The sequence below is a fragment of the Taudactylus pleione genome, unplaced genomic scaffold (genome assembly GCF_031769625.1).
Source record: "Taudactylus pleione unplaced genomic scaffold, aTauple2 ptg000037l, whole genome shotgun sequence".
Classification (NCBI taxonomy): domain Eukaryota; kingdom Metazoa; phylum Chordata; class Amphibia; order Anura; family Myobatrachidae; genus Taudactylus; species Taudactylus pleione.
In genome coordinates, this window is record NW_028284439.1 from 23,558,681 (window position 1) to 23,630,769 (window position 72,089).

The window sequence follows — 72,089 nt, forward strand, 5'->3', positions numbered from 1 at the left end:
TCCTATAATGCCAACACATCCGTGCCTCTCATTGCATGCTACATGCTGTTCCCATGATGCCAACACATCCATGCCGCTCATTGCACGCTACATGCTGTTCCCATAAAGCCATCACATCTGTGCCTCTCATTGCACGCTACATGCTGTTCCTATAAAGCCAACACATCCATGCCACTCATTGCACGCTACATGCTGTTCCCATAATGCCAACACATCCATGCCTCTCATTGCACACTACATGCTGTTCCCATAATGCCAACACATCCGTGCCACTCATTGCACGTTACATGCTATTCCCATAATGCCAACACATATGTGCCTCTCATTGCATGCTACATGCTGTTCCCATAATGCCAACACATCCATGCCACTCATTGCACGTTACATGCTATTCCCATAATGCCAACACATATGTGCCTCTCATTGTATGCTACATGCTGTTCCCATAATGCCAACACATCCATGCCTCTCATTGCATGCTACATGCTGTTCCCATAATGCCAACACATCCATGCCTCTCATTGCACTCTACATGCTGTTCCCACAATGCCAACACATCCATGCCTCTCATTGCACGCTACATGTTGTTCCCATTATGCCAACACATCCATGCCTCCCATTGCACACTACATGCTGTTCCCATAATGCCAACACATATGTGCCTCTCATTGCAAGCTACATGCTGTTCCCACAGTGGCAGCACATACATGTATTTCGTCAAAATCCGACACTTTGTGCAGTCAGCGGTACCTGTGGCATTTGTGCCTAGTGTCTTAAACACCTCATGGTATTCTGTGGCTACCACCTCTCAGAGTATAGCAGCTATACTTCTTTTGGTGTGTTCCCCCATACAAGCAAAATCCAAAAGCTTCACACATGGGGATGCCAGGAGCGATAAATTGTCAAACAAGTTAGTACAGTGATTCCCATAGTGTAGGGCAACTACTATGTGGCATAATGTGAACTGGGGCACTACTGTAGAGCATAATGGAAACTAGGGCTACTACTGGGTGACATAATGTGAACTGGGAGCACTTATATGTGGCATAAAGTAAACAAATACAGTACATTTAAAGTGTTATGGGTCTATTTAAAAAGCTAAGCCAAAAGCGGCACAAAATTCGCCACTTTTTGCTTTGCAGTTATCTCTGTATATATACTGTATATTTTTTAAATGCAAAAGATATTTATAATCTCCTCGCCGAGAGACCCCTTTATCTCAAGGGGTGACTCAGCAAGGAGATTCTAAATATCTCTCGCATTTGCAAAACATGCTTCGTGCATCCAGCAATTCGTGACGGTGACGACAGACAGGCGCTGATCGGGAAGTCAGCTGTGGGGAGGGGAGAAGTGTCAGCCGGTTGGGGAAACAGGGAGGCGGTGGCAGTGTGAAGACGGAGCCCCCTCTTTCTTGCTTTTTTCTTTGTGTGTGGCAAAGCAAGGGGGAAGAGGGAGGAAGGGGCAAAGGAGGGTGTTGAAAATAGTGAAGAGGGGTAACAGATTAAAATAACCTTCCTATCGGCTGATGTCAGCCTACATTTCTACACCAGGGGAATAAAGGAAAAAAATATATTTACAATTAAGACACAGAGACATACTGTACAGTATTGGCTGGGTAAAGGGTCAGCTTTGTTTGTTGGTGAAGAAAGAACAGCCCTACACTTATATCACCATCTTGCCCAAATAATCCAATAAAAGGTGTACTGTAGTGTAAATTGAGGCCAACTGCCAGCCCATCACCTATGACACACAGAAAGGGCACCGGGATTGGTTGTGTCACTGACCCCAGTAGGGTGGCACCAGCCTAAACCCATGTATTGGTGGGGAGAGCATCTGAAGACCTACAGCAAAACAGCCACTGTTATAATAATGGTGTTATTGCTTTTTCCCACTACACAATAAAGTTGACAATCACCATAATTGCTTTAAATATTAATTTAAAAATACAGTGTGAAACTAAGAAAGTGTTTGTCCTTAAATCAGAAAAATATAATTAGACATTATTCACTGATGCTTTGATAATTCTATAATCAATAAACTGTTAGCATCAATGTTTTTGTAGCTGACGTCATTGAATGTAAATAACTAGTTCGCGAATCACAGAATTCTCTTTGCTTTCACTATATGAAGTATAGTGTCATACATTTTCAATGGTCTAATCCATACAAGAAACTGTAGAGGTGATAGAAGGTTAATGATATTAATAACTATTTTCTTTCAAGCATTAACAATTACCTCATAGGGTTAACAAATAAGCATTCATTTTGTGTATATAATTCTACCCTCCAGTTTTCTACTAATGCTTACTAATCCATTTTTTCTAGGGAGGTTTTTACGGTCCACTCTAGTAATACAAGCAATTCCATATTTATAAACGCCTTGTTTTATGCATCACATAAGGAAGAGATTTACATTTCTTGCAGGAGTACTGTTCCTCTGCAGCTGTTTCAGATCAGTGTCAGTGTGTAGGCACTTGGTAAAGTAGTTTGTTTGTTTTTTAAAAATCTTCCAAGGAAGCATAACCTCTCAAATTAGTACAGGTGAAATAGATTTGTAATCATGCACACCTGCTTAATAACTGTCTTTATAAAACAAATGTTGGCAAAGCTATAGTTCTTTATCAGTTCATGCCAATTACTAAAAGTTTACATGACTGAGCCTCACTTACTCTACAGTCTGAAGCATAAATCGGCAAAAGTGTAGTGTGAAGTCCTCTTTGCGGGTGATATATCCATCAATTTGCAGAATCGCACCTGGATTTCCTCTAAACCAAAAGATTTACTTAATAAGCTGGTGTCAGGTTTGCAGTTGTGGAATCCCCTACTGAGGGGTTTTGGTCTTGGGTTTGGAAGAATTTGGGGTGAGAGGCCTGGATATCAGAACCTTCATCCACAGATCTTGGACGTTGGCGAGACCGAGTCATTGGTCTGCATGGAGGTGTTCTCCAGTGACCCCTCCAAGCGGGATATGGGTTTAACTGCACCCTGCATGCATGTTGCGGTCCTTTGACCAGGTATCCAAGATCCGTGGGAATAGAGGGTCTCATTCAGACCCGCTCGCGAGCGCAGGATGCTCGCAAGCAGGTCGATGGTACCCAAATGCCCATGCGCACGACGGAGGGAGCTCCGTCGTGCGCATGTGCGAGACCCGGATAGCGACAGCCAAGCTGTTGCTCCAGGTCTCGCACCAAAGGGGGCATGCTGTCGATGGTGATTGACAGCACGCCCCCTTTGGTGGGCGTGCTGGGGGCGTGGCTGCCAGACGGAGGTGTTCCCATGGAAACGCCTACAGTCTGGGTCTGGCCCCACTGACATCACTAGTGATGTCAGTGGGAGTGATTTTGGCTCTGATAGTGGTCCCTCTTATGCAGGCCCCCAGTAGTGTCCCTTATACAGTACTCCCAGTAGTGCCCCTTATACAGTTCCCCCTATGCAGTGCCCCTAGTAGTGGACCCCCTTATATAGTACCCCCAGTATACAATGACCCCAGTAGTGCCCCTTACACAGTTCCCCCTGTAGTAGTCCCCCTTATGCAGCCCGCCATTAGTTCCCCTTACACAGTGCTCCCAGTAGTGATCCCCCATATGCAGCCCCCCAGTATACCCCTTATACAGTGTCCCCCTTATGCAGGCCCCCAGTAGTTATCTCCAATATGCAGTGCCCCCTGTAGTGGTTCTCCCTTTTCAGTGCCCCCTGTAGTGGTCCTCCCTGTGCAGTGCCCGCAGTAGTAAGCCCCTTATATAGTGCCCCAGTAGGAGTCCCCCTTGATGCAGTGCCCCCAATAGTAGCCCCCCAGTAGTAGTCCCCCCCAGTAGTAGTCCCCAGTAGTGGTCCCCCCCAATGCAGTGCCACTAGTAGTAGTCCCCCCTATACAGTGCCCTTTATAGTGGCCCCAGTAGGAGTCCCCCTTAATGCAGTGCCCCCTGTAGTAGACCTCAGTAGTGGTCCCCCTCAATGCAGTGCCCCTAGTAGTAGTCCCCCCAGTAGCAGCCCCCAGTAGTGGTCCCCCCCCCCACTAAGCAGTGCCCCTAGTAGTAGTCTCCTCCAGTAGTAGTCCCCAGCAGTGGAACCTGCCCCCCCGAAGCAGTGCCCCCAGTAGTAGTCCCCTCCTTAGCCCCTCCCCCCCAATAAATACACACTGAAATGAAACAATAAATAAAGGAGAAATTCTTACCTGAATCCACGCTGCCGTCTGCACGTCAGTCCTCTCGGGCTGGCGCGCTCTGCATTATGGGAGAGACGTCATGATGTCATGACGTTTCTCTCATTACCCACTGCAGGAGCCGGAAGGGAGTCTTTCTGACTCTCATTGGCTGCTGTTTAACACACACATCGCCGCCAACGATGGCGGTGATGTGCGTGCAGCAGCAGCAGATGAGAGTCTGTCTGACCTCATTGGCTGCTGATTCAAACACACATCGCTGCCGCTCGGCGGTGATGTGTGTGCAGTAGCAGCAGCAGCCAAAAGGAGTCGTCTGACTCTCATTGGCTGCTGGTTAACACATCGCTGGCGGCGATGTGTGTGTCAGCACAGCCTGAGCCCGCCCACCTCCCACCCTCCTCCTGGCGCTATTTAGCAAGCGCTCAGGGTGAGGGAAGGGGCTCAGCTGTGCAGCACAGAACCAGCGCTGGGAAGCCTAGCGCCGGTCCTGTGTAAATGTGTAGCGCTGACCGCACTCACTGCGGTCGGTGCTACACTGGCTACCTAGGGCGGGCCGGTACCCCGTGCCAGCGGCACTAGGGCGGGCCGGTACCCCGGGCGCCCCCCCGTGCCGCTGGTCCCACGGCGCCCAGTGCACATTCCCCGCTCGCCCTGCCCTAGTTACGCCACCGGTGAGTAAAGGCCAATCCCAGGCCGGATCCTGACAGCTGGTGTGCTTCAAAACAGAAGTATGCATCAGTTAATGGGTGGAATTGGGTTGATTAATTTAACTATGCAAAATGAAATTATGGATTTTAAACAAAGGGGTATAGAGGGCACATTTTTCGGGGCATTCCTTGTTAGGCACAGCCATTTTCGCTCTGTGAAAGGATGAATTTTGCATAAACCAAGAGCTGGAAGATATAAGGTCACATCCTATTATTTTAATTAGCTGAATATTGCACCATCCAGTTGTACTTTGGCGGAGAAGCGAATTGACAAATTTTTGCCAAAGCTTCATATATATATATATATATATATATATATATATATATATATATGTATATATGTACTGTATATAGACAGGTGATAGATGATTAAGACAGACTCCACTGCAGTGATTAGCCGGTCCTAGCGCCTCTATCATTCTCTTCAGATATATTGACATCCAGATGCTGACGTGATGTAACAAAGTAGTAAAATATAAAAAATAAAAAACAACAATGTGGGGATCCCCCCTAAAAATACAACCAGCAACGGGCTTTCCTGAGCCGGTTCGGATTGTGATAATACAGGGAAAAAAACGTAAGGTTTCCCTATATTTTCAACCACCAGCTTTGGACTCACAGAGTCAGTCCTGGCTCTGGAAATACAGGGGACAAAATGAGCAGGGGTCCTCATTTCTATAGCCAGCACCGGACTCTTTCTAGCGGGGGTGTAATGACTCAGCCGGGGGACCCTTTCACCAAAAGCATTCACTCCTGACCACTATCAGCCCAGGCCGGGGATCCCTGGGGAGGTGGGGACATCCTGGGTGGTGGCTGTCGGGTTGATTGTGTAAAAAAAATAGAATGTTTAATATTGTCTTTTACTGGAGAACTAGAGGTACCAGCGAGCCTCCCCTGCATGCTGGTACTTTGAGGATCACAAATACCAGCATGTGGGCCATTAAGGGTCCGCTGGTACCTCTAGTTCACCTGCAAAATAAATATTAAAATAAACACACAGGACACACACACAACGTGAAAGTATAATTTGATTAAAACATACATGCACGCTCACACTCACGCATACTCACCTATAATCACAGTAGCCATTTACGTCCGCTTGTCCAGCAGCATCCACGACACCTGTAAAAAAAAAAACATGCACACCTACCCCTTGGTTTCAGTCCCCTTCGGTCCATGCAGGCATCCACATCTTCGCAAAAAAATAAACAGGCAATACCCAAGCCCACGGACAGGTACCGTTCTCTAAAAATGGCACCTCGCAAATTTCCCATAGAAATACATGGGCTGAGCATTCTTTGGCTGCCTCCGCCTCTCTCAGCCAATGAATGGTTCCCACCATTGACTGTGGGAACCCCTAGGCCATCAGTCTTGATTGGTCCAGAGTGCAACACTGCGCCCCCTTTTAAGTTTGGCACCTTTGTGTCCGTGCCCCCTCTGGCACCACCGCAATAAAGGCTATTACATGTGACAGCCTCAGCCAATAAGAATCAGCCTGATTCTTATTGGCTATTGCTGTCACAGTGACAGTTGACAGAGACAGCCGCAGCTTCAGCTAGCCGCGGCTTCACTTCGGTGCAGCTGAGCTAGCTAATAAGAATAACCCTGATTCTTATTGGCTGCTGATGGACACCTGACCGTAAGTAAACATGGTAGTCGTGGCTTCAGCACCCCACCTGTGATTTCGGCGCATCAGCCAATAAGAATCACACAGATTCTTATTGGACGCTGCTAACTGCTGCTGGACGGACCAACGTGATTGACTGGTCGAGTGTCTGCAGTCGACCAGTCGATCGTGATCGACGCTTTGGCCACCTCTGTTATACTATATCTGTATATATCCAGATAGTTTACAAATTACTCTGGATACTTGCAGAATCAATATCTGTAATATGATTGTAAAATAAATATGTCCATGTTTTCACTGAGGTGATGTTTAACTCCATTGCGATGTTTCTATTAGCCAGTAAACACTTCAAGAACTAGTTATTTGGCTGATGTTTTCTACTAATGGCAACAAGAGTGTGATGTCTTTGCTATGGTTTATGAAAAGGGGACAATAGAGAAGGTCCCAAGTGCCTTCCCCTGAATGTTGTTGCGTGCTATTAAGCCGATAGGATCAGTAAACTTCCTAAAGCCTGCAGGATGAATTGAGGTTTTCAAAGACTTATTTGGGAAAACAAGGGAAGCAAATGTTCAGAGTCTTAAAAACCTCTTGCCATGCCTTAGAAAAAAATACTTAACAAGGGATTACTCTCCTGTTGCATTCATATTAAATGAAAGAAGTTTAAGTGACAGTGTCTTTCCTGAAATACTTGGTTGTTCATGTAAGTAATAAAGAGCTGTGTCAGGACCAGTGGGACGGAACAGTCTGAGGATCTATAAACAAATAACATTCACATCAGGCGGAGGAGCAACATTTGAGAGATATAAAAAGAAAACTAGTGGAATTATCACATTGTTCGGAATCGGAACTGGAAAAAAAATTGTGTTACTATTTAATAATTTTAACAAATGAAGGAATAATTTTATGGTATTTGATGAATATATATGTAGTTACATAACTGATAAGGTGCGTACACGCATAACGATTTTTTGAACGATTTAACTATAACGACGTCGTTATCGTTAAATCGTTTATAAAATCGTTCATCTTTGAACGATGAATGATAATCTTTCATGCGCGTTCACGTTTGTAGTTTGTAGTTCATCGTCCTTTCTGACTGTCCAACAAATGATTTTCGTTCAGAAAATCGTTCATGTTGTGCAGAATGAACGATAAACGATGAACGATTTCCATTCACTGTATGCATGATTAAAAAATCGTTCATTCATCGTTCATTATTTTAGTAACCAACGATTTTTAGTGAACGACTTTCGTTCACTTTTTCAAGGGAAAATCTGAATGAAAGTCGTTCACTAAAATCGTTGGTTACTAACATCGTTGTGTGTGTACGCACCTATAGAGATAGGTGATGGACAACAAAACCTAATGATTTTTATTTACTAATAATAACAAAATAATTGCTTTTAATTTCCACACTGGTCTAATGAATAATAAGTTCACAAAAAAGTTGAATTGACATTGTCTTGTTTTACAGTTTTTTTAGGATCAACTTGTTCCCATAAATGCAATGGTGTCAGTTCAATCTGCTGAGCGTTGTGGTCAGTGTATAAAATAGCAGTTGTCTGGACGGATACAAAACCTATAAGGAAATTTTGGGTGCAGAACAAACTATTAAAAACCAGCAATTAACTCCTCCAACCACCACACTTACCGGTAAGTGACCATGGACCTCATTCAGAGTCGGTCGTTGCGGCCGCACGGTCGTACGCCACCGATGTTCGCTAAACTGCGCATGCATAAATTTCACAATGGGCGTGCGCAAACTAGCTGCTACGATCAGAAATTTCTCTCTCCTTGAACACAGCCAGGTCGGTAGTTTGAGTGACAGAATGAGGCGTTTGTGGGTGGTAACAGGGGAAGGTGCTTGTGAACGGGGGTGTGGAGATCCGAACGCAGGCGTGCCTGACTATGCGAGGGGAGTTTAATGGGAGTGCATAATTTACAAAGTAGTGTCATGGCACACGTGACATGGGTGGTTATTACACTGAATAGATCGTAGTGCTTAAGAGATGTTATGGTCAACCGTTAGCTCTGCGATCAACTCTGATGGATCCCGATGGTCTTGATTAATTCTTATATCCCCAGAGATTACGTGTGTTGCAATTGAGAAGGGGGCGTGTATTTAGTCTTACGACTGCTTCTTACCCTGCATCATTTGCATATCTGGACCCTTTTCCCTTACGACCTTGCGGCCGCAACAACTGACTCTGAATGAGGTCCCGTCTTAGCGGGACGCCGCCTCTAGCACTGGACAGTACCGAACTGGGTTAACCGCAAGCCCACCAACTAATCGCATGATTGACTTTATCACCATCAGCACACGAAGGGTTTTAACGTACCCCCTTGCACTCACCAGGATCATCACACGGTTCTGAGTTTAGTTTGGGCCCGCAGTATCCTTCGAGTACTGTGTCTCACTTTGTGTACTGCCAATAAACATCTGTTCACCCTGTACACACTGCTTCAGTCTTCATTCACAAAATGACTACAATATACCTGCACACCACCTTATCAGCACCAGACATAACCACGCCATCCCTGGGCTGCTGCCCTTTCCCAATCCCCCCCATACCCCGCCCCTTAACTTCCACCATCCTCACCTGGGCATCGCTGCCTAACTCACCTTCATATTAAAAACTTTAATAGGAATCCCAAGTGGAAAACTGGTAGATAAACATGTGAAATTCCAGACCCGAATGCAGAATAAGGGGAATATTCTGGAGAAGTTTTTCAAATATTGTTCATCTACACTGTACCTCAAAACTATTGTTTGAACAATGTTGTTAATAGTTACATCTATTTAGTTCACATGTCATGTGTATGTGTTTAATTTCTGTTCTACCAAAGGTTATTAATAGTTATTACAGCCGGACTGGCCATCTGGTAATGCTGGCAAATACCAGAAGATCCGATGGCCTGATGGACAGGTCTAGCAGTCTGGAGGCCTAGCTGACCAGTTCCGCCTACCGTCACTCTGCTCATCCGGCATGCTTAGCACACCCACTACATACTGTATGTCCCTTATAGCACACACACAACTTACAATATGCCCCTTATAGCACAGCCACTACATATGCCCCTTATAGCACACCCACTACATATGTCCCTTATAGAATAGCCACTACATATGTCCCACCCACTAAACATGCTCCTTATAGCGCACGCTACATATGCTGCTTATAACGCACCCACTACATATGTCCCTTATAGCACACTCACTTCATACAGTATGCCCATTATAGCACACACTACACATACCCCTTACAGCACACCCACTACATACAGTATAACCTTTATAGCACACCCATTACATATGCCCCTTATAGCACACCCACTACATACAGTATGACCCTTATAGCACACACATTACATATGTCCCTTATAGTACACCCACTACATATGTCCCACCCACTAAACATGCTCCTTATAGCATACATACTACACATGTCCATTATAGTACACCCACTATACATGCCAATACAATATATTGTAATCCCAGAGTTTGAAGGAAGACCGTTAGTTGAATATATTTCCTACTTTGTTTACTTTGTGCACAAAGTTTGTACTGAGAGATGTAGACTCTGGAGCTGAAGTACTTACTGTGTGTGCAGCAGAGGGACCTGAGGAGTGAAGGGGCGTGGCTTCTATTGTATGACATGAGGGGGGCGGGAAGGCAGCGAGGAACTGTCTGCACTCACCAGTCAGTCACCTTCCGCATGTTCCACTGCGTGCTGAGCTGACAGCAGGGCAGCAGATACATGTTAGGTATCCAGTAACCATCATATAGCAGGTCCCGCAATGCATCGGTCTGCCTTAACTCCTGTGTATAGTTGAAGTGGAAGTGCTGTTTATAATCCTTTCTCCAAGCCATACTATAATGCCAGCACCCCCTACTGGTAAAGGGTTATGCTGTGCATACATGGACCACCCCATAGTTTTGCCTATGTAGGTACCTGCTCCACAGGGAGCCAACTGTCACAAACTGCCATGGGGGAGGACCAGGGTCGGCGCTACCATTAGGCAGCTTTAGGCAGCTGCCCAGGGACACCGGCCACTAGAGGGCACCACTGAATCAAACACTGAATCAAACAAGAAGGATGTCTCTGATCGAGACATTCTTCATCTACATCATGCTGCTGGAAGTTGCGGGTGTTAGCAGGTGCAGTCACAGCTCTCCCCTGCTCTCTGTCTCAGTCTAGCTAGTCTAATAGACTCAGGCTGTGCTATCACTGTCACTCTTCACAACGACAGACTGACTTCGGACAGCACAGCTCCTGTCCCCTGCTGATTCCTCTCCTTCCCTCACTCCCAGCCAGACACAGAGTAGCTCCGCCCCCTAGAATAGACTGACTGAGACGAGGAGCCTGTGCTGGATCTATCTATCTATCTGTCTATCTCATATCTATCTATCTATCTATTTATATATCTATCTATCTATCGATCGATCTATCCATGGCCGGCTCTAGGGGTGTTCGAATTGAGCGGTTGAACAGGGGTGCCACCCATATAGGGCGCACCCTTCCCCAGCATCCCGATTTCCCCAGGATAGTACTGTCCCGCTGTTCCACCCGTGGGCCAAAGTGGCCCACAGGTGGTCAAATCAGGGGCTGGGGATCTCCACCGCCGCAGCTGTGCAGCGGTGCTGGGACCCCGGAGTCTGAATAGAAGCTGCGCGCATGCGCGTGGCATCCTCTCAGTGCCGTGAGAGTGCTGGGGGAAGCCCAGCTAGTGAGGCTCCCCCCAGCCTGATGTTATTTGGAGACGTCCCTCAGTTAACGTAACGTAAGGAGGCATGGCCTATGGTAATTAGGCCATGACCCTAATTTCAGGGGTGCGCGCGATAAGGAGCACGGGGCACTCAGCCGGCATAGGGTGCTATTAGCTCTGAAGCCAGCCCTGTATCTATCTATCTATCTATCTATCTATCTATCTATCTATCTTTACATTTTTTGAGTCTGCATACACATTTTTTTGCAGATGCAGTGTGTACTATTAGGTAGCTGGAGTAGATATGTATGTGAGGTGATGGGCAGAGGGTTTGGGGAAAGCAGGGGCGGCATAGTGAACCTTTGCCTAGGGCACCTTAAATCCTTGCACCGGCCCTGGGGAGGACACCCAGCACCACCATATGGGGATAATACACACAGAGTTAAGGCATCATTTTTCCCACCGATCACAATCTGGCTACTGCTCTTAATCTACCCAAAAATAGCTCCAACACGGTGGGAATATTTAAGGGGATACAATCTATGTTTCCAACTGCATTGGTGTGTTCATAAATTGAGGATTAGGAACTGCACTTCCATCACTTGTGTATGCTGTACCCACAAAGAAGTGCATATGTCTGGTGATTATATACTGTATTGCCATCTATAGAATAAACTACTTTTTGATAAGAACAATCTGCCTAGGTGATTTAAAAAAACTCACTAGGATGTGCGGTCCTCACAGTGACCAATCTGTAACTTAGATCTCAAATTTCTAGTGTCCCTCAAATACAATAGTGTCCCTCTAATCTTGGATGGATTTAAAATGAACAGACCATAGTGGAATGCAGAGACAATTTGTTGTGTCCACAGTAAAATGCAGAACCTATATTCTAGTGGCTATAGTACAAGGCGATACTTTGTTTTACTGGTCAAAGTACTATATAGATATCATATTTCATAAACTATATTACAATGCAAAACCCTATTCTAGTGACCATAGTACAGTTAAAGCTTGAATATATAGAGTAATTCATGCAGTATTTTAGTGAACTGCATCTTGTATTAATACCTTCCTACCATTCTCACCTGTGGCTGACCCTACTCAGTACTGGGTCGGTACAAACGGGATCTGTATGAATCCCGATGACGGAAGACCGGCAGCAGTGAAGATCCAGGCAAGGTAAGTTACTAACTATCCCTAATCCTCCCCCCCAACCCTAACCCACCTTTAGGGATGCCTAGCCCTAACATCCCCCCGTAAGTACCTAAACCTAACCCCCCCCGTAAGTGCCTAAACCTAACCCCCTCCTCCCCATAACTTAAACCTAACCCTCCCCGGGGGGGGAGTGCCTAACCCTAACCTCCCCCCGGGAGTGCCTAACCCTAACCCTCCCCTTCCCCTAGCCTATCCCTAAGTCGTCGTCCCCCCCAGGAGCCCCTAACCTAACCCTCCTCCAGTGGCTGTCGCCGTCCGTCTTACCTTTGTTTGGTATGCCGGGCGTCGGGCTCTCGGCATAGGGATAATGATAGGTGTAGGGATTTCGATGCCTATCATTAGTCCCGTGTCGAGATTGCACAGTCGGGAAGCCGGCGGTAGGCATTTCGACCGTCGGCTTCCTGACTGCATCCCGTACAAACAGCCTAGGAGGAAAATTGAAGGAAAAGCGCTGTGGATATGCAACTGAAATCTGTGTACAATTGCCAGGACTCCTGTAGCCCAAACAGGTCGTCTGAAAACCAACCTGTCATTGTGGAAGATGAACAGGTGGCAATCCTGCTTTATTTGCTTTTTACCAGAATGTGGACCATGCAACACAGCAGAAATTATAAACACATTGAATTGGAGGAGGGGCGCAAGTGCCGGCAGCTGAACTTGCCTGGAAGCCGAGGTGCGGCCCACTGTAAGACTGGAGGTGGAGTGGCAGTGGGCTGGCTGGTGACACATTGAAGTCACTGGCACCGGACCCAGCAGCTGCTGCAGTCTCGCGGCTGGGGGGCGGATTGTAGATGGGTGCCACCGCTGGTGTCTGCATGCTTTACCAGCAGGAGAGACAAGACCTAGAAATAGTCCTGAAACTAAATATCCTTATTCTGTTTAGTGCCTAAACATATGCACTTCTTTCATATCAAACATTATAACAAATCCTTCATACTCAGTGCACTATAAAACTAAAAGTGAATAGCTGCTAAAGACAACTATCTGTCCAGCCTGTATCTATTTTCTTAGTTCCCATTGCATGCTGCTGCATTGTTTGGGAATGCTCAATGTATTACCATCTTTTATAATATTCATCTTCCAGCTGATCATACAGCACTGTACAGTGTGGATAAGCAGGTGTTAAAGATTTGCCTGAGTTTCATGTGTTCTCTGAAGTTTGATATCTTTTTTTCCTCTTTAGTGCACCTGGAGGTACATACATCTGTTTTATGCAATCACCTGGGGCAATCTGGTGACTTCAGGGGAATGTCAAGTCTTGTGATCATTCTAACATGTTTTTAACTAGATATCAGTCAAGCAACAGAAAATATGTTAACATGTTTTACAGTGACAAGTGGAGCACACATTCTCCGCGACAAGGTTATATGACAATAAAACACAGAATTATGCTAATATTTTGCTACAATTATTTCTTGAATAAGGAAATTGGCAACTAATGGCTAGTTATATACAGGGGTAAAGCTAGGCTTTCTGGTAAACAATCAGCTCAGCGACCCCCATTCCCAGTAGATACCAATCACTCTCTACCTAGATGACTATCATATAATGCAGAAAAAATCACAGTGACCACCATACAATAAACACAGCATCGCAATGACTGCAGTATAATGAAGACAACATTACAGTTACTGTCATACAGTATATTGCAGAGAACATCACAATGACCACATACAAACATAAAGCAACTCAGTAAACATCACAGTGACAACAATATAATGCAGAGAATCACAGTGACTGCCATATAAGTAGAGATGAGCGTAGATCAATGTGTTTTGGTTCTGGTTCTAAATCTTCATCATGTTTTAATTTTGACAAAACCCTCACATGTTTTAGTTTTGGATCTGGATTTCTTTAAAAATTGATTAAAACATGTAATTTGGATCTGTTTTTGTTCCTACCGTATTATTAACATCAATAACATTCATTTCCAGTCAATTTTGACCACCTCACAATATTGTCACCAATATTGGCCAAAGGTTGCAGCAAGCTGGCTGGCTCGACTAAGCAACAGAACAGCTGCACGAACACACTGCAGTAGCATATAGCACATCTATGAAACATAGTTGCACAGCAGTGGCAGACAGGATGGCAGTTTAATAAACGATATTAGATAATATAATATATTGCCAACACACTTCTGCAAAATGTATAAAAAAATGTGTTGCTGGGGAAACTTGGTTCAACTCAGTACCCCAAAGTTCAGATGAAACCGAACTGCTCATCTCTACATATAGGGCCTGATTCAGACCCGCTCGCGAGCGCATAGCGCTCGCAAGCGGGTCAATGGACGGGCAGTGTGCACGCATGGCATGCACACTGCCCGTGCACGAGCCCCGGAGCGAGTGAGAAATCACTCGCTCCAGGGCTCGCTACAAGATGGATCGACAGCTCGCCCCGTTTTGTAGGCAAGTCGGGGGGGGGTGGCTGCACAAACGGAGGCATTCCCGAAGAAACGCCTGCCATTTGTGGGCGGCCCTACTGACATCACACGTAATGTCAGTAGTGAACTTCCTGCTCTATTAGAGCAGGAAGTTCACTGGGGCTTGCGGTGGATGAGACACTACCACAAGGGTCTTGTCGCAAGCCTGATGGTCACGATAATCGTGATCATCGCCAGGCTGCCCACACAAGCTGTGGGTGGTCACCCACAGCTATCCGATTGACCTGGAGGTGGATTTTTTAATTTTTAAATCTGCTCTGATTCAGAAAATGGGAACTGCTGTGCTGTGGAAATGCTACAGTTATATCCGATATCTGCTGTGGACCTTTTTAGTGCATATGGCGATCCAAAAGTATTTTGGTATACACACAAAAACAGCAGTCTTTCTTGGTTTTACTACATGTTTTAGATTGACAACTCCTAATCTTATAATACAATTCTTTATCTTAGTTAACGCAGTAACCCCTTATATTTACTATACACCTAATAATCTATACACCTTCCCCCACTATATCCTACCTCTTGTAGATCTCTCCTGTTCCTCTGTTGTTACAGCCACTGTGATCAGGAAGCATCAAGAAGCAGCCTCCCCCTTCCTGTCATCAGGGGCACTTGGCTCTTAGGGCCTGATTCAGACCCCTTCGCAAGGCTGCGGATGCACGCTATGGGTGATTATCGCATGTTTGCGCATGCATATGCATTAAAGTACGCATGCGCGAACCAGCCACTGCGGCCGGGAATCGTACGCTTGTAGTACACAGACTGGATGCTATTTTGAGTGACAGATAGTGCCATTTGTGGGCACTATCTGTCACTCAAAATAGCGTGGAAGGGGAATGTGCTTGTGAACGGGGGAGAGGTGGTGTGAACGCAGGCGTGTCTGGCCGTCAAAATGGAGTTTTATGGGTGTGCATAATTAGCAAAGATGCGTCATTGTACATGTCACTTGGTTGTTTTTCAGCCTGCAATGATCGCAGTGCTTGCAGCTCCAATGGCTCTCGATGGTTCCGATGGTTCATACACTTCCTGGAGATGACGTGTGTTAAGAGAGAAAAGTGGGCATCTTTATACCGCTGTGCATTCGCTCAGCCATCGCTCTCTAAGACATAGAGGGCGTCCAGTCACCAGACAGTGTGATCACGGCATTTGCATAGCTGGCCCCTTTTAGCTGCATGAGAGCGAAGCAAGGCGTCCGGGTCTGAATGAGCTCCTTAGCTAAATATTATAGCAGGCCAGACTGCTAAATAATTTAAAGCAAACAACATGTGTATAATCATACATTTTACACACTTTACTGTCTTTCCTCAAGGACAAGCAATATGCACAAAAACACAACTTATATACTACGAGTGCTTCACTAATGGGTGCAGATGCTCACGTACCCTGTGTGCATATTAATGACCTAATGTGTTCCCATCACCATGGTGACATCCTGCAATAATATCAAATACATACTGACTGACAGACAGGAATACACTTAGAAAATTATCTAAATTTATAATGACCATTGATAGCGGGGTTCAGTTGCCACGGTCTGCTGTGGAATGCTTGGTTCCTCAGGGGCTGGTGCTTCTTCATCTCAGCGGCTGTATTGTGCTCTTTTGCTATGCTCACAAGTTTTGCCGCTTCCAGCCATCCTTTCTTCACCCCCTAACATTTCACCACAAGCTTTATCTGTTGTCCATCATCATCCAAAGCCCATCATTTCCTCTACTGTCAAATCCATTAGTAGCTGTTAATGCTTTGGTTGCATTCTCTAGTGTTTTGGCACCATTGTTGTCGGCACAGGCATCTACCTCTTTGGAAGCTGTTTCTGGATCCCAACCACAGGTGCACCCTTGGCCCAATTTTGCAATTGTAGGCTCTTCTGGTTCCTCTTACTGGCCAACTTTTGCAAGCTTTGGGCATTTCATCACCTGTTTTTGCTCCATCATCCATCAGCACACCAGTTGTTTCTTCTTCTCACTCCCCACTTCTTTTTCTACTGCCCCTCAGGATCTTGGGGGGCTTATTTTCGTCTCTCTTCCTTCTTCCGCAGATCAGCTGGATGTTGCCTCGTCTCATGTTCAGAAGGGTCCGATGCCTGAGGTTCATGTGATTTTGTACTCTTACCTCCAAGTCTAAAGTGGACTTGGAAGTGGAAAAGTGAAAGAGGGATTTAGGGGAAGACGCTTACTAGTCTTCTTACAAATGGCATGTGGGGATGCATATATTTTCTGTATATTTGGAGACTTATCCTTCTGAGCATCTTAATGTGCTAAAATACTTGCACATGACTCATGGTATGTTCAGTTCTACCAAAGGTCCCATGGGCGTTGCTGTTGTAGACTTTAGATCTAAAGATGTGGAGGTTTAGCTGGAGGACTTCAGCAGCTGGAGAATTTCCTCCATCTTCCCATTTTCTCGTTGGGGAAGCCATTGAGCCAGGGACACTGTTACACTCTTAACAGCTCCACTTGCCTTGCAGGACCACAGTTTAAGTTCGGCATCTTTGTCTCCATTGCAAAGGTCAATTTCCTGGTCAACGGAACACATTTCAGTCAGTTTTTTGTAAACTATGTTTTACTAAAGGTTTTCACCTTCATGTTCAGGGATCTGTGCCAGATGGCATGTCCTGCAACTTTACTTTTAAGATGCCACATATTGTGCTCAAGAAGGTCATGAACAACATGAGCTTGGGGTGGATGGCTGACCCTGTTGAATTCCCTACTTTGGTGAGCTTAGTGAATTCTCCAGTGGGCTTAGGGCCTTATTCAGCATGGATTGCAACTGTGATTACGCACGCAGTCGGCCGATTGTTCCTTTCTGCGCATGCGTATGGATCGCAATGCGTGTGCGCGAGGGTGTCACTGCAATTGGACTGCGACCACAGTGACTATACAGACCCATCAGAGAGTGATTGACAAGAACTAATACTAATTTGAGGGGTGGTGACGGGGGGCGGTCAGTGAAACACAGGCGTGTCATTGCGTTTGAACATCGTTACAGGGGTGATGGTATATGCAGCTTGGACTTTCACTGTGTGCGATGAGGATAGCAATTTCTAAGTAAGGTCAGACCTTGTGCAAATGTGAGTGAGACTGTGATTGTACTCGATGTTACCGATGGTTTCTCAGACTTGTTAAGTATTACAGAAAAACAGGTAGGTGCATTAACTGTTCAAATGCTGTCTGATATAAAAACCTGCAGCTGACACCAGAGGGGCTTCTGCAATATACCCTCACACAAGAATACAGAAGCAGGAGCACAGCATGATGCCATTTGCCTTTTGAGAAAACCCCTGTATAGAGGAGAAACACGTCAAGGATCCAGTGAACTGCCGACATTTCATACACACCTGCCGGTATCCTGCACATCCGTGCAAGCTGTCTGGGACCTCCGCTTACACAGCTTTCAGCGGCTCTCTGCCACGACATCCACAAGCGGCTGTGCTCCTGCTTCTGTTAGGACAGACACGTGCAGCCAGATCAGTGCCGGTTTTCCTCTCTCCCTTGAAGCCTTTGTGCCAAGGTGAACTCCCCACACATGGACCTTTGCCTTCCTCACCCACAGTGTGGATAGGAGCCGCTGGAGTGGCGCGACCCAGCTCTACACTACTGCTGGTAATTATTCTCCTTTGGGAGCCCTTGACGGGGTATGGAGTTCAAGTCTACGGGCACAACATATTGGTATCTGAGAGTGACCTGTGACATCGACCAGTCACATACCCATTTACATCTTATCTGTGCTGAGGGGCAGATCTCAACCACTTCAGATGGTGTTTAACTGTCTTAGCCCTCTGTACTGTGATACTGGAATTTTGTCTGGATATATTCATTCCAGCAACATCTGAATTTTATCTGACCATCAACGTTCATATTGAATAGTTTAATCCATCCAGGCTGTCTCTACTTATTTAAGCGTGATATTGTGATCGATTGGGCAGTTTTTTTCAAACCAACACCATTGCTATTTGCCTATTGACTTTTGCCTCATTGGATACCAGCTAGTTGTTGGGAACATTTGGATGCAATTTTTCTAAATCAGTTACCAAGGCTATCTGTTTTATTTGTATCATTCATTTGTTTCATATGGCAACAAGTTTGCCTAACATTGGGCCTTATTCAGAGCCACTCGCTATTTGCCCTCACTAATTCAGAAAAAGGGGCTGGCTATTTAAATGAACCATTCACTCTTTGCGGTCTGTTCACGCCTCTATGTCTGAACGAGCGGACAAAACATGCAAACGTAATTTTGAAAAAAACGCCCCCTGGCCGCTCGCATCATACGTCATGTCCGCTATTTATTAGATTAATCGAGTACATCGAAAGGCGTCTGAACTGCTCGCTATTCTTGTGGTTGGTTTTTCCTACCACAATCATGCGAGCAGTTCTGACTATAAAACAACCAAGTGACGTGGTCAATGACGCTGCTTTGTTAATTATGCACACCCTTAAAACGCCCATTTTGACCTTTAAGCACGCCTGTGTTCGGATCTCCACTCCCCATTTTCAAGCACCTTCCCCTGTTACCACCCACAAACGCCTCATTCTGTCACTCAAAATAGCAGGCATTCGCTATTTAGCGAGCACACGATTTTCGGCCGCACTGACTGGTTCGCGCATGCGTATTCCGTACGCATGCACAGTTGTGCGAACATCGGTAGGAACGAACGAGCGGCCGCTTACGAGCGGCTCTGAATCAGGCCCATTGTCTGTTATTTTATGATGTTATGTGTGTGTATGTTTAATTGAACTGCAGTTCATATATTATATATTTATGAATAAATTCAAATTTATATTTGTGCTATTACTATTGTGTTATATTTATAATTACCAGTGCAGACACCTTCCTTCTTTCTTATTAAGTATTACGGATGTGTGTAAGGTAAAGTGGGCGCCCTTATGTTTGGCTGCAACGGCATTGCGATTGCAATTATTAGCATATTGTCACACTAAGACTGTGTGCAATTATGGAACTGCAATTGCAATAGCGATTTGTACTGAATCAGGCCCTGAGGGTCTATTTACTAAGCTGTGTTAGGAGATAAAATGAACGGTGATAAGGTATCGGCCAATCAGCTCCTAACTGCCATGTGTTTGAAAAATGACATTTAGGAGCTGATTGGCTGGTACCTTATAACCATTCAGTTTATCTCCTAACACAGCTTAGTAAATACTGCAGACCCCTTAGTCCCTGTGCGCTCGCAAGCAGCTTGATGTTAATGCCCTGCACATGCGCCGCGTCCGGCGTGCGCATGCACGAGCCCCGCTGAGTGCCTGAAGTTCAGTCACTACAGGGCTCGCAAGAAGATGGGGCGGCTGTCGATGTTGATTGACAGCTCTCCCCGTTTTGCGGGCGGGTAGGGGGGGTGGCCGGACAAACGCAGGCGTTCCCTTAGGAATGCCTGGCGTTTGTTGGGAGGGGTTACTGGCATCACAGTGATGTCAGTAGTGGACTTCCTGCTCTATTAGGGCAGGAAGTCCACTCGGGCTTGCGGCAGCTAGACCCTACCCCAGGGTCTCGTCGCAAGCCCAATGGTCCTGATTATCACGACGGTCTCCTGGCCACTCGCACAAGCTGTGGGTGGTCTCCCACAGCTTTGCGAGTGGCGGGAGGAAAAATAAAAATGCGCCACATTCAGAGTGAGCGGCTCTGAATGAGGTCCTTACTCCACTGGTGCATGACAACGGGTACAGGAAAAGTTGGGGTAGCTCATTACTTCGCTGATTTTCTCAGTATCAGGTCTGCCTGTTGTGCCAATCAGAGGCTTGTATTGCACACGATAAGATGGAGGGCCTGGTGACTCTCCTTTTTGAGTATCAAAATCAATACTATCACGGGTTATTGTTGGCTATCGTAAGAAAAGGCAGTTAAGTTGTGATATGCCTTTGAGGTGAGCTGAGCACAGAGTAAATTTACACTGCGTCAGGCCCAGTAACTCTTGTGGCTACTTAATGTAGGGTCATTCTTATGGGCAGATTTTTTTTGTAGAAAATTGGAGAGGCCCACGGAAACAGTGGTGCGTATTCAGCGTTTTCTACACCTGTGTGTGGAAATAAAACAAAATTAACTATTTGATCCGGTTTTTTTTGTAGCTTTAATGGTGTCTCTCAGTGTTCATGCATTCACATGGTTTATGGATAGTATGCTCCATCGATGGACTGATAAATCAATACGAACTAGCAAACGCAGATCATCTGTGCATACATCCGTATGCACAGATGATAATTTATTACTTTGTTAAAATTCATGAGATCCGTGCACATTTCCACAGTTTGTGTCTGACACAGAACCAGGCCGAGAGACTGTAGATGGCTGACAGGAAATGGATGTAGTGAAACAGAGCTGGGAGCCAACATTGAATTGCATGTAGAATTCCTTAATTTTGAGCTGAAATTCATTTATACTCCGCCAATCAAATTTTTTTTAGCTTAATCAGAATTGTAATATAAACCCAAGGCCCAGGATTTGTGAAAGTACCAGTGATCTGAAGACTTTGCTTTATAGTCTACCATCATAAACTGCCTTAATGGAATTTCACTCTATTAAATCACCTTAAAGTGATTTCAAATATTTGATCAAAATAATATTTTTGGAACTAAAAATAAATTGATTCTTGCACAACATTTAACTATTACTAATATTTGAATTATACTCGCTAGTTCTGATTTACACACATTGAAAGGATTCCAGTCTATTGCACTTGGAGACAAACCAGATTCTTTGAACATCTCTCCTACTTGGCTTATTTCTACATATTTTCCTAGGTATACAATACTCCTTGCAGTCATTAACGAATTACACTAATTGCAATCGCTTGCCCTTGTAGATGCTTGATGTATTAATAAATCAGCTAGTAATGATTACAACACTTAGGAGCATTCTTGAGAGAATCACTTTTGCTAATGATTTGTTTTATCTAGTGTCACAACACAATAAATTATTATGTTCCAGGAGAGTCACAAGAGGTGGAAAATGGAAAAGTAAAATAAAAACATGGACACAGGAAAGGAGCGAGATTTGGTGAAACTAAGAAGCTTTAATTAATTTTAAATTGTGCATTTCAGTGTGTCAACAGCTCAGTTCATTGGAGTGGAAAGGGAGTTAGAACCTGGCAACAAAGTTAATCTGGGCACTCCTGAGCAAGCTCATACCCAAATCTGACATCAGTGCATTGGTATGTTGAAAAACAGCAGCATCAGTTCTCAGCGGAAAAAACTCAGTGGGTCCAGCGGACTCCTCAAATAAAGGATTTCATAGTTATGCTTACAAGTGCAGCGCTGCTTAACCCCTTCCCTGCCAGATGCGGGACACTTTCAGAAAGCAAAGTGCATCACTCACCCTACTCTGTTTTCACGCCACCTCCATTGTAAAATTGGAACAAAGGAACTCTCTTAGCCTACTGATGTGTATATGTCTATGCCTAGCTTGATTGTCAGGAAAAAAAAAGTTAAGAAGACTGGAATTAGATAAAAGAACTCAATAAACAAACAAGCAAACAATTCATTTGATGATTCCGTTTGACTGAATGTGGACCTGCATAATAGATGGATTACTTAATAGGTTTGAAAAGTAAACATCAAAATGGAGAATGACCTCACAATGGGCACGCTGTTCTTGGCAGAGGTGCTGGGCAATGCTAAGCAAACAAGTGTAAATAAAATACTTGTTGTCCTCAGCTGAAATGGATGAGAATCCACTTAACAATACTGTACTGTAAAGGGACACTATTATAAAGAATTGTTAGGTGATACCTGATGGTCATCTTTCTGTAGTTCGGTCAATGGGGATGCGCATTCGGTGAAGTTAGGAAACCTGAGAGTCCACGGCTTTCATTTGTAGTTCAACACCAGCTGCATATCCACAGTTGTCTAATCTTACATAATCCACATGGAAGGAATAAAACTTTCTTCTATAAATTCATTGAGCAAAATGTAATAAAATATTGCAATTGTTCCGTGCTATGTAAAATTCTTTGCTTATTAATAAAGTAGAAAATGACGGACAAAGTCAGCAATAATGTATGAATAATCCTTAAAATCTAAGATACAAACTAGTCAAAATAAAATATTTAAAATGTTCTCAATAAAATACTTTATAACCAATAATAGTAAATAATTTTTAGGAAAACATAATAATTATATCATATGTTGCTCTCTGCAGCCTCATTTTAAACTGCTCACTCAATCGAAATTAAACCCAACAATGAACATTTTTTAAAGGTTGGCAGTAAAACCTTTTATAAAATATTTCTCAGTCATATCAGTAATTTGTTTCAGCTATAGTTTGATGCATAAGGAACACCTTTTTGAAACTGTAGAAGGTTTCTGTTGCTCTTGGGTAAACATTACATTGTTTCTTGTATTTTAAGATTCATCAACCTTTAATGACAGTCACAATTCAAGTTTTCACTTCATTTTTTTGATTCTATTAGCTAAAAATAATTAGCAGAATAAGGTTAGCAATGTGCTAATTAGAAGTATCACTGAGCAGTGTATACAACATTAATGTTTTGCCTCCATATTACTCTATGAAAAATCATATTCAATCTTCCCTTATGGCTGCCTATCACGTTCTACGCAAGGCAAAAAGACATCAATGGATACATACAGTAAACTGCTCAAACATTTCCATACAGGTTTCACACAGAATAACATTCATGTATCAGAAGCAGGTACACAAATGAGATACAAAGTAGCAGATTAAGATTTAATATGGAATACTGCTCTTTTATTATTTATAACTTTCTGTCTACTATATGACACATAAATACAGTATTCCTCAGAACTATTTAACAAAGACATGGAGCAAGATTAAACGCATTGCAATCATTTGATTTTTTTAAAGAACAAATACATTAGGTCTGTTACATTTATTCAGGAATATTCTAGAGACCCTCTGGGATAAAACAAGATAATGTCAATTGTAATATACACCATTTTATACATACATTTTATTTCCTAGTTCAACATTATATTTTTATTTTCAAATGCAATATATGGATAAAGTTATGCCCCCAAAATAACACTGTATTAATGAGATATTCTTCATGTTTAAGTATGTGTGTGTATGTGTATGCGTATGTATGTGTATTTGCACGTCTGTATGTGTGCGCATGTGTAGTGTGCGCGTGTCTATGTGTGTGTGTATGTGTGTGTTTATGTGTGTGCATGTGTATGTGTGCTTGTGTGTATGTGTGCACGTGTGTATGTGTGCGTATGTGCGCGTGTGTGTGTTTGTATGTGTACACATGTGTATGTGTGTGTGTATGTGTGCACGTGTGCGCGTGTGTATGTGCGTGTGTATGTGTACACGTGTGTGTATGAGTGTGCGCACAGGGGCACTGAGAGGGGAGCACTAATACCAGGGTCTGGTATTACCTCTCAGTGGCAGCAACCTCTCTTTTTAGCCTGGCACACGTTGCTGTGTGTGGCGTTAAGGTGGGTCCAGGGAGACTGATGCCGCTGAGGACAGCCCCACCCATGGATCTTCTGTGCGGTAATAATTTTTCCATATTTGTTGTAAGGGACATGGCCATGCATCCACAATTAAGCCATGCCAGTGTGTGTGTATGTGTTTGTGTGTGTGTGTGTCTGTCTGTACATGTGGCAGGGAATATAGATTGTAAGCTCCACTGGGGCAGGGACTAATGTGAATGGACAAATATTCTCCATAAAGTGTGGAATATGTGTGCGCTATATAAATAAAATAACTGGTAATATTCATTATTGGAGAAGCCAGTATATTTAGAAAATACAGACAGACCAGGTGAGAGCACTAATGCTTCTATGTTTTTTCAAAATATTCAAATGAAGAAATGCTAAAACCAACATGTATTTCACTGATACGTTTACGGAAGATGACAGTATTTTGATTCAAATCAAGAAATATTGTCAAAAATATTTTTAAAATGTAAAGTAAATAAACAAACGTCAATTTTGACCAGCAGATGAAGGGATAGAGCCCTCTTATTCAAACAATATATCTATTGTTTTAATGTTGTTTGTAGACTATATTAGGTCAGAATTCTTAAATACTGTACCTTATTTGTGTGTGTATATTCTAAGTATGCAGTGTATGTAGCAAACTATTAATCTTGTCCATGTCTACTATTGTTCTCCCTTGGTTTACCTTTTTTTTAATATATCTAGAAAAGTTGTAACAGAAAAGACAAGCAGAAAAAAATCTTGATTCAGATGAAAATTATTACAAAACTTTTTTGCAAAACATCCATTCTAAAAAGCCTAATCTCTCCAATTGCAAAACGAACATATTTTTACTATAACACACAATACAGAGCTCGTCTATTTTCTTTTCATTAACATACTGTATGAGTCATTTAAATGTACTGGCACAATAACTTTTCTTAAATAGATTATGGAATTAGCATAGTTTAGGCCAGTGGTTCTCAAACTCGGTCCTCAAGACCCCAAACAGTTCATGTTTTCCAGGTCACCTGTGGGATCTTTAAGTTGTGATACTTGGTCACACACCTGTGGGTATGTAGTCACTATCCAGACAGTCAGGATATAGGCGCTCAGAATATCGTCCACCAGCATCCCGACAGCAAGTATTAGGGTTAGAGGGAGAGTTAGGTTTAGGGTTAGGGTTTGGCATTAGGGGGAGGGTTAGAGTTAGGCTTTGGGGGGGAGGGGGGTGTTAGGGTTAGGCTGCACAAAAGGTGGGTTAGGAAGGATTCTGACTGTCGGGATGCCGCTGTCGATATTCTGACTGCCGGCATCCCGATCGCCAGGATCCCGTACACAACCCCACCTGTGCACCTGCTACATACTGGATTAACTAGTCTGTTGTTTCTCAACCCCGGTCCTTAGGACCCATAACCCTAAAGCTGGGTATATATTGCATCACTGTACACACTGCATGATCCGCTATATGACGGTGTGATTTATCGTTACATGTCTAATGTAACTATACCTCATCGTCCTTGCCATTGTCCCATGTAATATGCAGCACATCTGATGGGAAGATGCGACCACCAAATTCAAATTCATCATACGATGAATTGGGTGGTTTTCAGGGTACATGCTATACAATGGTTGTTATGATCTGTTGCGGGTGGTATATCGGATGATATTTTGTATTGTGTGTACCAAGTTTCACAGTTCACATATTCCAAAGCACCTGCCCTGGAACAGGTGTAGAACCAACTGTCACATTTTAAAGATCCACAGGTGACTTGGAAAACAGGAGCTGTTTGGGGTCCAGACGGCAGAGTTTGACAACCACTGTTCTAGTTTGATTAAAATATACTTAGTTACTTTTCTGTAAAGAAACAAAGATATATATGTGTGCATCTTTTATAGCAGTTACATTGTATACCTACACTACAGTTATATAGTCATCTCATACTATAAATGCATCAGTTAAAAAAAAAACTCTGGGACCAGCAGACTGCTCTACTAAAGGATTTCATAGCTATGCTTACAAATGCACAACTGCTTAACCCCTTCCCTGCCAGTTGCTGGACATCTCAGGAAGCAAAGTGCATCTCTCATCCTAATCATTTTATACACCACTTCCATTGTAAAACTGAAACAAGACCAAGATTTAAGTTTGTTTTTATCTTTTATAGTATTTCCATTGTATTTCTACAGCTATGCTATTTAGTCATCTCATACTATAAATGTATACCTTTGTGCATGCTATCTGCCATGCTTTAACACAGTGCTTCGGTCACTCTGGAAGAAAATGTGGTGATAATAATAATCAGGATAATGATGAGGATAAATATTAAAACGATGCCTTGGCTGCGAAGGGAAATCAAATTTGCTTTCTGTGAAGAGAATTTGTGTTTATCAGTAGAGGTTCCTGAGGGCTTTGTTTTCAGGCCTTGATGTGTGACTACTATCCACAGGCTGCCCTTCACCCCTGGCCTTCTTTTGCCAGAATTTTGCCCACCCATATTGACACCACAGGGGGAAGGGTTTCAGAGGAGGGAGAATCAAAAGCTGAGGGAAGAAACAAAAAGTGCTTTTCAGGGTCTGGTGTGTGGGAATCAAATGAGAGGCCTAGCTGAAATCTGGTCTCCAGGCAACCTTAGTGATATGCTGAGGGAATATCATTAAAGCCGACAACTAAGCTCTTTCGCTCTCTCTCTGAATTAGTAAACCTGACCACAGGAGGATGACGCACTAGAACTTCCTCACACCTCAAACTCAGTTACTGCACGTAGGGGGAGGGAAGCAGCTGATTTGTTGAATTTTCTTGGATAAAGACAAAGGCTGTCCAGGCATGAAGTTGGTGGTGAAATATGGTAACTGCCACTGTTGCAGCTGGCTTGCTGACACAAGATTAATAAATTGCTGTTTCCTAGCCAACCAGAACCTAGTGGGAACTATTCAGTATTTTTCATTGAATTATGGGTAGCTGCCCCACTGCAAGCTGGCCTAGTTTTACAGCTCTGTTTTTACTGATCTCCTAAAGTGCAGTAAACATCTGTGACTGGGGTGAGGTCATTATTTGGGGTGTGAAGGCAGCAGGGCCTGAGAATCTTCCAACCCTCGGCCTAAAGATAATGTACTACTCTTTTAGTGTTGCAGAAAAAAAGAGGCCAGTGACATCGGAAGTCCCGCTTCTCAAAAATTATGTCCTGAAATAATCGGACAGACAATAGCTGTATTAAGCTTGATAAAATTGCAGGGACATTGACGGTAATTTATTATTTCATTTTGACATCTGAAGTCTGGAGAACTCCATTTGTGCAGAAGCTAAATAATTTGTTGATCTGTCTGTCCACTTGGAGATTCTTCCTTTGATTTGCTATTGCTAAGGAAATTTTTATTGTATTTGATTGCAGTAAGTGCCACCTTTGTTTACAATAGTAAATAATTTTTTACTGGTCATTTGAAAGTTCTGTAAAATTAGAGGACTTTCTAATGTACCAAACATATACCAAATGCCACTACAGTAATAGTATAGTCACAGTAAAGTTATATTTTAATATATAAATTGTGTGGGGGCAAATCAATTAGCTGAATAAGCTGATATTCCAACTGTTTCTCCGGCACCTTGCTACCACCAACATTGCAGATTGTCCATCGAAATCCCTAAACGTGCACTGGGATAGCTGCAATATTGGGGTAAGTGATGATATGCACAGCCGCACATCACCATCACACATCACCATTAACTGAATTGGCCCATGTTGTTTCTAATAACTTAATAAAGTTGCCAAGGTTTCATAAGAATACAAAAGACACTGGAGCTGAAAAGTGCGTGTGTGTGTGTGTGTGCATATATATATATATATATATATATATATATATATATATATATATGCAGCGGGTAAAAGAAGTGTTGAACACATCAACATTTTGCTCAGTAAACATATTTGTAATGGGGCTATTGTAATGAAATTTTCACCAAATGTCAGCAACAACACATGCAAGGAAATCAAACCATAGATGTCCATAAATTAAGTTAAGTGTAATAATGTGAAATGACACATGGAAAAAGTATTGAACATGCTTACTGACATTTATTTAATGCTTCGTACAAAAGCCTTTGTTGGTAGCTTCAAGACGCCTCCTGTTTGGAGAAACTAGTCACATGCATTGCTCAGGTATGATTTTGGCCCATTCTTCCACACAAACAGTCTTCAAATCTTGAAGGTTCCGTGGGCCTCTTCTATGAACTCTGGGCCTGATTCAGACCCAGTCGCAAGCGCTGTACGCTTGCAACCGGGTCGATGGTAGGCCAGTGCGCATGCGCAAGACGGAGCCAGCTCCGTCGTGCGCATGCGCGAGACCTGGATAGCGATGGGCACGCTCCGGGTCTCGTACCAAAGGGGGCGTGCTGTCGATGTTGAGTGACAGCATGCCCCCTTTGATGGGCGGGCCGCGGGCGTGGCTGCCCAGACGGAGGCATCCTCATGGGAACGCCTACCGTCTGGGGCCGGCCCCACTGACATCACAAGTGATGTCAGTGGGAGAGCTTTCGGCTCTGTTAGAGCCAAAAGCTCTCTGGGGCTTGCGGCAACGAGACCCTACCACAAGGGTCTCGTCGCAAGCCCGATGGTCGCTATGGTCTTGACCATTGCGACCATTATCATGGCTGCTCGCTATAGCTGTGGGTGTTCACCCACAGCTATGCGAGCAGCCAAGAGGCCGTTCTAAAAAAAAAATGCCCGGCCCTGATTCAGAGCGAGCGCTCTGTCAGAGCGTTCGGCTCAGAATCAGGCCCACTGATCTTTGGTTTTTTTCAATAGATTTTCAATTGGATTCACGTCAGGTGATTGGCTGGGCCATTCTAGAAGCTTTATTTTCTTTCTCTGAAACCAATTGAGTGTGTCCTTGGCCGTGTGTTTGGGATCATTGTCTTGCTGAAATGTCCACCCTCATTTCATATTCAGCATCCTGGTAGGTGGCAGCAAAATTTTATCAAGAATGTGTCGGTACATTTTTCTGTTCATCCTTCCTTAAATTACTATAAATGAAATATGCCAGTACCATATGCTGAAAACAGCGCCACACCATGATGCTCCCACCCCCAAACTTCACTGTTGGTATGGTGTTTTGGGGGTGATGTGCAGTGCCATTTCTCCTCCAAACATAGTGTGTATTATGGCATCCAAAGAGTTCAATTTTGGTCTCATCTGACCAGACTATATTCTCCCAGTATTTCACAGGCTTGTCCAAATTTGTGCAGCAAACTTTAAATGAGCTTCAACATGCTTTTTCTTTAGCAATGGAGTCTTGCCTGGTGAGCATGCATACAGGCCATGGCAGTCGAGTGCATTACTTATTGTTTTCTTTGAAACAATTGTACCTGCTAATTCCAGGTCTTTCTGAAGCTCTCCACAAGTGGTCCTTGTCTCTTGGACAACTCTTCTGATAATTCTTTTCACTACTCTTTCAGAAATCTTGCGAGGAGCACCTGGTCGTGGCATGTTTATGGTATAATTATGTTCTTTCCACTTCTGGATTATGGCCCCAACAGTGCTTACTGGAACATTCAGAAGTTTAGAAATCCTTCTATAACCAATGCCATCAGAATGTTTTGCAACAATATGGTTGCAAAGGTCTTGAGAGAGTTCTTTGCTTTTACCCATCATGAGTTGTTTCTTGTGTGACACCATGGTAATGATACACCTTTTTATAGACCATCAGTTGGGACTGAACCATCTTATATTAATTTGCACTGACAAGGGACAGGATTGCTTTCTAATTACTGATAGATTCCAGCTGGTGTGTTGGCTTTCCATGCCTTTTTGCACCTCCCTTTCTTCATGTGTTCAATACTTTTTCCCTGTGTCATTTCACATTATTACACTTAACTTAATTTATTTACATCTATGGTTTGATTTCTTTGCATGTGAGGATCACATAGTTTGTTACTGACATTTGGTGAAAATTTCATTACAATAGCCCCATTACAAATATATTTACTGAGCAAAATGTTGATGTGTTCAATACTTATTTTACCCAATGTATGTATGTATGTATATATATATATATATATATATATATATATTATATATACATATACTGTAATGTCCTAATCAGAGTAGGTACAAAATGCAGTGGCACTTGTTTAATTTAATAATTTTTATTATTATTGACATATATATATATATATATATATATATATATATATGCTGCAGTGATTTACAGTTGAGAGCAGTAATAGAACAAGATTGAGCATTAACAAACAGACAAAGAGGTAAGAAAATCCAACAATCTATAGAAAAATAGAAGTTTGAAACATAAGGTTAAATACGACTGATTGCTTATTAATCCAGCCAGATTGCAATGGAAAAAGTTCTTAGTAGGGTTAAAGGAAGGACAATCAGCAATGCTGGTTTGGGGACCAGACTTTTGTTTGAGCATAGAAAGAAAATACATGCAAGTTTTATGTGAACTGTGTTAAAGGATGATAGTCTGGTACAATAGTCTGAGGAGGCTAAAAGGATGGTTTGGGAATTTGATAAACTTCCCTGAGGAGGTAAGGAAGACATAGGGAATTCAGCATTTGTACGAGAAGTGAGTGGTCGACAATGTTAAATGCAGTACAATGATCAAGGCCAAGTAAAAAGTAGTAACCTTTAGATACAAAAGTCCGACTCTACAAGGTCCAGTGTGTGAGGAATGGATGCAAGTAAGGTGAGCATAGGCAGGCTTCTCAAGCAGCTTGGAGATGGTATAGTACTCAGAGAGAATTTGCTTCTGAATTTGTTTTGTTTTATAATAGAAGAATATATATCTTGCTTAGATAATGATTGAAAGATGCCAGTAGAGAAGGATATATTACAGATAGTCACCAGGTGAGCACAAGAAACAGGGAATAACTCATTTGTGAAGGGATAGAATCAAAAGCAGTTGGAAAATTTTGTTGCTGGGGAAGAGGAAATTGTTTCATATTGGATTTTATCAATCATTTTTAAACTAGGAAGCAAGATCTTGGGAAGAGATGGTGATCAGATTCTTGATGATGAGGGGGTGAGACGACAGAGTGAAGAGGAGAGTTTGTGGCAATGACAGTATGAGTGGTAGATAACACTGTATGTTGGGAAGTCACCTGAAATTGCCAACGACATTCAACTTAATGGCAGAGATACTGAATTCGGCATAGGTATGGGATGCCTGCGGGTAGAACATCAACAGCATCATCCCAACAGTCAGATTCCCGACACCTGCTGGTAAGTACCCTAAACCTCCCCCTAACCCTCCCGTCCTGCAGCCTAACCCTAACCCTCCCCCTAACCCTCCCCTCCCACAGCCTAACCTTAATCCTCCCCCTAACCCTCCCCTTCAGGCGGCCTAACCCTAACCCTCCCCTCCTGCAGCCTAACCCTAACCCTCCCCCCTCAGCCTAACCCTAACCCTTGCCCCCTCAGCCGAACCCTAACCCTTCCCCACCTGCAGCCTAATCCCTAACCCTAAACCTAACCATCGGGGAAGAAAGCATGACTAGAGTCACTTGATTATGGATAGTTTGTAGAGTTAGATAAATATGTGGGAGTACCAGGCCAGTACAAGAGATAATTTGGGGAGATAAGTTTTAGTGGAGATTTGAAAAACTGTTGAAATCTTTTTGCACTCTACCTCATACGAGCCCCTCATACCCGCTGAAATATCAGCTCTATTAGTTTTCATGTGAGATTAAAGTGGCTGGGATATATAGCAAGCACTGATATGATGACATAAGGAAAGGGGTGTTAAAAATATTTAAAAAACTGAACAATGCTGGGAGAAATCAAAATTAAGACAGTGAGTAGGAGATTGGTCCAACGATAAAGGCTAAGAGGGAGGGTTAGGATAAACAAATGTTGTGATAATGTTGTGATAGCAACATGTCGAGAGAAGAAGTTGTAAATGTGTACAATAAGATTCTTGAAAAGTTGGGTAAAAAAGTGATGGGTAAGGTGGGAAAATTCTGAAAATGCAGTTTGGGGTAAGGATAAGGCAAACCCACATTCTTACTTACAGGATTGGAAGTGTGGGTGATGCTGCAGGTAAGGCAGTTATTAATTATATGGTCCATGTGTCTGTTATTATCTTGAGGTTGAAGTTGTTTGAGAGGAAATGGTCATGAATGGAGGTTAGTGTGCTACAGAAACAGTGAGCAGTCCATAGGGCACTGACAGAAGACAGGTAATATGCCTTACGTTTGCTAGATTACTATATTGTACAGGATTAATCAGAATTTTGTACATGGGAGGTTTTGGTGGGGGATGGCCTGTACAGGAAACAGAGGAGTAACTACCATAGGTGCAGGGGGTATGGCTGTTATGAGGCCAGGAACATCTCCTCCGCCCGACATCTCCCTGCACCTGAGTCAGTTTGCCTCTCATGCCACTAAACAGTAGTACTGGGGCCTGCACCACACCCAGCTCTCCTAGCCAGGCAGGCACTGTGACTTAGGGTTTGACCATCGACCATCGATAGCTAGCAATCATTGATGGTTAAATGTTGATTTTGATGGTTTTGCCATTGATGGCAGAGAGCCAATGGTTCTCCTCCATCAATGGATGAGTGGGAGCCAATGGTTTTTTTTTCCTTGATGAGATGGAGCTTAATTTGATTTAACCATCTGCGCTCAACCATAGATATCTCTAAAACCTGAACTGTTGGGGTATTTTGAGAACTGCGTTTGGGAACTTCTGCTCTAGGGCATTTTCATCAGAAGGTAAAGAGCAGAACAGCAGTGACATCCTAAAGCATTAAGAGGTGTCTGGGGGAAAGCATTCACCTGGTGTCTCTTTGCCTACCATCCTTTGTGTGGCATAATGTGAATTGGGGCACTACAATGTGCAAACTATGAACTGGGGGCACTGTGTGGCATAACGTGCCCTGGGGGCACTGTATGACATAATGTGCACTGGGTACATTGTGTGGCATAATGTGTACTGGGGCACTGTGTGGTATAATTTGTACTGGGGACACTACAAATTGGCATAATATGACTTATGGAGTAATGTGAACTAGTAGCACTGTGGCATAATGTGAACTCAGAGCACTGCATGGCATAATGTAAACTGGAGGCACTGTGTGGTATAATTTGTACTGGGGACACTGAAAATTGGCATAATATGACTTATGGAGTATTGTGAACTAATAGCACTGTGGCATAATGTGAACTGGAGGCATTGTGTGGCATAATGTGAACTAGGGCACTACTATGGACCATAAAGTGAACAATCACTGCAAGTAGAGATATCTGTCTAGAAGCATTGGGGGCTCCTTCAAAATGTTGCTATGTGGTCCACAAAGTTATACCCCTAGCTTGAAGGACTGAAAGGAAAAGAAGATGATTACAGTTAGGGAACTAAGATAGGAAATAAGTTTATGAGGTAGCAATGTGGTTAAAATTGTATAATGCATGGTGCTGGGAAGGGAAAATGCTTTCATTATAAAAATAATGCCACTGATGGATAGCAAGAAAAACATTTGACAGGGGTTTGAGAATAAGGGACAAGTGAACAGAGAAAGTAAAGAAAAGGAAGAAATGAAAAATAAAATCAACAGTGTTTCCCAGTTCCAGTTCTGGGGAACCCCAAACAGTGCATATTTTCCAGATCTCCTAGTGGGTGCACAGGTGTATCCCATACTGGCTGACACATTTTAAAAGATCCACAGGTGGCGCTACTTATTTCATACTGAGGAGATCTGTAACACATGAACTGTTAGGGGTTCCTAAGGATGGGGTTTGGGAAACACTGGTTTAGAGCATAATGCAGTTTCTGGATGTAGCAGGAAAATAGTGTTACATGTGGTCCTCATCCTCATATGTATTTCAATGCTTGTTCTGTTTGGTATCCGGTCAGAAGGTCGACAGTAACCATGTTGACATTCATAATGTCGGTACCACAATGTCAAAATTAGAATGTTGACATGGTTCAAACTATCTACATACAAAATGTCGACATCCTCAGAATGTCGCCATGTTCACAATGTCAACAGTGGAACTGTCACCATGAAATGCTGACATGCTGAGGATACCAGCAGTTAGGGTTAGGAGCTACCAGGAGAGTTAGGGTTAGGCTTCGGGGGAGGTTATGGTTAGCCACAGTTGTATGAACATGGGTATTGTTGTGCAGCTCAGGATCAGGCCCCATTTGGCTCACTTACAATTCCAGACTGATATGAGTAAATTGGTCAGCTGATCAGCACACATACATGTGCAGAAAACGTACAGTTGATAACAGGCTGGTTTAGAATAATAGAAATTTGCATCAGTGAACCGGAGTTATCAGAGGGGATAATGGCAGAGCCAAGCTAGAGACACACATCAGGGGCAAACGCAGGATTTTTAAGGGGGGGTTTCCATATTATATATATATATATATATATATATATATATATATGCCCCAGATGTGTCAACCCCAGCCCCAAACAGCCAGTCCAAGCTAGCCCTTGCACCACTCAGCCTGTTCCAAACAGATAGCCACCCCAGCCAACCAGCTCCTACCCCACACAGCCAGCCTCTGTTCCAGACAGCGAGCCTGCCAGCCCCTGCCCCAACCCCACACTTACCTGGTGCTTGAAGCTCCTCAGCTCAGTCAAAATCCGTGGTTCTGAGACCTCCTCTGCTCTCAGTGAGGCAGCGTGACGTCATGCACGCCAGCCGCCGGGTCTCACTCTCTCTCCACTGCAGCATAGCAGGCGCAGGGGTCGGCGGCAGCAGTGCTGGCCGAGCGGGGCCCCCTCTCTGTCCAGGCCTCGAGTCTAGTCCATGATGGCGGCCATAGTGATCGCTGCGCACTGCCCGGCCACTGTCGATTCAGCCATCAGCGCTTCCGCATCAGGTGGTATGAAAGCCACCTGACGCAGAAGCGCTGACAGCTGAACAGGCAGCGGCTGGGCTGTTCCAAGGGTGGCCGGATGATTGTGTAGAGACGGAGACAAGGCTGTCTCTGTCTCTGAAAATAAAAAAAATTAGTTGGTCAGGGGGGGTTTCTGGGTACTCAGAAACCCCCCCTGCGTGCGCTAGTGCACATGGATAGATGTAGTCGTCAGATGCTCTTGGATTGCAGGATTTATGCTGGGTACACGGTAAACGATGTGTGCACCCAGTGATGCCACAGACGACCCCCCCGCTGACGGGCCAGCAAATTGGGCGGTCTGTACACACTGGATGATCCAGTGCCCGACTGCCTGATATGTTGGCCACCGCCGCATACAGCTGCATGGGTTCGCCAGCCACATCGTCTGATTGGACTGTATGTACAAAAGATCAGACAATGTGACTGATGACCGCACGGGAGCGTGCCCTGCACGATAGAGTGCATACACACTGTACGATTTTAACGAATTGTTGTTCCGATGCCTCAGGATCAGCCAAAGCTTTAACAATCACCATCGGCAGCTGCCCCGCTTGGGTGCGAGACCCGTAGCGACGGAGCGCCCGTCGCTGGCTGGGTCTCATGCATGCAGAGTGGAAGAAGTAGAGGTCTAGTGTATGTGCAGTCTGTCTAGTAGTTGCTGCACCAAAGAGAAATGTCAGATGCCCATTGTTATTTGTTTGCTGTGAATGAGCGTGGTTTCTAGATGTTACAGAATGCAGGAAAACAGGTGTCATGAATTATATGAGTATTTTATCTGCTTTGGTTTGCAAGCACAGCACTATGGGCCTGATTCAGCAAGGAACGCACACTAGCAGACGCACGCACCCAGCCGCTGCGAGAATATGCTACTCAATGCATACGCACGGAGACCACAGCACAAGATGCAGACGCCCAGCCCTATATTAAACTGCCCATCTCCCTTCACTCAAAGCCTGATCAGTACACAAGATAGCGTAAACATCGGTAACATCGAGAGCGAGAACCATCGACCACATTTGCATAATAGTGGTTGACCAGACCTCGCGCAGGATCTTTGCAACTTCCTGTGTGCATGGAGTCTCATCACTGCGTCCGTTGCCGCTCTGGGTTAATTATGGACGCCCCTAAAACGGCGTCACAACGCACAGGCAAGCCTGAGTTCACACAACCACCCCCCATCACCACCCACAAACGTCATTTCCTGTCAATCAATATTGGAATGGGTCTGCGTACACGCTGCGTATAGTCTGTGTACGCTTACCCGACCGCACTGGGTAGTTTGTGCACGTGCAGTGCAATGCATACGCATGCGCAGTACGGAAACATTGGCCAAGTGCGTGCGTTCTCTTCCCCTTACACACATACGGATGTGTGTAAGGGGAAGTGGGTGTCCTTATGTCAGGCTGTGATCGCAATGTGAATGCAAACATTTACATATCAATGCTGATATTAGCAACTGCATTGCGTGCGTATAAGCAGAATAGCGATCTGTGCTGAATCAGGCCCTGTATTATTGGTAAAATAATGCCAGATAGAATACTTAAAAGATCATATAATTATGTAATCTTCAAATAGATATTTTTGTCAGTAGGACAGATTTGAAAGAACAGTTTTACTTTGCATCCATAGAAAACGTAAATGGAAAGTAAAAGCGATACAGCCGGTAAGATAGTCACCTTGGATAGCAATCATCTTGCGGCAATGAACACACATTTCTGACAAAGGGAAAAATATTCATTTGCCTTTGTAGCTGTAAATATACTGAAATCTGCAGTGAATGTGATTGAGGCTGTTAACCTTGTTCCCTAAATAAAAATGAACTTATCACAAAACCATCTGCAGTTAAGGTGCATACACACGGTCAGATTTTTCCTTCAGATCTGAACGATAATGATTTTAAAAATCGTTCAATCGTTCATATCTGAAGGAAAATCTGACATATCTGACATATCTGTCAGATCTGTCAGATGAACGATTTGAACTATGCGCGTTCCCGATGGTCAGATAACGATATCTGACATCTGATGTGTTTGCAGTCAGACTTGGATGATTTCCATTCATTTTAATGCAGTCAAAAATCATTCAGTAGTTCAAATCTTTGGTAAAAATCGTTCAAATAGTTCATCTGACAGATCTGACAAATCTGACCGTGTGTATGCTCCATAACAAAGACCTACTGTGCTCAGTCTTTATGCCACCAACTTAGAATGGGAACCATACGTGGTACTTTTGGGAAGAGCCTATATTGTACTGTACCTGGTGATAAGTGATGGGGCAATACAACAGGGGATATTATTAGCAGGGAGCACTGTATATGTTTTATGGCAAATGTTTCCAAGAACAACCTGAATGATGAAATGCACTGAATATCTGCTTTAGTGTAGAAATAAAATGAATTTCCTAGGCAACTCAGAAGCTAATTTGTATAAAGATAGTAATGATGCTCCATATATTAGTTAGGCACAATAGTTAATAGTTTAAGGATCTATTCCACACAAGTAGTGCACGTGCAATTACCATTTAAATAAAAATATATTTACCTTCTTGATGCCAGTCTTAATACAGGTGAGTTGTCATTTTTGATGGGTAACAATGCTCATGAGGATGACTAATAGCAAAGCGGGCACACATGCACATTGCAAAGGCGGTCCCATCTCAAGATATGCACTTTGCATATGGGCAAATATACTACACAAAGGTGTATAACAGCTGCTTATAATTGGCATCAGGATGGTAAGTACTGCACATATATTGTTACATAAAGTTACATAATGGCTGAATAATACTATTTAGGATATATTGTTTGTGTTGAGAATCTGTTTAAAGAAACAGTGCAACATAGAATGTTATATTTTCCTTAAATAGCAGGTTAAGCACCTTTAATGTTGTCATTTTTTTTATTGTTATCACATTTTTCATAGATGTCCTCCTGCAGGTTATTCAGATTTCCTTTTCAAAATCTCCCTGGACTGAGGGCCTGATTCAGAGCCGCTTGCAGCTTGCGAGCGAGCGAGCGCTCTGAATCAGGGCATGTTTTGTTTTTGTTTTTTCTTTCTACAGCTCGCTCGCAAAGCTGTGGGTGACCATCCACAGCTTGTGCAAGCGACCTGGAGTGCGTCGCGATTATCGCGACCATCGGGCTTGCGACGAGACCCTGTGGTAGGGTCTCGACTCCCGCAGCCCGAGTGGACTTCCTGCTCATCACTAGTGATGTCAGTAGGGCCGCCCACAAATGCCAGGCGTTCCTAAGGGAACGCCTGCTTTTGTGCAGCCACCCCTCCTCCCCGCCTACAAAACGGGACGAGCTGTCACTCACCAACGACAAGTGCCCCGTCTTGTAGCGAGACCTGTAGCAACTGAGCTGCAGTCGCTGGATGGGTCTCACGCATGCGTACGCTGGAGGTAGTGCATGTGCAGTGGGGTAACATCAAGCCGCTTGCAAGCGGCTCTGAATCAGCCCCTGAGGCCAGAAAATATGACTACCAGTAACAAGCTGTAAGCATGTTATGTGAAGACAGAGAGATGTGAAGGATGGAAATTTTACAGAGCAGACAGAGCTCAGAGTGGCATTTCAAAACCTCTCTGCTCATTACATCTCATGCCATGTATATGTGGTTGCCGTCATAGTCACATGACATTGTGGAAACTGCAGAATTATAAACCAATAGTAGAAGCTTGAAGGAAAAAAGAAAGAAAATTATAACTTGCAAAATTATTCTTATAGAAAGCCAGAGTGATTTATATTAGAAAAGCACAACTCATTTTTTTAAGGGATTGCTGTTGTAAGGGTCACATACAGTATATATGTCCTTAGTATAAAGGAATGCTTTATTGTGGATGTTTGACTCTAAGGGGTATATTTACTATAGTGTGGGTTTTTAGAAGTAGAGATGTTGCCCATGGCAACCAATCAGATTCTACTTTACATTTATCTAGCACACAGATTCTCAAACTCGGTCCTCAGGACCCAAAACAGTGCATGTTTTGCAGGTCTCCTCACATAATTACTAGTGAAATAATTAGCTGCACCTGTGGATCTTTTAAATTGTGTCAGTGAGTAATGAATACACCTGTGCACCTGCTGGGTGACCTGCAAAAAGTGAACTGTGTGGGGTCCTGAGGACCGAGTTTGAGAACCACTGATCTAGCACAATATAGATGATAATAGCTAGAATCCGATTGGTTGCTATGGGCAACATCTCCACTTCCAAAACCCGCATTAGTAAATATACCCCTAAGAGTTAATTTTATAAATGCTCAAGAGATATTCATTTGGCTCAAATGTTTAAGGTTCACATAAGAAATATACAATTTAATGTTCTTTGTTTTAGTAATTGAGTAAATGCCTTCAATAGGGGAAATTCAATTGTTGTGCATGCCAGATGCCCTGTCTAAACTGACAGGACGATATTCAATTGTTTCAGGTTTTTGAACATGTTGCTGCCAAATAGCCAGGGTTTAGCCATGCTAAGCAACTAAACCAGTCTAAAGACCAGCTTAACATGCCCAAACAGTAGTTTGGGCTACCAAAACAAGGACCATTCGCCAAATCATGCATTCGCGCCCGTCAGCAGAAACAAGTGAATAGCTTCGATGGGTGCGCAAAATACCTGGGACGCTCAAACACAATTTAGTTCTCCCATTGATAGCTGTGCAATAATAAAATGTGGTATCTGTACAAAAAGGGACACAAACAGAACTAAAAATGAAGGGCATGATAACAAAACAGGAATCAAACTTAAATTAATATGCATGCGTACCTTATATGTATTAGTAGTACCAAGGTTATTTAATAAATGCTTATATCCTGCTTGAGCATTGCACATGTTTCAAGTTCAACAGTTTGCACTCAGCAGAAAAAAGCTGACACTTAATGTAAACAAATAAAAGCCAGTACTATGGGCATTAGGGGAGCAGCATCTTCGATCAGTCATACCCTGAGACACTGTAGCCAGGTGAAGAGATATGCATGAACCTTTCTTTGATGCTTTAAATAACCCCAAATATTAAATATAAGCTAGATGTCCTGTACACGGTACAGACCAGAGGCAAATATGGAAAGCAAATAACTACATGGAGTATAACTCATGGTAACCATGGTGTTGTTCCCAGCAGCCTGACTAATCAAAGCAAATCTCTGCCTGACTTGTGGATTACAAACCTTCTTACTGTAAATATTTGTTCCAGATTTGCTCTTATTAAAGTTTTGCAATCTGTTAGTAAATAAGCCCCCTATATATCAAAGGAAATTGATGGATAAGCTCACCGCTTCTAATCATTAGAGACTTTATGCAAACTATTTTACATAATAATGTAATAGTTATTTTAATATTGTATTTGCATTTAATAACATGCTAAATGAGCTATAGTTACAACATTACAGTTTATACAATGACTTTTCTGCTGAAGGGCAGCTCTCAGGCCTCTCTACAACAGAATGGGGTTCTTATAGTGGGGAGAAAACTGTAGAGCAGGAAACTCATGGAAAGTTACAGTAGTAAAAATCACCAGGGTTGTCCATCAACGGTTCTACAATTGATGGTTTCTTACCTTTGGTGAAAAATCATCGATGGTTCACTATTGTATATGCGCAGACCTCAGTTGAGCATGTGCAGACCACCACCGACATCCACCATTGGATCTTCATCCCTAGATATCTCCTTTAAGATGTGTAAAGCTGGACATTTTCAATGTCTAAAAAGCTCTACAGCATGGGATAGATATGTCTTTAAATATGATTAAATATTTCTTCATCACTGTTATATTCAGGGGTTAAAGTGGGCCAGAACGGGGCAGAACTGCATTCCGTCACTTCGATTTTAGACGGAACCAGTTCCGCCTCCTCCGAACCACGTCAGCACGGCGTCACAGGGAGGCTCCATTTGCCGGGCGCCCGCTGAGATTTTGTTACCAGTGGGCGCTCGGCTCCCTTCCCGCAGCGCCAGCACTCTTGAGCTCCGGCTTCCGGCTCCCCCCATGGGCACTATGGGAGAGATGTCATGACGTTTCTCCCATAGTTCAGTGGAGCAGCCAGGCGGACCAGAGGCAGTGAACGCAGGAGCGGGGCTTTATCTAAGTATTGGGGGTTTGTTTGTGTAAGTGTCTTCATAATGGGGGCATAACTTATGGGGGCATTTGCTATTGAGAGCACTACCACTGGGGGCATTTACTGGGGGGCATTTCCTCAGGAGCATTACTATTGGGGGCACTACTACTGGGGACATTTACTCGGGGGCATTACTATTGGGGGCAGTTCTACTGGGGGCAGTTCTACTGGGGGTATTACTACAGAGGGCATTACTATTGGCATAGCTACAGGGGGCACTACTACAGAGGGCATTACTACTGGGGCATTACTGCTACAGTGGTCATTACTACAGGGGGCACCACTCCTGGGGGCACTGAATAAGGGGCATCACTACTGGGGTCACTGCATAAGGGGCACTACCACTACTGTGGGAACTGCATTAGGGGCACTACTGCTGTGGGCATTATGTGTTATGGGCACTACTGCTGTGAGCATTGTATAAGGGGCACTGCTACTGTGGACATTATGTGTATTAGGGGCACTACTACTGTGGGCATTGTGTATAAGGGGCACAAATGTGGGCATTGTGTAAAAGGGTCCCTGCTGTGTGTCATACATGAATAAGGGACACGACTATGTGGTGTAAGATGTATCATGGGTGAATCAAGATTGTGCTAATGTGTGGCGTAATTTAAATTTGCGAATACTATTGTGTGACCACACCCCTTTCTTTTAAGACCACAGACCTTTTTTGGCACGTGCCTAAGGCGTGCGCTGTACCTTTTTTTTTTTATAAAAACCACTGAGAGGGTTTTACCACTTCTCTAGGACCACTTTGACACCACATCACATAACTCCAGAAATGTATTATCACTATATAACACATTTGCCCAGTTATGATCCCTTCTTTTAACAGTAGAACTGAAAGCCCAAACACGACTCCTGCGCTTGCTCAGAAAAGCAGGGTGTAGATATGTAAATGTGAAAGATTCTAAACAAGGGATTCCCAAACACGGTCCTCAAGGCACACTAACAATCCAGGTTTTAAGGATAGCCATACTTGAGCACAGGTGACTTAATTAGTACCTCAGTTAATTACCCATCTGTGCTCAAGAATGGATATCACTAAAACCAGGACTGTCAGTGTGCCTTGAGGACCGAGGTTGGGAATCACTGCCCTAAACCTTTCCTATGGTTGTTTTTTATTTCTTATTGCACCCCTACTGCTTATAATATATATTGTGCGTTGCAGGCCTCCCTCCTACATCACATGATTTTATCATAAAAGCTCAGGATATATTTTGAATGTAGGGAAGCATAAACTTATGTAAGATGTCAACTATATAGTGTGGCATACTCATATAAACAGCATCCAACCATAGTACATGTAATTAGCGATGAGTTACATTTATTTGCGATAGATTATTTAGAGTCTATGGGGTAAATTTACTAAGATTCGTGTTGGTCCCAATTTGATCCATTTTTAAACACAGATAGGATCATTCAAAAAGGGCGTTTTTTTCTCCCAAAAAATCTGGAATTAATTCAATTTACCAACTCCCGTGTTGGTCAGGATAGTGTTGTCCGATGGTGTATTTGATCGATCCTATCCGTGTTAAAGCCCAGAGTTTACTGCCTGAGTTTCCCTCCGGGACAAGAGGCCTGCACATATCAGTGAAATATGTGCAGGCTGCTTGTGTGTGTTTGTGTAATGTAATGGGTTAAAGTTTGTCCCCTTTCAAAAGGCATAACCAGCCCCGGGCTGCTCAGCCAGTCCAGGTTCCTAAAAATATGGGGGGGAAAACTAGTAGAGTTCTCCCGTGTTTTAGGAACCAGCATCTGGCTACTGGCATGTCCTGCTTTTAAAAATGGGGGGGGAATTGTGTAGGGGTACCCCTATATTTAAAACTAGCTCCGGACCAAAAACCGCCCGGGGTGTAATGCCACAGCCAGGGGACCGAGGACCGAGTTTGAGAACCACTGGGCTAGATGGAATCAGTATAAATACACTCATTGATACAGTATGTCTGCATAGCAGCTGCTGTAGGATAACTGTGATGTTCACATCTTGCTTTACCTTATGAAATCTTCTATTGCTGGGATCCTGCTTTAATCTGTGACTAATTTCCCATAGATATGCAGTAGGATATACACACATTTTATTACCTTTATATTTATCATGTCACAGGCATTCAATGAGTATTGTGGGCAAACTTCAAGAACATATAGCTAACAGGTCATTGCAGCCTTCTGGGCATGACATGGCAGTGCCCTCTAGTGTAAATGTCCCAACATCAGAGTCACATATTCAACTACTTGTACATTATTATCTGCAGGTCTTTACCAGAAGTGAAACCTGCACATATGTACTGTATGTTTAATAACCCTAGTACCAGGGATCTAAACAAGGACAATAATTACTATATATACAGTACTGTACATGTATGGTGACCACTTACATAAAGCTTTATAAAGGACAAGTTTCATTGTATTATTTCTGTATTTTTTAAGCTGCATAGACTAAAATTAAATTGATTTGAGTGAATAAATGGTGACTTTAATCTCTATTATTAATTACACAGTTAACCTCACATATTAAAACTTTGAGATCTGTGTTACTGTGCTTTCAGGAGTGTGTCAACAGAAATATATTGTTTGTGTATTTTACGTATTAATATTAGATTATTTACACTGTGTCAAGTGTAGAATTTAGACCTTTAGGCTGGGTACACAATGACCCGACCCAGCGGCTGACCACTCGTCATGCTGACCCAGCGGCCAATTTGGTAAGCTATATAAACACTTACCAATTGGCCGCTTGATAAGTCTGGCCTGAAATTACAACTGAGTGGTCATTTAAAAATTTGCCCGTCCGGTTGTGATGTTGGCGGTTCCTGCGGCCAGTGTACGGGGGTTTGGTGGGTCGCCCATACACACATGCTGATGCACTGATATATCTGCATGATATGTCGACATCGGCTGTGCTGCAGAGCCGACTGATATGTCTATGAACGACTTAGTTCACAGACATATCGGGTGTACACACTCGCTGATGCGCTACCGATATATATCGTTTGTCATTCGAATGAACAATAGATCTACAAGTGTGCACCCAGCTTAAGATCCTGGTCAGAGATTGATTTAAAATAAATATAAAAATATTCTTTGGAAAGTACTGCATATTATTCTGACACTATATAAATAAACAATGGCAATAATAGTAAATAGTAAGTTCTTTAATTGCTTTTGTCTGCAGCAACATCCCTGTCTTGATGGGCTCTCCGTTAACAGCTGGTGTTTGGAGGAGACATTTGAGGAGAGAGGAAAGAAGTAAGAAACTTTTTCTCAGCCTCAAAAGGTGGGTCCATGACATTAAGCTCTAATCTTAAATAGAAAATAGATTGGTCTGTTGTTGTCTGTCCGGTTAAGCATTCGGACACCCCTGCACCGACTGGGATGAAACCAATGCGACGTGGTCCAGTTGGATCCTGGCCATGTTTTAGGGGGGGTTGGGTCCCGGTCGGACCTCCCGTTGGTGTATGCTGGGCAGAGCTTTGACCCAGGGAGCCTGATCTGGGCCTGCCACTGGATGGATTTGGATGAAATCTTCACAAAAGGGTAGCAATTGGTCTGGGATGCCTAACTTAATAACTTGAAGATTTAAACCCGGGCAAGGCTGGGTACTTCAGCTAGTATAAGATATAAGCATGTGTTCTTCTAGTGATCCAGCATTGCAGGAAGTCTTTATGAAAAGTCAGTAGCTCGTCTTGAGTATTGATCATTTGCAGGTAAGAAAGGGGCTTAGGCAAACATAATTAATCAAGCAACATGCATAGCTTTCTATTCTGGATACTGTACAGTGTTGTCAATGCCCAGCTTTAGAAAATAAGGTTTTTTTTTTTTATACAGAGCTAGGTAATAACCTTACACTCTCCCTGGTTTCCTGGTTTGGGGAGATTTACCAGCATCTCAGGTGTGTAGTTGTCACATTAAGTATTTCTCATAAGCAACCCTAGAAGTTACTGTAATAGAGCTTCAAGATATTTTGCATTTCATGTATGACCTCAATTTATCCTTTGGCCTATAGAGGTGGCTTTTATTTATCAATCCAATGAAGTGGCTAGAGCTATAGCACACAGCTACTTAATCCGAACATTACTGTATAGGCAGTCTTGACCAATTTGGGCATACCAATAATGCTTCTAAGAAATTCAGGATATATAATGGTACTGTTGAGGATGTTGCCATAACAATAGTGCTTAGTATAGAACCTAATCTTGTTATGGGGTCATTATACTCTCATTATACTCATTGGGCCGCATTTAGATGTGGATGGTATTGCACCACCGCAAGGAGGTGGCTGTGCAATGCCGTCCAACTAATATGCTAATGCAGCAGGAGGTGTCTGTAGGAAATAGATACCTCCTTGCTGCATATGCGATCCGAGTGCAGTGCCCGTAGAAGCTGCCTTGGATCACCATCGCCACTATTGGTCACAATGGTTGCTGCTTTGGCCAGGCTGCATAAGCTGGAGCTTACTCAGCCTGGCCAGCTCCTGGCTGCTTGTGAGGCCAGGAAATCTGCTTCCTATGGCGGAGACCTTGGCCTTGTCACTCCCAGAAAACAGGAGCGACATGCCCTAGTTTCCAAGAACGTGGTCCGGTGCTCCTCATCCCTGCCCCCAAATAGCCCCAGCCTGTCAATCAGGCTGTGGCTCAGGGGGAACTGCAACCGTGATCGCAGGTCTTGTTCTGCACGTGCACAGAATGGATCCTGTACATGCGCAGTTCACCCACCATCGAGTTTACGTGCTTCACCCACCATCAGGTTTACGTGCTAACCTGAATCAGGCCCATTAATGGAATTGGACTTTAGCTCAGAACTAAAACAAAAATGTATACTACTTTGCAGTTTATGCCCCAGCATTGTACAGACTGACATGCCGAAGGAAATGGGCAATGTGCAATTACATCAAAGGAAAAAAGATACTACATTCCCATAAAGCTTTATTGTTAAAATATTCTAGGATTCTAGCAATTTCAGCTAAAACATAATAGTTCAATATAAAAAATAAATAATGTCCTACTGGGCCTGATTCAGAGCTGGACAGAGTAGCTACAGGCTGTTTCTTTGGATGCAGAGCCAGCCCTGACCAATTTGATGCCCTAGGCAAGATTCTGTCTGGTGCCTCCCTCCTCTCCGCCCCAGTGTGGAATCCGCGAAGGTGGCATTGCCTCACTGAATGGGCATGGCCTCATTACAGTGAGTGACTGGGGAGGCAGAGGGTGTCAGTGTCTCCAGCCATCTAATATCTCCCCTTGTGTCTCCAGCCATCAAATCTCTTCCCCTTGTGTGTCTCAAGTCAATTTTTCTTAATCCGAGTTGTAGGATAAATGAACCTTTTACACTCTATTCCTTGTCTCATATAATGAAACTGCATGCTTTTAACTGATACTACATTTCTATGTCTCTTGAAATACTTTGTGGTACTCTAAGCTTTCTCATGATCTAACTGGCTAAAGGCTGTTCCTGACGCACATAAAAACTGTGGACATGTAAATCATGGAGATATGATATGATCTGATAATAAATTAATAACTATCAGGGGCGTCTTAAGAGAGGAGGGGGCCTGTGTGCACTTTCCACGCAGGGCCCCCTCCTCTCTCCCCGGTTGCCGGCAGCCGACTGAAGCGGCTAGCCAGCCACCGGAGCCATAGTAGACTCCAGGCACTAGAGTGTGCCCAGAGTCTACTGCGCATGTGCAGAACACGAGAAAAATGGGCGCGGTGGCCATTTTTCGGTGTTCTGAGCAGCGCTGACACCCAATGCGGGACCATGGACAGGTAAGTTTAAAATAATATGAGTGCAGGGTGTGCGGTGCGAGGCCCCCCTGGATCTGCACCCATTATATATACACCCCTGATAACTATATACAGTGTCTTGCAAAACTATTCACACCCTTTGCATTTTTCATGTTTTGTTGCCTCACAACCTGTAATTAAAATGGATTGTTTGAAGGTGTGCATCATTTAATTCACAGAACATGCCTTCCACTGTGAATCAAACAACACTTAGGACAACATAACAGAAAACTTCAGCATATATAACTATTCACGCCCCTGAAGTCAGTACTTTGTCGAGCCAACTTTTGCGGCAATTACAGTTGCAAGTCGCTTTGGATAAGTCTCTATGAGCTTGCCACATCTTGCTCCTGGGATTTTTGCCCATTCCTCAAGGCAAAACTGCTCCAGCTCCTTCATGTTGGATGGTTTCCGCTTGTGAACAGCAATCTTCAAGTCTGACCACAGATTCTCAATTGGATTGAGATCTGGGCTTTGACTTGGCCATTCCAACACATTTAAATGTTTCCCCTTAAACCACACGAGTGTTTCTTTAGCAGTATGCTTCAGGTCATTGTCCTGCTGGAAGGTGAACCTCCGTCCCAGTCTCAAATCACAGGCAGACTGAAACAGGTTTTGCTCAAGAATATCCCAGTATTTAGCACCATCCATCTTTCCCTCGCCTCGAATCAGTTTCCCAGTCCCTGCTTCTGAAAAACATCCCCACAGCAATAATGCTGCCAACACCATGTTTCACTGTGGGGATGGTGTTCTTGGGGTGATGGGATGTGTTGGGTTTGTGCCAGACATAGCGTTTTCCTTGGTGGCCGAAAAGTTCAATTTTAGTCTCATCTGACCAGAGCACTTTCCTCCATACATTTGGGGAGTCACCCACATGCCTTTTGGCAAACTCAAATCGTGTCTTCTTAAGTTTATCACTAAGTAATGTTTTTTTTCTGGCCACTCTTCCATAAGGTTCAGCTCTATGGAGTGTACGGCTTATTGTGGTCACATGCACAGATACATCAGTCTCTGCTGTGGAATTCTGCAGCTCCTTCTGTGCTGCCTCTCTGATTAATGCCCTCCTTGCCCGGTGTGCGAGTGTTTGTGGGCGACCCTCTCTTGGCAGGTTTGTTGTGGTACCATGTTCTTTCCATTTGATGATGATGGATTTGATGGTGCTCTGGGGGATCATCAAAGATTTGGAAAACATTTTATAACCCAACCCAGAATTGTACTTCTCAACAACTTTGTCCCTGACTTGTTTGGAGAGCTCCTTGGTCTTCATGGTGTGATGCCTCTTGCTTAGTGGTGTTGCAGCCTCTGGGGCCTTTCAGAAAAAGTGTGTTTTTATACTGACAGCTCATGTGACACTTAGATTTCACACAGGTGGACTTCATTTGACTAATTATGTGACTTCTGAAGGTAATTGGTTGCACCAGAACTTTTGAGGGGCTTCATAGCAAAGGGGGTGATTACATATGCACAAGCCAATTTTCAGAATTTTATTTATAAAGATTCTTTTTCATATGTATTTTTCTCATTTCACTTCACCAAATTAGACTATTTTGTGCAGATCCATCACATAAAATTCAGATAAAAAAAATAATTAAAATTACAGGTTGTAATGTAACAAAAAAGGTAAAAAGCTAAGGGGGTGAATACTTTTGCAAGGCACTGTATGTATAATGTCCCTCATGAAAATTGACATGATTGAAATGGACGTTGGGATTTTTACTTATGCTGTTCATCTCTAAATAATTGTAACTATTTTTTTTCTTCTATTATTGAGTGCTGATCCTTTTTATGAGTTTATCAGACAGGTATGATAGATAGATAGATAGATAGATAGATAGATAGATAGATAGATAGATAGATAGACAGGCAGATAAATAGATGAGTATATTCCTTCCATGACTCCTAAAGGGGTGAATAGGGCTAAAATGTTTCCTCCCCCATGCAGTGTCCTGACTGACTGTCTCATCGTGGCTGTAGCACAGTTCATATTCAAACTCCAACTGTTATCCAAGTGCCAAACATCACTGGCAGTTGGTGTAGCTCTCCTATTTGAATAGTGAGTGAAGGATTTGGTGTAAAGATACAATATTGGGTGCAGGGTTATGTAGTAAGGGTACAACATTGGTAGCAGGGTTAGGGAATAAGGGTACAGTATTGGGTTAAGTATAAAGGGATAAGGACACAGTATTGGGTGCAGGGTTAGGGGGATAAGGACATAGTATTGGGTGCAGGGTTACGGGGATAAGCATATAGTAGTGGGTTCAGGGTTAGGGGGTATGTGTACAGTATGGAGTGTAGTGTTAGGGACACACTGTATTTCTACAGAGATGAGAGAGGAAAATGTGTTACTACACAGGTGAGGGAGGGGAATGTCAAATTTGTTACTACAGGTTGAAGGAATGGAATGTGTTACAACACGGGCGAGGGAGGAGAATGTGTTACTCCAGAGGTGAGGGAGGAAAATAAGTTATTACAGGTTAGAGTGAGGGTAATTTGTTACTACAGGTATGAGGGGGGGTATTTCTACATAGGTGAGGGAGGGGAATGTCGAATGTGTTACAACACAGGCGAGGGAGGGAAATGTGTTACTACAGAGGTGAGCGAGGTTAATGTTTACTACAGAGGTGAGGGAGTGGAAGGTGTTACTGGAGTGGTGAGATGGAAATGGAAACAGTAAATATCTAAGGTCTACCCGGGTGAAACCGGGTACATCTGCTAGTATTTTATACATATATACAGTACCAGTCATAAGGTTGGACACACCTTCTCATTCAATGGTTTTTGGTTATTTAAATTATTTTCAACATAGTAGATTAATACTGAAGACATCAAAACTATGAAAGAACACATATGGAATTATGTTGTAAACAAAAAAGTGTGAAATAAATCAAAATATGTTTTATATTTTAGATTCCTCAAAGTAGCCCCCTTTTGCTTTGATGACAGTTTTGCACACTCTTGGAATTCTCTCCATCAGCTTCATGAGGTAGTCTCCTGGAATGGTTTTCCAACAGTCTTGAAGGAGTTCCCAGAGGTGCTGAGCACTTGTTGGCTGCTTTTCCTTCACTCTGCGGTCCAACTCATCCCATTGAGGCTTTTCTGTTGTTCTTTGAGAGGACGGCAACTCAACTTAAATGGCCAATAAAGGAGTGGGTGGCACTATTGGCTCCTTATTTAACAAGCAAAACACAGAGTGCTTATATGAATATGCCTGAAGCCCAGACGACAAAGTATCAGCAGCTAAAGGCCACGATTCTGGTGCAGATAGGAGTGACAGGGCCTGGGAAGGGAGCTGGCAGACCTGGCAAAGTTAACAAATAGATGGTTAGAGCCTGACCAAGATCTGCTGGCCAGAATCTTGGAAATCCTCGCAAACGACCACTGCTTATGGTAGCTACAAAAGTGGTGGGTTCTGCAGAGCAATCCGCATTCAATTGAAGAGCTTGCGATAGCCATTGACCAATATTTTGCTCTGGGAAATATGGCCCAGACAGCAGAGAAGGTTGTCAGGCTGATCCTCAAGCCAAAACTATCATAAAATGTTAGCAGGGACCGCAGGGTGAATTGTCCAAATCGTCAGGAACCGATGGATTGTTTCAGTGAGGCGACTAGACTCTGTTCCTTTATTAATTGTCCATGTACACGTCCATGGGTAGCCCACTGCTGTTCCAGGTGCCTGTCCTGATACAGCAACAGGCGGTGTTGGTGTTAATGGATTTAGGCAGTGAAGTTACCTTGGTGTCCAGCACTCTAGTTCCAGAAAACCTGACAGTCTGCTTACCACCAGTAAAAGTCCTATGCATCCATGGGGCAACTGAAGAATATGATCATGTCTGTCTTACTGTGAAGGGACGAATGGTGCAAGTGGTAGCTGCAATAGCCGTACCCCATTATTCTGGGGTGAGACTTTCTCCTTTTCTGAGAAATTATACTCGACCGAGTTGGTCCGGACATGCCAGCAACTGAATCACCGGCCGGACGTCCGACCCTACATGATCCTGTTATTCATACCCCGGAAGGGAGAAACCAAGAAGCAACAATATCTGTAGCCTGAATTCCAGACTTTGGCTGCAATCAAACCAACGTCACATTACAGAAGACATGAGGAAGAAGTCCTGGTCAGAGAAGGATGCGAGGAAACAAAAACCTTGTCAGCTGGTCAGTGGCATAACTAGGGTATTTGGAGCCCAGGGCAAATTTGAAAAGGGAGCCCACCCCCCCCTCCCCCGAAGTGCAAAAAAAATGGGCGTGGTCACTTAAAAATGGGGCGTGTCAACATGACACATCCCTTTATTTTCACGCTGAACATTCCTATCCATATGCACCTTAACCCCAGTAGTACCCCTTATACAGTCCCCCAGTATGCAGTTGTGGTCCCTCTTATGCAGGCCCATAGTAGTGCCCCTTATACAGTATCCCCAGTAGTGGCCCCCAATTAGTTCCCCTTACTCAGTACCCCCAGTAGTGGCCCCCCCAAATGCAGTGCCCCATGTAGTGTTCCCCCTTATGCAGTGCCCCTAGTAGCAGTCCCCACAATGCAGTGCGTCCAGTAGCGGTATCCCCTTATGCAGTGCCCTTTATATAGTTCCCCTAGTAGTAGCCCCCCCTATGCAGTGCCCTTTATATAGTGCCCCCAGCAGTAGTCCCCCCATGCAGTTTTCCCAGTAGTGGTCCCCCTTATGCAGGCACCCAGTAGTGATCCCCCCCTATCCAGTGCCCCCTGTAGTGGCCCTTCCTATTATTGCCCCCAGTAGTGGTCCCCCCAGTGCAGTGCCTCTAGTAGTAGGCCCCTTTTATAATGCCCCCAGTGGTAGTTCCCCCTCCCCAAATAGTAGTCCACGGTAGAGGTTCCCCCTCCCGATTAAGTGCCCCCATTAGTAGCCCCCCCAGTAGAAGTCCTCCCAATAATGGTGCCCCCAGTAGTAGCCACCCCCCCCGTTGTTCCCCCACCCCCAGTAGAGGTCACCCCAGTAGTAGCCACCACCCTCCCCCGTTGTGCCCCCAGTAGTGCAGACAGGTTTAAAAAAAATATATATAAAAATATACTTACCTGAATCCACGCTGCTGCTCTGGACTGTGACACCGCTCCCGCCGCCGCCCGCCAGTCCTCGTGGACTGGCGCGCTCAGTATTATGGGAGAGACGTCATGATGTCATGACGTCTGTCCCATTACCCACTGCAGGAGCCGGATGGAAGCCCGGTTCTTGCAGTGGGTGCTGCAGCAGTCAATGAGAGTCTATCTGACTCTCATTGGCTGCTGTTTAACACACGCATCACTGCCAGCGCTGGCGGTGATTGCACAGCCTGAGCCTGCCTCCTAGCGCTATTGGGCAAGCTCTCAGGGGGAGGGAACGGGCTCAGCTGTGCAGCACAGGACCGGCGCTGTGTAAATGTGTAGCGCTGACCGCACTCACTGCGGTCGGCGCTACACTGGTGGCTAACTAGGGCGGGCCGGACCGTGGCCGCTGGCGCCCCCCCCGCGCTTCTGGTCCCACGGCGCCCAGGGCACGCACCCTGCCCAACCCCCCCTAGTTACGCCACTGCAGCTGGTGGAGAAGATTGGTCTCCAGTGTCCGGGACTATATCACTCAAAGCATTTCTCGAGATCAGTTAAATGATTGTGCATTGGAAAATGTCTTCAGATATGTTGAGAAAGTGAATAGAGTATGGAAAGCTGAGAGATTGGCTGAGAAAGAACCATACTTTATAATAGAAAGGAATCTTCGATAGGGTAGCAGTGGCACAAGAGAAAACAGTTAATCAGCTCTTGGTGCCACAGGTACACCTCCCTTTGGTATTGGCAGAAGCCCCTACACACCTTATGGGAGGGCATTTGGGAGAGGATGAAGCTCTCAATTGGGCGCTTCAGAGGTTATACTGGCCGGGCATCCAAATGGTGGTCAAGAGATAGTGCCAAGCTTACACAGTCTTCCAACACACTGCCCCTAAACCTTATTACTGAGCTCCCCGGGTACCTCTTCCTATATTCCCAGTTCTTTAGTAAAGGAAGAGCAGGGGCTACAAAAGACAGGCTACAATACCCTAGCCATCATATGCACCTTTAATCTAGGTGACAAAGTGCATGTCCTGGTACCCACCCAAGAGGGCAAATTGTATGCGCATGGGCAAGGGCCTTATGAAGTGATAGAGGCCATAGGACCAGTACATTATACAGTTGGACCCGCTGGGTAGACAGTGAATACAGCAAGTTTATAACATCAACTGGTTAAAACAATGGATAGAGGAAGCATTTCCTTAGCAGAGTCATCTGCCACAAAGGTTCTGTTCTGGGTTCCTTTCGTCCTCAACCCCCACCTCAACAGACCACAGAGGGAGGAGACAGGAAAATCAAAACTATATTTGATACAGGACTTCATCCAAAACTTCAGCAGTAGCGCAACCGCCCATTTTTCAGCTTTGCAGTGGAACATAGAGCTGGGGCTATCCTTAGTAATGCTGACGCCCTGTCACGAAAGTTTGCGCATCCCAGGGCAGCCAATTCTCCAGAGTTGGCGAAGCTAAGAAAAGAGGAGTTGGGAAAAGTTAAATCTTTTCCAGGTAAAGAGTCCACTTCAACAAGTATGGCAAAGCTAAGGGGAATGATATGTGCCAAAGAGGGTACTTTGCCATGCTCTGATGTCCAGAACAGGACTAGCTCCCTAGGACAAGGGGCAGGCAGGGTTAAGAATCCTGCTGTCTCCTACAGGAAAGGTGTTACACACAGTTGCATTACTGTACTGTGTGTGAGTGCTTTGGAGTGTGTGATGGATAAAAGGATTGCGGTGTCCGGTGGCTTTCGATGCTGACTAGCAGCCAGACGATAGCTAGGGCTGGTGGGGCATAGCTAGTTTCATGAAGCCATCTTATGTAGCGGGAGAATGGCACCAAAGAGAATGAGAGAGAGGGAGAAAGGCACAATATAGGGAAATAATCTGTGCACCGATATCCTTGTAACACGTTTTCTAGAAGTGTACACAGTACACACAGCACGAGGATCTTCACAAACTGTTTATGTCATGAATTAAGATGTCACCATGCCAAGAATGAGCCTGATGGCTCTTATTAAACACACATTTTCTGTTTATTATTTGTTTTTAACAAAATGTTTTTATGGATAATATACTATAATGAATCATAAGGAAACCTTGGGCTGCTGTACAAAGAGCACACAGCTTTGTTTGTATGTATTTGTGTACTGTTACTCTATCATGTGGTCACAAAAATTTATAATGAAAACAAACAGAACGAGTGTTGACACAATGATCTGTAAACTAATTACCTTATTTATTCACACTTTATCTTTCACTTCATGAGAAGACAAAAAAATCAGTCCATCAGAAATGCTGTATTTGCATCTTGATAGACAAATGTTACGCATTTTGGTTCCCACTGAAACTTTCATTTAAAGTAACCATTTCATTGAAAAGCTGCCTGAAACCTTATCTGCAGGGAAACAGTTACCTGCCTTGCCAGCTCAGACCTTGTAGCAGTTGACATCACCTTTTGGTCTGGTTACAGAAGTCTATTCACATAGTTGTTAGAAGCAGGCTTAGCCTGCAAGGCAAAATCGGCCACAGAAGAAAATTACTGCATTTACCTGTCAGCATCTAGCTAGATTTTCAATCCAGTTCACTAGTCACAGGGACTAGTTTTTCATCCTGTGGGAGATGAAACTGATACACTGTTAGTGGTGGAGGTGTCAGCTAAAACAGGTCATTAGCATGAGAATATAAAGTAAAATTCAGAAGACAAATTTGTGCTGAATATATATTGGTAGCCTGTACAGAATAGGGTCCTCCAGATTTTGTCTGGAACTAGTGGATGGAAAGCTGAGGAGAGAGGTTAGAGAGTTAATTTACTGGAAGAGTAGTAGATGCCTGGAATGAACTTCCAGCAGATGCAGTGAAAGGAATAGCCACTGTGTGTGCCTCATGTATATATTATTGTGCTTGCACAGAAATGCAATTATTCATTTACAAATTAAATTAAAATTGGTGGCCAATCGGTCTACCTCATATTCTGGTTGCCATAGTTGCTGCCTCTGTACCAATGTACAAATTCATATACAATTGTGTGCTGATGACCAACTTCAAGTTTGCAAGGATGAATCCACTATACACTGGTTACTAGCCATACATTAATAAATATGGGGTCTCCCATTAAAACTCACAGATTTGTAGATTGTGGAACTGTCCAATGCACACTATCCAACAGTATTGCAGGATTGTTTTATTCAAATGCATAACCTGTGGGTTAGACGTGTGCTCCCAGATTTTAGTTTTGGAGTCTCTTGGTTATCAGACATGCAGTGCATTTGGGAACTGCCTATATGGGTTCCATAGCAGTGGTCTACTAGCACTTAGTATCCCAAAACAAAGGCACACTTGCACTTGGGGTCTCAGCTAAAAAAAAATGGATGAGCACCACTGGTTTTAATTATTATTATTATTATTATTATTATTATTATTATTCACAAATTATCAGTGGTGGACATATTTTTAGTAGATATAGATATATATAATTAGATAACGGTATCATTTATAATCCCACATGTTTTTATTTTATGAAGCCTGAGTTCTCAGCTTTAGATGTGTTCCCCTCTGTTTTCCCCTCTCACATATCCCACCCACCCCCCCTGCCACCAACTCGACCCAGATCGCATTAACGTCGCAGAGCACAGGGAACAGTTCTCGTCTGTCCGTCACCAGGGAGGCAGACGGGACAGGGGAACAACAAGTCATTTGTACCTGGTGAGGAGGACACTCCTGGGAAACAAATAGATGAGCTAGCCCATGAATCCTAGCCATTCTCCGAGGTAAACAGAACTGCATGAGAAACACAGCAATTATCAGTAGCAGCATCACGCTTAACTCTCTCACTGCTCTGCAGCGGCCAGAAGACATGAAACTGTAGATTATCCCAACATCTTCTTTAGGACAAAGAGACAGAAAATAATGTTGTTTCTTTCATTTGGACAGATATGGAACTTACTGGTGGTATCATCAGGTCCATATCTCGATCATGTCTGCTCTGCGAGGTGTGGGTTCCCCTCATCAGCTTTCCCTATGCAGAAGTGAGATGTTCTGATACTAGGTTTTCAAACAAATCATTCTACACCTTAATATGATCAAAACAGCTTTCTAAAATACAGTATACCAAGCAGAATCTGGAACATTCATATATTGGAAGTCAATAAAATAAAATGCCAAAACTGCCAGATGCTGGAATATAAAGCTGTGCCCTGGTAGTGGTGAGGAGGGGGATAAAGGCAACCATCTGAACAGTGAGCTTAGTAAATTCAACACACTACATGTTAGGACAAGGGTGACAGTTTCTATCCACTGACAGATTGTTCCCTTATAAGATGCTTATTTACTGTATATTCCCAAATAGCTCCATCACACTATTACATAACATTATTTTCATAATTTGTGACTCTTTCTAATATGTGTCTCCTCCATGAGATATTGATCCAAGAATGTTGTTGCCATACAGGCTATGAAATCACTATGGGATCATCACCATAGCAGGCCCTGTGTCCATAGTAATGTGCATATAATAATGTGCACATAGGAGCCGATCCATCTAGTGGTATCTAGGCAACAATACAGTATAGTAAGTAATGAGGATAAAAAGAATGTCTATATTGCTCCGGTTCCCGCACAAGATGGCTATGAAACGCAATTTATATGATGCAATGCTGGATATTCTTTTAGGATGGTGCAAATTTTGTTAGTGGACAGGATTTTACATTTAATCATTTTAGAACCAGAGGCCTTATGACAACTTTGCTGTTTGCCTGTTCTCCTGGTTATGCCTCTGGGTTGGTAAAAGTGAGTTAAGAAAAATAAAAGCCAGTGCAATGTTAGTTAGGTTAGTACTAGTAGACACTTTATGGAGCTATTACAAGGCTGTCTAGTGGGAAAATCAGTAGTACTGACTATAATGTGAAGTCACTATTAGTCTGCATTCCTTCACTTAAGGGTATATTTACTAAAGGTCGATTTTAATCGATTTAAAATCGATCAAAATTGATTAATATCGAGTTTGTGTTTCTGAAGCTAAATCGCACATTTACTAATACTTAAAAATACTAAATCAAAAATTGTCTGTTAGTAAATGTGTGATTAAGCCTCAGAAACCCAACATCGATTTGAATCGATTTTGATCAATTTTAATTTGATTAAAATCGACCTTTAGAAATATACTCCTTAATGTCTTGTGTTTATAAAGGAAATGTTTATTTACTGATGGGACCTACTTTATTGATTTAGATCATATGAATCTGCGAGCAAAATAATAATAATACAAATAATTAGTGACAATCATTCAGAGGAGAAAGTCTTCATGTATATTAGGATCCAGCAAATATTAAACTTGAATAAAGTCCTTTACTAAATTCAAAGCTGCTGTGTGCCCCTTAAACCAACCCATACCTGCCGTTTATTCAGTTTGACTAGAATACTTCTGGGCTCTTCTTATTGGCCCATAGTAAGTTTTTACAACCCACTGGGCCTAGTCCACTGGGAATACTAGGTTACTGTTTAGTTATCTCACCCAAAGCCTTATCTTCCATCTGTGTGGCACAATTATATCAGGAGCCCAGCCGAAGCCTAATGTGAGGGACAAATCCTCATCCCTGCTGAACTAACACTGCTAACAGCTGGTATCCACAAACAAGCAAGGGATCGCAAACACAGGAAACATCTCACTCCCAAATGTGGCAGACACAGGAAAATCCCAAGCCAGGCAAGACATGAACAAATATGACCTAGCAGATTCCTAAGAGGAGCATCACAAGATCCTCTCAGATGCAGTCTGCATTTACCTAGGGCTCACCTTATAATAGCCTCAGAATGCTCCCGTGAGAACATAAAACCCATGTACACTATGTAAAACAACACAGTATTGTAGGACATTATTATGCTGCCCTGCAAATAAAAGGGTTCCTACCACAAGAAGCTGAAAGCAATGCATTCTAATAGCCTTTTGATGAAGACACACAATAGAAACAGTTCAAGGGCCAAAAAGAGGGTAGGAAATAAAGATATTTTGGTTATGGGAAAATAAATATATGTTCACTACTCCTTTAAAAGATGAGGGTGTGTAGAGTTTAGCAGACAATGCTGTTAAAAAAAGAAAATGCAGAATCTTTACGCTGACAAATCTCTTCCTCATATCTAATAAACGTTAATATTTCTAGACTTATAATAGTTCCAGAGTTATAAACGTTTGGCAACGGCTCATTTCTTTGCAATGTGCTTATGTCTAATGGAGCGTACACACGGTCAGATTTGTCAGACTTGTCAGATTTGTCAGGTGAACGACTGAACGATTAAACGATTTAAACGATTTGGACGATTTGACCAAAGTTTTGAACGATTTGAACGATTGAACGATTTTTGACTGCATTAAATGAATGGAATCGTCCAAGTCTGACTGCAAACCCATCAGATGTCAGATATCGTTATCTGACAAACGGGAACGCGCATCGTTGATCGTCCATCGTTCAGGCATGTCAGATATGAACGATTTTCCATCAGATATGAACGACTGAACGATTTTTAAATCGTTATCGTCCATATCTGAAGAAAAAATCTGATCGTGTGTATGCACCATTACTCCCATGAGAAATCTACAGTCATGTATCTTTTTTTTCATTCTAAACCACTTTTTAAAGTTGCTCTGTTGCAATACAGTATTTTGTAAATACTTTATACTACAAATATAGTCTTGAAAGAATACAATCCCTCAGTTATGGCAAAGTGAACAACAAAGCTTGCTGTAGAAAATATAATACAGGCATTTATCTCAATATGCATCTTGCACCTGATTTGTACATTACAAAACCTTGGAAGCATGAATTCCATATGACTGTAAAATTATATGTACAGTATAACACAGCCTAACATATAAATAAAGCAAAGTGCATGCACAGTAATATGCATATTACTGTTATTCAGAACTGCTAGTTAGGAAACAATACAATGGCCAAACATCTGCGTATTCTGTTTCCTGCTTCAATATTGTGATACATTCAATCTGTCGTTTTTAAATTAATATTAGGCATAATTAGCCATTGTTTTTTAGACTAGAATATCCCAAATCATCTACAGTAAAGGTTTTATTAAAATAATGGAACATCAATGCATAAAGCATATGTCATTGGTATTTTCATGGTAATGAGATATCAGTAAAAGGATAGAAAGAAAAGAACTTTGTTTGGTGAGCACTCTGAAAAAATGTAATTGGATAATATTAAGAATTAACTTTTAATATGCAAATGTCAAAATATGACTCTGTCATAATGAGCAAGAAAATAAAGTTTAAAAGTTGTTGTGCATACTATTCTTTGTACATAGATACACTCTATATGTCAGTGATCATACAACTGACACTAGGTAGAGATGGTATACATAATGCTACCAAGCAAATATTTAAATCTCTGACGTTGTTCACAATGAAAATTTTGCACACACAAATAAAGGTTATTTTAAATAATATAGAGAAACCGTAAAATTGCATATAGGAGATATAAATTCCCCTTGCCTATATATTAATGGCGAAATATGACACAGTTGTATGGTAAATGAATATTATAATAAAATTGCTAGTATCCCTAGACTTCAATTTATCTCCATGATATTATCCTTTTTAAGAAAAAAAAAGGTATAAGGATGGTCAGGGTAAAGAATCTGCTATTTCTGATGCTGCTACTCCTCACCTGGGCCTAAGCTCATCTATGAGGAGTGAGTGATCATTAAAGAGCATGTTGCCCCTAGAAACAGCAGTTTAACAGTGATGTTGCCCAGCTGGTCATTTCTGTTGTTGAAGGTCTTACTAATTTAGCATTGGACCCACAATGAGAGAATTACTATACCTGAGATAATCAGCAGTTAATAGAGAGATAGAATGAGAAGGTTTTAAGATGTTAACATATATAAGTATTTAAATGACATTCAATAACCTTCAGTTTGCAATCCAAACAAACATTTTTGTCAGATTTTTCTGTCTTTGTTTTGATACAAAGATGGTAATGAAACTTGCTGTTCTATCTTAGTTTCAAAAATATGTTACACTTTCTCAGATTCATAGTAATACACGTAGCTATTATAATCATTGAAACAAATAAACACACATCTCAGTGATATCAAAGTTGTCATAAAAGATTGAAAAAAGTCTCACCATTTATATATGGTTACTAAACTGCTAAAGTTTCACATGCATTAGAAAAAGGGGGCAACCAATCTCTTTATCTATAATTTCTCTCAATATAAGGAATGGAGGGATTTATAAACCACCGTCAGTATTCTAGAGCATGAATGCCTCAGTGTCTCATAGGTGGATTAAATCGCTGGATGTTAATTACATATAGTATGATCTACACTAAGTGCAACATATCAACATAGGTATAACAATCAGTGGAAAACGAAATTTGTCAAAGTTATTGTTGCAAACAAGTGTAATACTCAAATAATTGAGATCTCAGCATGTGTCCAACATCCGCAGAGATCATCAGACACACACTGCTATCCCATCACACCCGAACATACAAATTAATGACGTATCACAATACTCATAATAACAGTTAGCGTGTTTCAAAATGTTTTAAATGCTAAGTCATATGCGAGCAGCAAAACTGACATCCATATAAATGATAAATAGCGTAATCGACAGAAAAACTCTAATGGGTCCACATAGACAGTGTTGTGTCTAAGAAACAAATCCAGAGATGCAAACTTGAAGTGGGGGTATCCTGTGCTGCGCAGCCACAGGAACTCTTGTTGCGCGTTTCGCCGATATGGCTTGGTCACGGGGGAATAGTGTGGAATGGAGTCACCAGACGACCTGTCTAATAAAGGACAGACAGCCAATCATCTGCTGTCTGGCCCTGAATGTGAAGTCTTCCGGCCAATTGGTGGTTAGTAGAATTGGCTGTTTGAATACAGCCTAATTAGTATAGACAGCAGGTACATCCACAGGGCTTTCATCTAATTAGTTAGCCTAATATCACCCTTTGCCTGTCAAATAGTCCATCCATACTATGCAAAGAAAAGACAGGATATAACCTAGGTAAATGGCATGGGTTGGAATACATCAGGGAAGATATTTAGTACATTATGCACTTATTAATAAAGATATATTATGAGACAAAAAAATATATTAATTAATTAATTTAAGAAAAAATAAAAAAATAAATATAAAACTCAAATGAAACAAAGAAAGAAGGGAAAGTGTAAATAATTATATATAGGAATAAATAAAGTAAAAAAAATAAAATAAGTTAAAATAATCCCTAAGGAAACAAATAATTAATAATAAATAAATATGTCCATTAAGTTTGCAACGGCAATTATTATAATGAAAGTTTATCATTGTGAATATCACATTAATAGCTTCTCCTATTTCTACAAAATATCATAGGTCCATTAGTGGGTGCAGGGAATAATAAAGGATATCCTAGATGTCAATATCCATGCTTCTTCACCATTATAGTTATCTAGATAAGTCACCATTAATTATCTTAGTGCATGTGTGTGTGCGCGCACAGGCATACCTGGGCACGGACACACACATACACATACTCGTATGGAGGCCTACATACACACACATGTAGATGTGCACTTGTATGTGTATATACATAGTAGTGCACATATATATCTACGTATTCACCAATCTTTGTGCAAAATATCAAGATGGTAATATCTGCTGGTCTATGATACCTGTAATTTGTGTATACGGGTGAAGGTAGCCCTTAATGAATGCTAACAAAATTAATATATATATATTTTTTTTTTTCATAAAGGAGAATTATAAACTCCACTTGTAACCTGGGACAAAAAACAAGAGGTGTGCTGATGTGAAAAATGTATAATTCAAAGGGAGTGAAAATTAGTATAAATTGGTCTAAAATACAAATAGTAGCTTGCAGTGTGTACTGTGTAACTTGAAGGTGGTGTACAAAAATTGGAAAGTGAAATATAAATCAGTGAAGGTGATGGGTTAATATTAGTAAAATAAATGTGTGATGTTAATTATAATGTGCCAAACAGCAGTGTATTGATGATTCTGGAAAGTGGTTAACAGTAGAACATATACTTTACCATTAGGTGGACATAGTATTATTATCCTAGATAAAAAAAAGGGGGGTTGTCCAGTATATGAGCTGATTGAAGCCTGGGGTATGTATCCTATTTATAAGTCCCGCTACCCAGATAATTCATTAAAAAGAAAAAGAAAAAGTAAAAAAATAAAGATAAAGTATTTCTAATAACTGAAATAAGCATTTAGAAAAGGAGGGAATGAAAGTTAATGATAAACAGTCACAAAAATGTGATCACTATTGAATTAGAAGGTAAAATAGCTGAAGTTAGAAACAAAGAAAAAATAAAGCCAACTGGTTATGGCTGACATCTGCCAATCTCTAGATAATAACATCTATGTGAGGAAGATATATTACAGAAAGGGGCTGTAGCTATTATATTCACTCAATCCCCCTGGTACAAGAGTGCCTAGTCTAAAAATCCATTCGGTTTCTTTTCGGAGTAGTGTGGTACTCAAACCTCCTCTTCTGATGCCCATTTTAACTTTCTCTAAGCAAAAGGCTTCAAGTTGTCCTGGATTGCTCTGATGTTTGTGAAAGAAATGCCTTGCTACTGAAGAGAGTTTTTTTAATTTTGGTCACATCGGACATGGCATTTCTAATGTTGCTGGTATGCTCAAAGATCCGGAACTTGAAGGCTCGGGTTGTCATGCCCACATACTTGTACCCACACTGGCAGATTAGGCAGTATACAACACCGATGGTATTACAATTAAAGAGATGCCATATTGTAATTTCCTTGCCATATTTGTCCTGTACTTTGTTCGTCCTTTTGATAAAGCCACAAGCCATACAACTTCCGCAAGAGTAAGTTCCCCCCACTAGGGGTTTCTTTTTTGGACAATACTCATAATGACTGTGGGTGAGGAAATCCTCCAAGTTTCTAGCTCTCCACCAGCTCATTGGTACTCTGGTCTCTAAATGGATTCTCAAATCCGTATCCAAGAGGAGAATTGGCCAGTGTTTTTGTAGGATACCTTGAAGTTCTTTCCATTCCCTACAGTAATCCCCTACAAATCTGATGGTCTTCCCATCATCCTCGTTCTTTGGTTTTGGAAAAATTAGTGTGTCTCTGTTGATCTTTAAAACTGCATGTTTGGCCCTCTTTAAAGATGGGTTACTATACCCCCTATTTCTGAGTCTTGAGGATAGATCTTCACATTGTGACTCGGAATCGACCTCATTGGAGCAGTTACGTCGGAGACGGAGGAATTAGAAAGTGTAACATATTTTTGAAACTAAGATAGAAATACAGCAATATATATATACATATATATATATATATATATATATTATCTTTATTATATATACATATACAGTATATAGTATTTAAAAATGAAGGCACTGAAAACCGACTTTAAAATGAAAGTTATCTTGCGAAAAATACAATTTGGCCCAGGACATTCAGCAAGGATCGCAACTGCGATTACGCACGCAATCGGCCGATTGTTGCGTTCTGCACATGCGTATGCATTGCAGTGCATGTGTGCAAACCAGCCACTGCGACTGGGACAGCAATCGCATTGACTATGCAGGCCCATCGCAGAGTGATTGATAGGAAGTGCCGTTTGGGGGAGGTGACAGGGGGGCGGCGAAACGCAGGCATGCCAGTGCATTTCAACACCATTGCATGGGCGTGCATAAATTATTATCCACTGTGATGCCATACGCAGCATGGGCTTTCACTGCGTGTGATGAGGTTAGCAATTTCTGAGTAAGGTCAGAGCTTGTGCAAGTGTGCATGAGGCTGCAATTGTACACAATGTTACCGATGGTTTCTTGCTAAACATTACAGATGTGTGTAAGGTAAGGTGGGCGTCCTTATGTAGTGCTGCGACGACATAGCGATCGCAATAGATTAGCATATCTTCGCAGTGAGACTATATGCGTAACCACTATTGCAATTGCAGGTGCGATCCTTGCTGAGTCAGGCTCTATGTCATAGCTAATGAGAGGTTCAGGAACTGAGTTAAGAAATGTACTATTATAATACAAAGGGGCATATTCAATTAGCCAGGTTAATCCATCAACGCGGCTAAATGCATATTACCATAGCCGTGCAATAAGTTATTTGGTATCCAATTAGCCACAAATGAAACCGCGTTAACTTTCCACAGGATTTAATGCTGCTTTCTTTTCGCAGCCCCTGAGCAGGTGAAAAGTTAGGGTGAATCCCTATTTTTTTATAAAGTGACTTTGAGTCCTACGGGAGAACAATGCTGTGTAAATAAAATTATTATTATTGTTATTATTTTAAGGTATCAGCAAGGGATTTGCAAGCCAGCCAGGGAGCAATCTCTCCACTGTGACAGCCCAACTAGTCTTGTGAGCCAAACAACACTTCCAACCTGGCTTCCTCTACACACCTCAGCTCAAGGATCCCATTAACCCTGTCCTTTAGACAAGGTGTAGTAGGTAGAAGAAATGCTTAATGTCAAAGTGGAATTTGGAATCATACTGTATGTGGATATATATTATGTCAAGACATAGATCCTGGAGACTTTTGTGACAAAGAGATTTGCAAAGAGCAATGCATTATGGTTCTGAAATAAATGCCATGAAACGTCTTAGGAGAAAAATCGACCACAACCCTTATGACTGTGAATTCATTGGATGGTTTAAGTTAAGTAACAAAGTTTTTGAAAATATGAATCCAAGACTTTGCAAAGACTGAGTGGGGAAATGACAAGGACTATTATTTTGGACACAAATAGGTTTAATTGAGGTTTAACTAATATTAAATCTATCACATCCTTTTTTTAATCTGTCCCACAAATAGGCTTAATTGCTGGGTCTTCTTAATGCCAGAATGAGGTCAATATTTTGGAATCTGTATCAACGGCAGCAAGTGTTTTCCAATGAGGGATTTTCAATGTATAGATGGAGATAGCAGCCAATATATGAGAACGCTTTATGAAAGATGATGGTTCTTGTGGATATTCTTGATCAAAAGATCAAGAGAGAATGTCAGCAGTAATGATATTGGACCTAGGGCAAAAGGTCAAGCTGGATTTATGTGTGTGGATGCAGAAATCCAGCAAAATAGATGCATGATTGAATAATTCCCACAAAACATGACTTATTGGTGGTACTTGAGGCCTGGAGTTGGTAACCATTTTGCATATGCACAGAACAGGTCCTGCACACATGCAATTTCCCGATAATCGGGAATCTGCATTCAGCATTGTACGCTAGTGAATTAGCCCCTTAGTTAGTAAGTTAGAAGCAGTTAGAAGTTGCCATTAACAAAATAGTTAACTGCACATACAGTGGTTTACCCTGAATTCAAAATATAGGCATGTCTAGATTTAGCATGTCGACATTTTGTCCAAATCAAAATAAATACAGCCAAAATGTCAACATTGACAATATAGATCACTGCACATACTGGACCTCATTCAGAGCCGGTCGCACAGAGTGTGCGGTTGGTCTGAATGAGGGGAGGACCTCTTGAATTTTCAAGACGTCCTCCTTTGCGGTGGTAAGGCTGTGGGTTAACACCCACAGCCTTACGACCGCCTAAGGTGATGGTCGCGATGGTCAAGACCATTGCGACCATCGGGGCTTACGACGAGACCCTAGGGTAGGGTCTCCCTTGTCGTAAGCCCCGGAGAGCTTTCGGCTCTGTCTGAGCTGGAAGCTCTCCACTGACATCACTAGTGATGACAGTGGGGCCGCTCCCAAATGGTAGGCGTTCCCATGGGAATGCCCCCGTTTGGGCTGCCACCCCCCCGGCCCGCCTTCCAAACGGGGCGAGCTGTCAATCAACATCGACAGCTCACCCCCTTTGGATCGAGACCCGCTACGACCGGCTCTGTCGGTCGTAGCGGGTCTCCCGCATGCGCACGACGGCACCAGCGCCATCGTGCGCATGCTCTGTGGGGGGCCATCGACCCGGTCCGAGTGCATCGGCGCTAACGACTGGGTCTGAATGACCAACAATGTATCCTGCAGCCAAAATATAGGAAGGTGTACATGCTTTATTTAGCGTAACTAAGCAGGGGATTAGCACTACTGTGAAAGTTTAGAGGCAATGACAATTACGGCCACGACAATTAGTGTATGCTTCTGTGGAACTACACATGCCAGCATGGGGATACGTTCAGTATGTCAGCACAGGGGATTCCAATGCTCAGGATGTCAGCGCACTTGTCAAAATCCCAGCACCGGCATCCTGACCGCCGACATCCCAAAGGTAAGTAGCAGGGTTAGGGGGAGGGTCAGGGGGTAGGCACTAAGGGGGGAGGGTTAGGTTTAGGCACTAGGGGGGAGATTAGTTTCAGTACCGGGGAGGGAGGGCTAGGGTTAGGATAGGGAGAGGGGGAAGGTTAGGATACCGACAGGCAAGTGTCTGTTAGGATCCCCGGGTAGCGGATCATCTTGGTGGCAGGTCCCAGCCATAGTTGCGACTGGGATACTGCATCTGGTCCTGTCTTGTCTGTGTACAGCTCATAGCCTGTCACTCTTACCTGTCTGTGTACTGATCTCATGTAGTTACTAATTAACTACCTGTCTGTGTGCAGAGCAGGTGCACACATGTCTTTGATTAGGAATTGCTTTCTCCAGGAATTGGTTCTGATAGGACCCTGTTTCCTTTAAGTTACAGCCAGCCCTGCACTCTGTGCTGGTTATATTATCTGACGTCTGGAGTATGTTTGGTCTTTTGCTCAGAAGTCTGAATCTTTGCTGGTCTTACCTTGTCACACAGTTCCTGTATGCGGAATCATTCTTCCAGTGTCCTGCACCTGTCTGTCTGTTTAGTATTAGCCTGTGAATCATACCCTGCCGCTGCCTGTGGCATTTCTTACCAGAGTACTGTCAGGCAGTGTCAGTCTGCTCCCTGCCTGTGTTCCTGTCTGATCAGAGTTCACCTGTCTGTCATATTGTTCCAGACGCACCTCGGGCCGCAAGGCTGCATCATAAACTGCATTTCATCTCACCTCTCAAGCCGCATCTCGGCTGCCATAGCCGCACCACGGCCGCAAGGCCGCATCACAGCCTTCATTTCATCTCTGCTTTCAAGCCGCATCTCCGCTGTCAAAGCCGCACCACGGCCCGCAAGGCTGCATCATAGTCAGCATTCATCTCTGCTCTCAAGCCGCATCTCGGCTGTCACTAGCCGCAGCACGGTCTGCAAGGCCACATCGTTAAGGTTCTAGTCGCACCCCAGCCCTCACTGGCCTTGGCACTTCATTGTTCATTGTCTGTCAAGTTTTAGCTCATATTTTTTCTGTCTAGTCCTTGCCTGCGTTTTGTCGGTCTAGTTATTGTTTGTCTAGTTCTTGTATGTATCTTGCCTGTCCAGTCCTTGTCTGATATCCTGCAGTATCACAGTCCTGGTCATTCCTGCCGTGCAGCCTGCTTAGTTTGTACACTCGCTTCTTGCCTGACTACCCAGCTGCACCACAGTCCCTAGACATTCCTGAGACCCATCATCTGTTGCTGCTGGTGTACCCTGTTCATTACGCCTGTTTTAATACCATTACCTGCAGCCTCACTCCAGTTAGCCAGTTGCAATAGTTTCATTGCAATTAGAATTACAATAGTGGGTAGCATCATCTGAATTGCTAATACATTTGTCAACATTATGATTCGTCTATATTTTAAATTTCAAAATTTTAACTGTATCTACATTTTGACCGTCGACATTTCAAACTGTCTATATATTGAATGTCTAAATTGTTATATTGAATGTATACATTATGTCCATGTCTAAATTATTTACTTTTCGACATTTAAACTGTAAGTTTGAATTTCTATATAAAGGTCATGTCGACATTTTGGTTGTCTAAATATTCTATTTGTCGAAATTATTGCATCTATGTTTTGAATTTTCTGAATTTCATAAAAGAAATGTACCCAAACCCTTATACTTGTCTCGTTCTTTAATACAGAGTAGACTGTGTGCATCCAATAGATGGAGTTTAGAAACGACTCCATAAATCTGATCAAAATGTTCCAAGTTAAAAGGAAGTGGATATATATTTGGTAAGGTCATTTTATTTAATCTTCTGTAGCAGGTGCAGGGTCTAAGAGAATATAGTAGAACACAGCTCCAGCAGGGAAGTGCAGTGCAGATGCATCATCCTTTTTTATGTTCTTCTTTATATAATTCTAAATGATTTGTGATTTTTACCCAAGAATGCTCTCTAAACCAGGTATCAGTTTTATTGCAAACAGAACTGGATTAAGACTTTGGGGGGGGGGGGCAGGGGCTGATTCCCATCAGCGGCAGCCCTACAGGAGCAGAGTGCGACGCAGCGGAAGCCCGTCAGCGCTGGAAATCCCGATCGTGGATAGGTAAGTATTTACTAACCTAACCTAACCCCCCTAACCCTCCTTAGGGGTGCCTAACCCTAACTTCCCCCACAAGTGCCTAACCCTAATCCCCCCTCTAAGTGCCTAACCCTAACCACCCCCTTCCCCGCTGCCTAAACCTAAGTCCCCCGGGGGGGGTGCCTAACCCTAAGTCCCCCCCCCCGTGGTGACTAACCCTAACCCTCCCTCCCCCTAGCCTAACCCTAACCCTCCCGGGGGGGTGCCTAACCCTAAGTCCACCCCGGGAGCCCTAAACCTAACCCTCCCCCCCCGCGGCTGACCGCTCATGGCGCCCGGCAGCCCTACGATCGGGATGCCGGGCGCCGGTCTCCCGGCATCCTAGAAATGCGGGCGTCTACATCTAGACGCCCGGCATTTCACCCTTGCCGGGAAATGACAGTTGGGAAGCCGGCTGCCGGTATTTAGGCAGTCGGCTTCCCGATTGCCTCCCGCCCAGGGAACTGAAAACTTAGGGCCGAATTCAATTAGCCACAAAAAGTGCCGTTTGGAGAATAGTTTTCACTGATTTGGACTTTTCGCCTGTTTTCAACTTATCTCTGTATTCAATTACAGGAGTTTTCGCCTACACGGAAAAAAAACTGGAGAAAAGTTTTCTCTAAGTAAAGGCAGACATATTGGAAGTGCAAAATCACTATTTTGGGGTGCAAATGTGGGGATTTGGGCCCTGATTCAGACCCGTAGCTTGTGAGCGGGTCGATGGTCTGGCAGTGCGCATGCGGGATGTGCGCACTGCGCATGCCCCGTAGCGAGTGAGAACTTCACTCACTCGGGGCTCGCAGCAAAACGGGGCAGCTGTCGATGTTGATCAACAGCTTGCCCCGTTTTGTAGGTGGGTCGGGGGGTGGCTGCACAAACGGAGGCGTTCCCGAAGGAACGCCTGCCATTTGTGGGCGGCCCTACTGATATCACAAGTGATGTCAGTAGTGAACTTCCTGCTCTATTAGAGCAGGAAGTTCACTGGGGTTTGCGGTGGACGAGACCCTACCACAAGGGTCTCGTCGCAAGCCCGATGGTAGCAATAATCGTGACCATCACCAGGCCGCCCGCACAAGCTGTGGATGGTCACCCACAGCTATGCGAGCGGCCTGGAGGCAGATTTTTTAATAAAAAAATCCGCCCTGATTCAGAGCGAGCGCTCGCAAATAGCGAGCGCCTCTGAATCAGGACCTTGGTCCAGAACCCTTTGGAAACCTCCCCTAATGACTAATCAGTCCAAAAAACTTGAAAAAAAAATTGAGAAGACTCCAAAAATGATATGTCATTTTTGGGGCGAAAAGAAAAAAGTGTTGGAAAATGGGTAACAAGTGGGGGCCTGGTACTTTGGGGGCCTATATGGATGGCACATGTGTTTTTGGGATTGCACAGCTGCATCAGGTGTATTTTTAAGATTTTTTCAATCTTCACTTTAAAGACTTCAAAATATGCTAGTACCCATTTTCATGTACCCCAAATTTGACCTCAGTACTTATTTTTTTTTAAAAAACTTGCTTTCTATCACTTTTCAGCACTTATGCATATAAACATATAACAGCCAATTCTGACACTTTAAGAACTCAAAACACTTTTATTAGGGATATTAGAGCACTTCTATATTGATCTCTTACGCTTTTTGGCGTCTTTGGAACTGAATACAGAGATAAGCGGGAGCGCGCAGGGAAAAAAGTATCGCCTAAAAACACGATAAAAGGCAGCGAAAACATCGCAGCTCGGCTTTTCGCAGCTAATTGAATACGGCCCTTAGGGGGCACTAAAAGCAACAATTGGGATGCTGGGATCGAGTTCTCATTCACAAGCCTTCTGCATGCATATGAAAAGGCAGCGTGGTCACACATCTCATTCCCATTTCATGTAATGTTCGGGATATGTGCATTGCTTCCCCAGCTGCTGGCTACACCCAGCATCGAATGCACAGCAGGTGAGAGTTTCCTCCTTACCTGAGGGGCACGTGCTCAGTCCCCTTCTCTCACTGGGCCGACCACGATTTAATCACAGGTGCAGATATAGAGCAGGACTGCATCTCAAGCTTGAGAAGAGGAAAGGAAGGTGGAGTCCAAGCAGGGGTCAGGGCTACACAGCACAGTACAGTCACTGGCAGCAGTATGAGAGAGGGGAGAACACTATATTGTCTGACTCAGGGAGGAAGGACACTATATTGTTATGGTGCGTACACACGCTGCGATTTTTTGGACGACAGAACAATAACGATATCGTTATCATTCAGTTGTCCCAAAAAATCGTTCAGTTTCAGCCCCAAAATGAAGAACGATAACTACCAATGAACGCTCCTGTTTGCAGATGGTAGTTATCGTTCATCGCCCGAACGTCCCGTCCCACCTGACGATATTGTTCAGGGATGAGGGAGGGAGCCCGGCACTGAACAAAATCGTTCTTGATTTTGTTCAGTCAGGGCCAGCTCTAGGGGTGTTTCGACCAGTGTGGTCGAACAGGGGCGCCACCCATGGAGGGTGCATCCCTCCCTAACAGCCCGATTTCAGCGGGACAGTACAGTCCTGCTGTTCCACCTGTGGGCCAAAGTGGCCCATGGGTGGTCAAATCGGGAGGTTGGGGACCCCCATTGCCGCAGCTGTGCTGCGGTGCCGGACCCCGGAGTCTGAATGGATGCTGCGTGCATGGTGTCGGCAGCGGGGGATGCTGCCAGTGGGGGTGCCGGCAGTGTCGGCAGCGGGGGCTTCCCGGCGAGGGGGATAATGGGCGCCATCTTCTTTTTCTTCTTTTGTTCTGTTTTCAATGGGCTTAACGCTGTTAGGCTGAGAGCCGTGACAGACAGCTCTCTCAGTCAATCAGCGTTAAGCCCGCTGAAAGCAAAACCTCGCGACTCGACAGAGGGGTCGCGAGGGGTCGCCCCGGATCCCCCAAATTCGTGTGGGTTCGGATCTCTTCTCTACTAAGAATAATGCAATGAATGTAATGAACAGAGTGGTGAGGAAATCATTTCTATGTGAATCTGATCATCTAAAGGAAGAGGGACAGGTGTGATTTTGAGTAATGCTGGATGTTGGAAACACCTATGAAACATATTCCATTCAATACGGTTTTCCCATGTGAATATTTTAAACCAAATATAAAATCATAATCGCATATAAAAAGCATGAAGACATTTCAAACAAACATTACTCACCATATTCTTTCAACCAGAGGCTGTTATAGAGAGGAGAGGGCCCTTGTGCAGGCTCTATGCAGGTCCCCTGCTCTCTGCAGTGCAGTAACAACCTAATGACTACTGTACATCCCCTTTGAACACCTTGCAAGCACAATAGTTCAGGTAACCAAACTACAGAAGTATCTATCCAAACTACACGAGATGAATAAGTGCATTTTCAGGCTGTTGGAAATGTACAGTTCATTGTATGCATAACATAATATGAATAATATTAATATGAATAAAAAGTACAGTAGTTCAATATATACTATAAATTGTATATTCTAACTGAGTCTAAGGGTCTCATTCAGACCCACTTGCAAGCGCCTATGCGCTCGCAAACGGGTCGATGGTGATGCCCTGCGCACGAGCAGCAGCCGCACTGCGCATGCGCAAGCCCCGGAGAGAGAGAGAAATTCTCTTGCTCCGGGACTCACTACAAAAGGGATGGTGATCGACAGCTCGCACCATT